Source organism: Solanum dulcamara, chromosome 8, assembly GCF_947179165.1.
Source record: "Solanum dulcamara chromosome 8, daSolDulc1.2, whole genome shotgun sequence".
NCBI lineage: Eukaryota > Viridiplantae > Streptophyta > Magnoliopsida > Solanales > Solanaceae > Solanum > Solanum dulcamara.
In genome coordinates this window covers 14,873,049-14,945,137 of record NC_077244.1, presented here as the reverse complement: position 1 = coordinate 14,945,137, position 72,089 = coordinate 14,873,049, and the positions used below count along the sequence as shown (strand labels likewise).

Genomic DNA, 72,089 nt, shown 5'->3' with positions numbered 1-72,089 from the left:
AAAAAAACTCATGCAAAATAGCCATTTGAATCGCCCAAATCGCCTCTAAATTGGCGGAGAAATCATGTCTTAAAGATAAAACATCAACTGAAATTCGGACAAGGAAATAGCCTCAGGTATCGCGATCACCCATTTATCTCTAAAGCGACCAACTCAAAGAGGCGGGCATCACTTTAGCGACACCAGGTCGCTAAAGGGAGCCGCTTTAGCGGCACTCGCATTAGCGACCAGGAATCACATTAGCGACGGCACCAGACCCAGCTGGTGCAAAAATGAACTTAACATGTCAAATTCTCCGATGGGGTGCTCAGAATTCGTTTTGAACCCCGTGCGAGCAAAAGAGATATTTTACCCCACCAAATTCGACATTTTGGACTCAATGGCGCATTCGAAATTCCCATACGAGGTCATTTTAATAAAAAGAGGATCCTATACCCAAGTGCCATTTTGAGTCTAATTCTACAACAAACCTCGGGATTAAACTGGAAGCCTCAAGAACCGAACGAAGAATCGTTATAGATCAAACTTGATATTTTAAAACGAATCGCGCTATCAAAATTTTCATTCGAGTGCGTTTTTCAAGAATATTGATCAAAGTCAACAATAGGCAAAGTTTCAAAGGCAAAAGTGCCAAATGGCCCCAAACTCATTTTGATTGCCTCGATATTCGTGCTGACCATGCTACTAGGCTAATTTGACCATTTTGAAAGGGATAGAACCATCAAAATTCCATTCTACTGTCTTTTTTCGTAAGTTATGATCAAAATCAACTTTTTAAGTTATAAAAACTCCAAAATAGAAAAACAGATCTAAAACCCAAACGAACGACCAGACAATCGAACAACCATTGCCAGCAAGTCATAAATTACTTGGAATTGTTGCAAGAACATTCTAAATGATGACATGAATGCTTTATTTCTAAAATGACCTGGAGGGTCATTATATTTCAACTTGTAATATATAATATGTAATGTAAACTTAAACTAAAATTTTCGTTTTTTAAAATGGGGAGGCCTCAAAAACCAACAGAGAGATTTTTCATTGGCAAATTTAACTTGTAATGTAAATAAACTTAAACTAAAATTTTTGTCTTTTAAAATGGGGAGGCCTAAAAAACCAACGAAGAGAGTTTTTCATTGGCCAAATCTACTATTTTGTTCAAATTAGTAAATAAGAACGACAATATCAAAATGTATAGATATCAACACCTAAAACTAGCAGCAAAATACTAAACAATGACATAATAAAGTAATAAAGTGAAAAGAAACATTCCACAACAATAAAACTTATCAGCAACAATGATAGAGCAACTTTGGAATTGTTATAAATTAACTAACTCGACAATTTTATAAAGAAAGAAAAGCAAGAGAATATAGAGAAAGTAGTAATATAGAAAGAGTAGTAGAAATTTTCTTCTATTTTTGTGTGTTTCTTACATTGCAAATGATGACTTATTTATAGCCAAAAAAATATGAAGTAAAATACCACTTAAATTAATAAATATTTCAAATGGACAATCCACAAATATTTCAAGTGGACAATCCACAAATATTTCAAGTGGACAATCCACAAATATTTCAAGTGGACAATCCATTAGTCCATTTGTTCTTCTTTAACAGGAATTATGATTTATTCCCCAACCATAATAAATCATAATAAAAATAACAAACATAATTATCAACCCACAATCAACAAATCAGGTATTAAATTAACAGTAGTCCAATACCGCAATAACAGTAGCAATAGCAACCAACTAATAATAGTAAATTTAACAAAATCAAACAATGCTCAACTTATATTGAGAATCCAAACAGTAGTAATGTAATAAATGAATAACAACTAGAAGCAAATAAACCCAAATTATAACAAAGTAGCCAACTAAGAGCCCGTTTGGATTGGCTTTAAGTTGGTCAAAACCAACTTAAAGCCCCTTTTTAGCTTTTGGACGTGTTTGCCTAATGCTGACTTTAAGCCATAAAGTTCTTAAAGTCAGTCAAAAATGAAAAGTTAGGATTTCTAACTTTTTTTTCCAAAGTGCTTAAAGTCATTTTCTTTGACCATGGAAATTACTTTTATATCCCTTGTATTTTAACTAAATTCTCAAACTGCTTTTTTTTATTCTTTTAACCCTAAAATTCACATCATAAGCACTTTTATCCAAACACTCAACTGCTTATTTATAAAAATAACTTTCAGCACTTCAAAGTTCTAAAAACACTTCATACATAAAAGTTACTTTTTTTAATCCAATCCAAACGGGCTCTAAATCAACATAAATGCAAATCTGGGCAAATGAACACAAACAATATATCTGACGAGTTAGATAATCTTCACCAACAAAGAAAATAGAGGGTACGGAGAAGATGAACTTCAGTGAAAAGAAAAAAAAAAATAATAATAGTGACTAGAGACATGAGAATAATGGAAATATAACTCCGGCCAGATCTGAAACGCAGAAACAATAATGAAGTAAAAAGAATATAAATGATTACCTATTTGTGGAGTTGGTGTCGGCGTCACTGTGGTCTAGCTCGCTGAGGTGTTGTTCGCCAGAGCTATGGTGGTTTCGTGATGTGTGATGGTTTTGGGGGGAAGAGAGGTTATTTTGGGTGCTTGAATGGAGGCGGCGAAGAGAATAATGGGGGTGGGTCTGGTTGTTTGTTTCGGAGAAGAAAGGTGAAAAAATAGATGTGGGTTTTTTGGGTGGCAGCTAGGTAGTAACAAAAATGAAAAGAGAAGTTGCCTAGGGTTTTTTCAATTGGGAAATATTTATATCATCCACCCCTTTATTTTGGGGCCACTTTATTTTGGGTCATAAAAAAAATTCAAGACTACATATTTTATAAAATTATGGGCTCAAAATAATGGGATTCAAAATCATGAGCTAATTAAATATCTGAGTAATTTAAAAAATCTATTTATGTTTCAATATATTCTTAAATTGTGCTAAAAATATAATTAATGTGAAAATAATATATGAATCGATATGTAACACAAAAAAATAAAAATAAAAATGTAATTGATATTTTGAAAGGTATACTATGTTGTAAAGAATAAATTATAGCGTAATGTTGTGTACGTTTGTTGATGACTGTAAAAATAGTGTGACTATTAAAATTTTATAATGGCAATAAATTGATAAGAATTCTATGATTTACGAAACTAATAATGCTTATCCATAAATTATTAAAAGGGAAAAGATGAGAATAAATTCATGCAAATCCTAAAATAAGGATAACTATTAATAATTTTTTTAAAATAGAAAAAATGTATAAAAAATTATATTTTGTGCTCTTAATGATCAAGAAGTCTGAAGACGTTAATTTTGAGCATAGAGAGGTAATATTGAGTGTCAACACACATTACCCTTCATTAAACCCGAAACTTGACCCTACGAATTGACTCCTATGGGTCGTAGATCCTTTTTAGAATCAGGGGTTAACTTTACGACTCATCCCCACGAATCATAGGAAGGGCTGCGAGTCGTAGAGTGAATCGTAGACTTGAGGACAATCAACATTTCTTGAGTTTTCCCTTCGATCCAACTGTCCGACTTCGGGGGTCTTAAAGATCTTGATGGAGGAGGATGAGAGGTGGAGAAAAAACCACTTCTAAGATTTGAAAAAATGGCCAAAAGTGAGAAAAATCGGATTAAAATAGACTTAAAAGGTTTTCTATCAGCCCACATACGTTTTGCAGACGCACAACTATCCAATGTAGATGAAACACATGAAAAATAGAATATCTCTTAATTTTTCCTCCATCTACATCACACTTGTTTTTCGTAGTTGCAAAACCGCTGAACACAGGCGAAAAGGAGGTCTAAAACAGAATATTTGACAAAACAAAAATGATCATAACTTTTGACTTGGACCTCAGATTGATGAGAGGTCAGCGTCATTGAAAAGAAGATTCAAAGACCTTTAAATTGGTGGATAATGAGATACATAAATCTTAATATTCTAAGAGATATTATTATTTGGAGTTGACACAAGTAAAAACCTATATCGGAACTCAATCTGTAAATAAGCTTTCAACTCAATTTTGTGTCAAAGGATTCTTATGACCGTAATTCATCTCCAAAACACTTTCTACCCTTAGGAATTATCTTAATACCTACACACAATTAAAAATCACCCAATACGGACTTATACACATACGAAAAATGATTCAGGTCCTAGCTTTTTGGGGTGTTACACTTGAGCACCTTTTCCTTGTCTACACAACTCCCCTTGCCTTCTGTACTCTCCTTAGTCCTTGTTTGTGCCTCTTTCTGGGAAGGATTTGTAGAAGTAGACACTTCCATTGATTCTTTAAATGTATTTCATGTATTGGAGAAATTTCCTCGTTATACTTTCTAGCAATTCGTTCCTCTGGTTCTAGACCATTGGCATCAAGTGCAAAAACAGCATGCTCTCTTGAATCCATTTTCTACGCAACGTTTGAATTCTACAACCAATTCAAACTAACTACATCAGAAAAATTATAACATTCAAATTACAAACACAAATAAATGACAATCCTATAATTCTCGAGATGGATTTTAGCTTATCAAGGAGAAACTACTCCAATGACTCATGAAATAAAAGGAAAGAAAGAATATAAAAGGGAGAAATTAGAAGATAAATATGTTTTCTAGTCTTACAGAGTGACACATCACTCTCCTAAGACCAAAATTATATAAATATGTAGATTACAAAAGGCCTTCATTTTATATCAACTTGATAGCGTATGCCAAAGCCATCATTTTTGCACTAACAGTATTGTTGAGATTCAGGCTGCTCCCGATGGAGTTAGAGAATGTATATATTGAACTGAATTTTAACAACATGAATCTTGAGATGGATACTCCAAAAACCATTCTCACATAATAACATAAGGAAGTTAAATTCATGAGAATGATTAAATTAATATGACGAAATGTATAAGAATAATATAGATTAAATAAGACAACCATAGCTACAATGCTATTATTGTGCTCTTGACATAAGCTACGAATAATAGCAAAAGCTAGAATCATGAGCAATGACCGAAAAATTTCAAAAAGAATATTGTCCAAGGATGACACTATATGACTTACGCAGGACTATGTGCTGGAGGAGAATTTTGTCCAAATTTCCAAGCCATTGCAACATTGATTATAAGGTGAACATATTAATGATTAATTAGAAAGTAAGGCATTCACTGCATAAATTTAAACAAATTAATTATGTTTAAGTTCTTTACCGTTAAAGAAGCTATGCATGAGAATCTTCATATGATAAAATTGCACCCTTTTTGCTATTTTCTTGTTCATAGTCTCGTTTTGCTTGATTGCTACCAACAGTTTAATGATAAAGGAGTAAGCACCTCATGATTCTATGGCATAGAATTTATGAGAAGATTCAAAAAAGAGTATTGAAGAATCTGTTAATTGTAGAGGTGCACACATATTTTTTTTACTTTGTTGTGAGGTTTAAGAATTAGAGAGTCAAAAATGTGGATTTGATAGTTGGTAAATCTCAACAATCAAATATCATCATTTTTTTCAAACTAAATCTCACCAATATACCTACCAAAGATTGAAATATTTGTTTCTTCATGATGTCACTGATGACATCATAGGGACAATTTTTTTTCTATAAATAGAGCACTGTTGCTCATTTGCAAGAAAACACCAAGATAGAGAGAAAAAAAAATATTAGAGAGCAAAGTGAGATATACCATAGACTATAAGAAAATAGTTTGTGAAAAAAATAAAGTGTGAGCGATATTTTAGAGTTGGGAAATCAAAAGAGTGTTTTTTTCTTTTTGAGTGTGTGTGGTTACTTTTAGTATTGTACTCGTGACTTCCAGTGTAAAATTCTTTACTATAATGATATCAGTTTCTCTTCTTCACCCGTGGTTTTTCTCATATTTAAAAGAATTTTCACGTAAAATTCTTAGTGTCATTATTTTCTTATTTAATTTCATTATTTTGACCATACATATTTTTGTGTTTGTCCGTATTTTCCAAATAAACTGGTATCAAAGCGAGATTTTATCTGAGTATGCTATGTGGTTGCAACACAATCTGAACTTCCACATCATAAAAGATTTACCTTGGCTTGCAATTGCTATGTATTTTTGTGGAAAATGATGGAAGCCAACACAAGTAGAATAATTACTTTGAATAATGTTAATTATGTCATTTGGAAGGAAAAAATGGAAGGTCTACTTTATGTCAAGAATTTTTATCAACCCGTCTGTTAGCATTATGAAAATATAAAGAAAAAAGAAAAATAATAATATTTAACGTGGTTCGGATCAGAATGATTCTACGTTCCACTAGATAACAACTGTCTTTATATTAACAAAAAAAGAGGAGAGATCCCAAATACACTTAAGAGAATTGTTCTATCAATTCTCTATTCTTCTAATGTATTTTACAAATACCTTAGAATATGAGAAGACAAGTGAGAGATGTGACGAGAGGTGTATTTCAAATGAATCAAGAGCTATCTATTTATAGGAATAAATTCTTGCTCTTGATGTCATCCATGATATCACATTCTTATTTTTGATGTCATTCATGACATCACTATGTGTCAAGATGTCAAAGTTTACCAAACTTTTACCTAGAATCTTGTTAATTTTAAAACATCTCCACCTTGGTAAGATTCTCCATTTTCAACTTTCTCTCAACAATTTTTGATTGTGTCTTCAACCTCAACTCTTTCAATCTCCACTATGGTTTGCATTCCGAGCATGCATTTGAACAACTCTTGCCAAAACTTCTAAACTTAATAGGCAATCACATTGTAAGAAACAAGAATAATCAAACCTTTGTTGAACACACTAGCTCCACCTAGCAGTTATTCTCTCAGAGTTGCATCAGTTGATGCATACTCCCGTCAAGTCCTTGCAGTGTGCAAACTTGGCCAGCGGAACTATCTTGGTCAACATGTCTGCAGCATTATCGTCTTTGATAACCTTCTCGACCTTGATAGCTCCCTCTTCAACGATATCTCGAATGAAATAAAATCTGACATTAATATATTCGGTGCGGTCATGAAATCTTTGATTTCTAATAAAATGAATAGCACTTTGACTATCACATCTTAGAGTTGATTTCAACTGAACCAAACTCTATTCTGCTACCAAACCTTTCAACCAGATAACTTCTTTCACTACCTCTATTATCATATATTCTGCCTTTGTTGTAGAAAAGCGACAATCGACTGTAAAGTCGATTTCCAACTAACGACACTGCCAATGAGAGTAAAAATATATCTGGTTGTGGACTTTCTTCTATCAAGACGCCCTACATAGTCAGAATCCACATAACCGAGAACTGAAATACCTTCACTTTTCCAAAAGGTTAGGCCAACATCAAAAGCTCCTTTGAGATATCTCAATATCTACTTGACAGCTTTTCAATGACTTTATATTGGATTGGCCATGTACTTTCTTACCACACTTACAAATTGAGCAATATATGGACGTATGCACACCATAGCATACATAATGCTACCAACTGCACTAACATAAGGAACTTTTGACATATGCTCCACCTCATCCACAAATTGAGACATTTGTAACTTTGAAAGCTTAAAATGAGAAGCTAATGGTGTACTTACAGACTTGCTCATCTGCATATTAAATCTCTCAAGAATATTTTTAACGTACCTCTTCTGAGAAAGATGTACAACACCATCTTCTCTTGAAATGTCCATTCCAAGAATTTTCTTTGCAGCTCCCAAATCCTTCATGTCAAATTCCTTGCTCAACAGTTTCTTTAAAATATTTATCTCTGCGATGTTGTTAGCAGCAATAAACATATCACTCTTGTGATGTACACAACTATTAAATGCACTCCTCGAAAATCCATGTATAGTCATGAATGCATCAAACCTCTTGTACCACTATCTAGGGGATTGATTCAAACCATACAAAGATTTCTTTAGTTGCATACATGATATTCTTTTTCCTCAGCTAGAAAACTTTCAGGCTGATCCATATAGATTGTCTCTTCTAGATCATGTAAGAAAGCAACTTTGACATCAAGTTGTTGAAGCTCCAAATTAAATTGTGCAACCAAAGCTAGTAGTATGCGACTTGAGCTATGTTTCATGACTAGAGAGAAGATTTCATTATAATCAATTACCATCTTCTGAATGAAGCCCTTTGCAACCAATATCTCCTTGAACCTCGCATCTTCCACTTCTAGAATACCTTCTTTCTTTCTGTAGACCCATTTGCATACAACTTTCCTTTTCCCCTTTGGACTTTCAACTAAGACCCATGTCTTATTTTTTTGAAGAGACTCCATCTCTTCCATCATGGCTAACCATCATTGTACAACATCTTTGCAAGAAGTTGCTTCAACATACGAGGAGGGCTCGAGGTTTTTAATATCTTCTTCTGCTGCTATAATGTTTATGCAGTCAGATTTGCTTGCTCTATAAGACTTTCTAGTTTTCGTATTTACCATTGTCCCTTCTCTTTGCAATTGTGTATGGTTCATTGACAGTAAATTCTTCAAGATCTGCATCTTTTGACTCATCAACTTGAGTCTCTTGGTCCTTTTCCTTGGTAAGCTCCACTGGTAGCTCCATTTGCTCATTGTTCTTATTTCTTAATAACTCCACAAAAACTTTATGAGGATCAAGTATAAAGGATTCATTAAAGGTAATATCTCCAGTAACTACAAATTTGAGAATAGACAAACACCAAAGTTTGTACTCTTTTACTCCATCTACATACCCTATAAATATGGCCATTTTAGCCGTTGATTCAATCTTTTCTTCATTAACATGATAATAAGATGGACACCCAAATATTCACAGGTATGAATAGTTTAGAGGGTTCATATGAACATACCTCTTTTGGAGTCTTAAAGTCAATCATTAATGCTGAAGATTGATTAACAATATGAGAAGAAGTGTGAACTGCTTCAGCCTAAAACACTTTGGACATTTTGGCTTGTAAGATCATACAACGAGCCTTCTCAAGAAGAGTTCTATTCATCCTCTTGACAACTCCATTCTGTTGTAGTGTGTGCCTAATCGTCTTATGTATTGCGATCCCATGAATCTTGCAAAAATTATTGAACTCTTCACTGCAAAACTCCAAGCCATTGTTTGTGCGAAGATACTTAATTTTTCTCTCCATTTGATTCTCAACCAAAATCTTTCATTCTTTAAATACTTCAAAAGCATCACCTTTTGCCTTCAATAAATGCACCCAAACCTTTCATGAAAAATCATCAATGAATGTGAGAAGATACCTATTTTTTCCCTTAGATGGAAACTAAGAGGGACTCCATAAATCTGAATGGATGTAGTCTAGCACTCCTCCCGTCTTGTGCTTGCTAATGCTGAAGCTAACCTTCTTCTGCTTTCCTAGGACGCAATGCTCACAAAATTCAAATGTGCTAATCTTCTCACTATTCAAAAGGTTGTATTTTCTCAATATCTCCCGTCCTCATGCGCTCATATGACCCAGTCTCATATGCCATAATCTTGCCTTGTCATCATCAAATAACTACACTGTAGATGTATTAACAGAGCCAATAATGGTGCTTCCTGCTATTGTGTAGAGGCCATTCTCCAGCTTGTCCTTCAACATGACTAAGGAACCTTTAGCCACCTTCATTATACCTCCTTCACTCATGTACTTTTAGCCTTCTTTATCCAGAATACCTTAGGAGATTAAATTTTTCATCAGATTAGAAATATGTCGAACTTCTGTAATAGTCCTCATAATTTCATCGTGGCAGCAAACCCGAATTAAACTAATGCCAACTATTTTACAAGTTGTATTATTGCCCATTACTATTGCATGATATTGTTAGTACATATTCATCATCAAAATCATATACTTTCTCAACAATGGATGTACTCACCTTTTCTTTGTACTTTGACATAAGACAATCTCACTCAAAGTGTCCATCCCTTCCTGTGATAGCCCCAACAATTCGCATTCTTCTTGTTCACACGAAATTTTGATATGTGCTTTGATTTACTCCTTCCATATTGGCTACTACAATCTATCATAAAGAGCCCACTAGCTTCATCATCCTTGTCTTCAAAATGCCTCTGAACATCATAAGAGTTAAGTGTTTGCCGCACTTGCTCAAAAGTGATACACGCCTTGCTATACATCATTGAATTTTTAATATCACAATATTTTGAAGTCAATGAAAATAACAAAGCACATGCAAGTGTCTCCTCATCTTTCTTAATGCATCTAAATGGTCTTGAAACAAAGTACCCAACTCCATCTTAAATGTGTGAAGACACTGTTGTAACAACATCCTTGTTGTAACCGATCGATCTTGGTAAAGCCCTTTCAGTCTATCTCATAATTATTTAGCCGTTTCCTCAGTACTTGTACTTTCTTCACAGAGCATGTTAGATGCAATAGACAGTTGGATTACACTCAATGCATCTTCTTCAATCTTTGCCTTGTCGAAAACTGATGTGGTATCGGGGTATTTTTCGTCAATAGCATGGATTGAACCTTTCCTTCACAGAAACGTCATCATCTTGATTTTTCAGATATTGAAGTTGTTACGCCCACCAAATCTATCAATTTCAAACTTTATGGAACTCATTCTTACTTGTTCTTCTTCTTCTACTACAAAGTATTTGGAAATACAGGAAATCAAAGTAATTCTTTTTTGATGTGCAAGTTCAGATTGTGCTACAACCACAGAGCATACTCAGATAAAACCTTGGTTCTGATACCAATTGTTAGCAGAATTGTGAAAATATAAAAAACAAGGAAGAACAACAATATTTAACGTGGCTCAGATGAGAATGATCCTACGTCCACTAGAGAGAAACTGTCTTTATATTAACAAAGAAGGAGAAGAGATCCCAAATACATCTAAGAGAATTGCTCTCTTAACTTTCTACTCTTCTAATGTATTTTACAAATACCTTAAAATATGAGAAGAAAAGTGAGAGATGTAATGCTCGTGCTTCAAATGAATCAAAAACTATCTATTTATAGAAATAAATTCTTTCTCTTGATGTCATCCATGACATTACATTCTTGTTCTTGATATCATCCATAACATCACTATGTGTCAAGATGTCAAAGTTTACCAAACTTTCACCTAGAATCTTATAAATTTTAATACAGTCTTTACCACTGTAAATCCTGATAATAAAATAGATGAAGAGTGAAATCTGTTGTACAGATAGATTTATAGATTTATTAGGTAATTAACTGACGATAATATATTGAACCATATTTCTGGGGAGATACATGTTCGTACCCAATAGGAATATCTTAAAAGTTTGTATGCTCAGACGACAGCGAACAACAAAACGTTCTAAATAAAGAAGATGTTAAGTTTAAATATCATGATGGTTCTTCAATGACATATCACTTGAATAGTTTTTAGGAAATCATGAACCAGTTATTTGCTATGGGTATTAAATTTGATGAAGAAATTAAAGGTTTGCTTCTATTTGGTTCCTTACTAGATTCTTGGGAAATATTTAGAATTTCATTGTCAAATTATGCTCCGGCTGGTGTGATCTCTATAGATTTCGCCAAGAGCAACATTTTGAACAAAGATATGAGAAACAAATCACAAGGTTCTTCTTCATTGGATGTCCTTGTGACTGGACCTAGAGGGAGAAACAAGAGTCATGGTTCTCATAATAGAGAATATAACAAAAGAAAATTCAGAGGCAGACTTAAAGATATTGATTGCTATCATTGTGGCATAAAAGGACACACAAAGAAGTTTTGTCAAAAGTTGAAGAGGGAAAACAAAGACAAAGAGGAAAATAAAGAAAATAGCGATGAAAATTGCCTAGATACCATCTCCATCGAAGATCTTATTATGGTCCTTGATGCGGATATGATAAATATTTCTTATGATGAGTTAAGCTGGATTCTGGACACTAGTGTCGCATCTCATGTGACATCAAAGGATTTATTCTCTTTCTATACTCTTGGTGACTTTGGAACCTTGAGTATGCATAATGACACTGTATCTAGGGTGGTAGGTATTGGTACAATTTATTTGGAAACTAGTATTGGAACTAAACTAATTTTGAACAATGTAAAACATTCACATGATGTTCGTGTGCATCTTATTTTTTTTGGTGTTCTAGATGATGAAGGACATGTTAGTGCAAATGATGGAGGAAAAATGGAAACTCATTAAGGGTTCCTTGGTTGTGGCTCGTGGTAAAAAATATCATGGTCTATACTGGACTACGACTTCTACTTATGCCAATATGGTGAATGCAGTTGAGAGCAATAACTCTTCAATGTTATGGCACAAGAGGCTTAGCCACATCAATGAGAAAGGACTTAATGCTCTAGCCAAAAAGAAATTATTGTCAGATTTTCAATGTGCTAAATTAGAAAAGTGTGAGCACTGTTTGACTGAAAAAAAAATAGAGTTGCTTGAGTTGGTTTAGTTCGATTTATGCGGTCTAATAAAGACAAGGACACTAGGTGGTGCACTCTACTTTGTCACTTTCATCGATGACTGCTCAAGAAAGCTTTGAGTCAATATTTTGAAGATTAAAACCAAGTGTTAGGTGTCTTTAAGCAGTTTAAGGCTTTAGTTGAAAGAGAAATTAAAAAGAAATTAGAATGTATGATAATGGTGGTGAATATGTGGACTATTTGATGAATACTGCAAGCATCAAGGTATTAGACACCAGAAAACTCCTCTTAAGACTCCTCAACTTAATGGGTTGGCCGTAAGGATGAACATGACCTTAATGGAAAGAGTTAGATGTTTGCTTTTTGAAGCAAAGTTGCCAAACTCCTTTTGGGGTGAGGTATTATTGACCGCTACACATGTTATTAACTTATCTCCTGTTATTGCTTTGCAAAGTAATGTTTCAAATAGAGTTTGGTATGAAAAAGATGTTTCATATGACCATTTGAGAGTATTTGTTTGCAAAGATTTTGTACATGTGCTTAAAGATAAGAGTTCAAACATAGATGCTAAGACAAGATAGTGCATCTTCATTGAATATGACCTTGATGAATTTGGTTACAGGCTATATGATTAAATTGAGAAGAAGCTTGTGAGAAGTCGAGATATTGTCTTTATGGAGAATCAAACCATTGAAGATACTGACAAAGCAGAGAAGCTAGAATATTCAAGTACATAAGGTGTAGCTCATTGTAATATCCCATGAGTTTGAAAGTTAGAATATGATATAATAAGGTTAAGCATTGCAAAAATGATCTCGATGGATTTTTAGGACTTGTATTTCAAAAGATAAAATTTTCCAAGAAATTGTAAAAACATTAGCATGCGCGGCAAGTCCGCGTCGCATACTTGCTCCCCCAGTGCAATTTCTCTCCAAGTCAAAATATGACCAAAATCTCATTCGCTCATAATTGGCCTATCTGGAAATAAGTCCGTGTCGCGGACTTGGGCTAGGTTTTCTGTCCGAATTCAATTTTTAAGTGAGGACACTTTGGAAATTTTCCTAACTATTAGTCAATGAACCTGAACATTTTTAAGACCTAATTCGGCTCTATAAACTAATCTAAACCTTTAATTTTATTCATTCTTGCACAATGCACCTATTCAAATAATTCTCTCTCTACAAAATCTCTCAAAGACTCCATTGAGGATCTCTAAGGAATTCTCTCAAGCTCTCCATTAAAATCCCAAGTTTTTTCAAATTTCTTTAGTCTTCTCATTCAAGGTATGTGGTTATTTGATCCTAGGATACTTTCATCCATGTAGCCCAATAAATTTCCTACTTTTTCAATCAATTAAAGTGTGTATTTTTATGGGTTTATGATCTCTATTTTAATTGCATGAACTATGGATTCTAATTATGATTATGAGATTATTTTAATATAAATTGATGATTATTTCATTGAATTGAAGAGTTTTCAATGAATTTTTCTACATTGGTCTTTAGGGTTCATGACATAGATTATGGGTATTTTTAATTATATATCTAATTGATGTTATTTTCATAAATTATGTATGAGTTGATATAAAGTATATTATCATGCATGTTTTCAATTCAATTTCATGATTTTCAAGTCATTTGATCATATATGCATGTTTTCGCCTTATTTTAAAGTATAAGTCATTATCATGAATTTCGAGGAATTTTCAATGAATGTTTATGAATGACTCATGTAAGGTCTTGAATGATGTTTTAATGATATTTTAGTGATGTTTCAAGCAAGTTTTATGAAAGAGGGTGACTTAAGACCCTAATGATGCTTTTATAATAAAGGATTTGTAATGATGGAAGACTTACACCCACATTACATGAATTATATGATAAATAGATACTCATATGAACAAGTTTTAGAATGATTATCAAGGCCTATGAGTGACTCATGAAGAGTAATGAATGATGACGAATGAGCTATTCTTATGATATATTTTTATTATGATGTGATATGTATTTTGTGGGATATTGTACTTAGAATCGAGTGGACCAGTGATGATTAACCATGTACCATAAACTACATGCCACCATAGGAAAAGAGATTAGAGGTGAGTGCCCAATCTCAAGAGATTAGAGGGAAGTACCCAAATTTTAAGGACTAGAGGCGAGTACCCGGTCTAATAATGATAATGTTGGATGGAGTCTATCATGGCAATTAGCCTCCCCATTCTCGATTTGGGGATCATCAAATTTTATGTTATGGATCGCATGATCTTAATTTCGATTAAGGTTATATCCCACATATGTATGGTCCGTAAAGTATTTTAAATGACTAATCCTCTTTTTATTTTTAAATGATACGATTTATTATTCATTGATTTTTCTTATGTCTACTTATGATTTCACTACTTCTTTTACCAAACTATTTGAAATGTTCATTTGCACAACATGGTTTCATTATGCACTGCATTTCCTACATACCTAGTATATTCAAACGTACTAACACATATTTCTTTTTCTACATTATATCACAATGTAGGGACGGGCTCTCCATCCTATTTTTGTGGCTAGTTGGTGATCCATTTGAAGAGTTTGTGTTGAGTTCTCATGCTTTGAGGGCAAACCACGTCATTCTTCCTTTTATTGTCATTTCTAGACTATATTGATGTTTTGAGACTATCTTATGTCATGTTGTCTCTTTATTAAGGGTGAGCTAGGAACATATCCTAGTCCCAGCCTATGTAGTCATGTAGAGGCATGTTGGATAAATTTGTCGGGAGTCTATGTTCTCTTGATTCTCTCTAGTTATGCTATGTCTTCTTGGACTTTTATGAGTTTTCAATTATTTCTTATCTTATGTATGCTTATGATATTCTAAGAGACTTAGTTGGGGTTTCTTCTGGAATCCTAATCGTTGTGTCATATCTAGGCCCTAATTTGGGTCGTGACATTCATCTTGATCAAGTTTCTCATATAAATGTGCATGATGTTAGTGGGCTTGATGATCATGGTGATGTCCAGAATCATGTTCGAGATCAACATGTTGATATTGATGATAACAATGATATTGTTATTGATGATACTCCTACTCATGAAGTTGTGGACGAATCAAATATTCCTTTTATGAGGTCCACAAGATAATGTATTCCTTCATCTTGTTATTCACCTAATGAGTATGTGCTACGCACTGACGGGCATGAACTTGACTGTTATGAGAAGGCTATGGAAGATGAGAATAAGGATCAATGGATTGAATTCATGCAAGATAAGATGAAATCTTTACATAAGAACCACACTTATGAGTTGGTGAAATTGCCTAAGGGCATGAGAGTTTTGGAGAACAAGTAGGTGTTCAAAGTAAAAGTTGAAGAACACAGCTTGAAGCCCATGTACAAAGCTAGATTGATTGCTAAGGGATTTGGTCAAAGAAAGGGTATTGACTATGATGATACTCCTGCTCATGAAGTTGTGGACGGATCAAATATTCCTCTTATGAGGTCCACAAGACAATGTATTCCTTCATCTTGTTATTCACCTAATGAGTATGTGCTACGCACTGATGGGCGTGAACTTGACTATTATGAGAAGGCTATGGAAGATGAGAATAAGGATCAATGGATTCAAGTCATGCAAGATAAGATGAAATCTTTACATAAGAACCACACTTATGAGTTGGTGAAATTGTCTAAGGGCATGAGAGTTTTGGAGAACAAGTAGGTGTTCAAAGTAAAAGTTGAAGAACACAGCTTGAAGTCCATGTACAAAGCTAGATTGATTGTTAAGGAATTTGGTCAAAGAAAGGGTATTGACTATGACGAAATATTTTTTCCAATCGTGAAAATATTCTCCATTCGTACAGTTCTTGGTTTGGCTGCTAGTCTTAATTTAGAGATTGAGCAGATGGATGTGAAGACGACTTTTCTTCACATTGAACTAGAAGAGAAGATTTATATGGAACAACCTGAGGGCTTCAAAGTAAATAATAAAGAAAATTTTATGTGCAAACTCAAAAAGAGTCTCTATAGACTAAAGCATGCTCCTAAACAGTGGTACAAGAAGTTTGAATCTGTAATGAGGGAGCAAGGCTATAACAAGTAACACCCCAAAAATTTCTACGCCAAGACCCATAGCATTTTTTTCATGTACGTATAAGATCGTACTCGATGACTTTAAAGTGCATTCATGAGTTAGGATCAATTCCTAAGTAATTCAAGGGTATTATATGTGATTTAGGGTCATAAGGGATCCCTAAAACCAAGTCGAGTCCAAAGAATTAGTCTCGGCTAAGTTTCCGAATGAGTTCGTATAAGGGTCAATTTCTAATGACCATATCTCTTTGAACATAACGAACTGGGTAGATCACGAACTACCAAATTAAAGGTATTCGAGTCTTTTTTCCAACGCCACCAAGATTGTAAATTTTGGAGTTCGGAGTCAAAAGTTATGACAATCCTAAGAAGGACTAGTACTGCGGGAATTTCAGGCCTAGGCTGTGACTGGAGGAAACCTGGGCTTGGCGCCGAGTGGCGCGACGCGCCACTATAGCGCCAGGAGCAAGTCTCAGTAGTTTGGTTTTTGGCGTGACGCGCCACTATAAGATGTGCAGGTTTTAAGCCTATTTTTTCTTGGCGCTGCAGTGGTGCGATGCGCCACTATAGCGCCAGCAGGAGTTTTGCCCAATTTCCAGAATTTTGATAAAGGGCAGTTTGGGCATTTTTCCTAAACATATATACACTAACAAGGATGTTTTAGGCTCATTATTTTCAGTCTTTCACCTCTCCAAAGAACCCTAAACTTCATCCTTTTCTCTCTCAACTCATCCTCTCCAATTTTTCTATCAAACTCAAGGATTCAACCTTTCCATTGAAGACCTAACACCAAGACTTCTCCAATTCTTCTTCAAGTTCCTCCCTAAGGTATGTGGGTTTTCATCCATGAGTTCTTCCACCCATGGAGCCCAAATGTTTTCTCAACTTTGTATATCAATTTTAAATGATGAAATCTTATGTTATTTACATAATGGTTCCCAATGCATAGATTATGGTATATTTAAGTTTATTTACTCCTATTGGTATATATATGTGTATTGACTCTTAATTTCAAGTGATGAGAAATTTTAGGAATTTTCATACTACGATTCCAAATGTATAGATTCTTGAATATTTGAAGTTTATTACCTATATTGACTTATGTTGATTCTTATTTACATAAAATGGATGGTTTATCAAGGTACTTATATGAAGGCTTGAAAGTAGTTTTAAAGTGCATATGGTGGGTTATTTTTAAGATGTTTGATTTGATGCATTCGTATTACTCTCACGCATACAAGTATTCTTTAAATGTATTTCAAAGTTATATGAAATGAACCCACCTAGTCTTCTTATGTTGAAATGAAGTTGAATTAAAATTTTGACTCCAAATCAAAGTGTATGAAGCAAATACCTATGTTTAAGGGAGTCTTGTGAAATGATCGAATGCTTGATTGATGAAAGGGTTTCTTAGCCAAAGTAAGGTTTCAATGTGAAATGACAATTCTCGCATTGAATCAAATGAAATGTTTAAGGTTATGATATGACATGTTAGACCTCCCTATAGGCCGTCAATGCTTTTGAACATTTTTCCAGAATGAAAGGTCCGATTAGCATGGTACCCAGAATGCCATCACTGATTGTAGACCTAATTTTCTTATAAATCAAGGTTCATTAGTAGAACGGTAAATAGGGCATAGTAGTCATGATGATATTATAAACCAAAGGTTTTAATGAGCTATTCCATCGATGATGATTTGATGTCTAAAGTTATACGATACTTATGTTATTATGATATTTAAACATTATTCCGTGGGATTTGACCTAGCACCTATTATAGCATGTAGATGGGGACTCGACCTAAGGGGTTCTTAAGTAAAGTCTCATGTGGTATTAACTATGTGCCACCATAGGAGCCCTTGTCGGCTAGGCCTTTGTAGCCACCAAATGTTAAATAATTAAATGTAAACTGAATGGAGTTCTACCTGGCAAGTAATCTCCCCGTGCCAATGTAGGGGCTTATGTTGGATTCCATGTAATAGCTCACATGGTCTTAAATGTCGGTTATGGTCACTTTCCCACAAAATGAATATTTTAAAGTTTCATATGATGATGTCTAATGCATGCATTCACTTATGCATATTGCTTACTCATGTCTCTCTTATGTTCTTCATTTCATAGCATACTTACATACTTAGTACATTTAAAGTACTAACGCATACTTTTGCCTACATGATATCATCATGTAGGAACCGACGTCGCTCCTCTATCTCCTCCACGTGGCTAACTAGAATTAGTTTGAAGATTGCTTGTGGTGAGTTCTCTTATTTCGGGAACAACATCCTTTTTAGTCTAAGCTTATGTTATGTAGAATATTAAGACTTTTATTAAGGTATTTCTTGACACTTATTATGAGGGTGAGCTAGGAATATGTCTTAGCCCCGCAAGTCTATTAGTAGAGGTATGTTTGTATACAAATGGAAAATGTTTTTATTTCCGCTTATTATTATTTACCTTTACCAATGGAATGCTTAATGAATGTTAAAAGGCTTGGATGAGGTACCACCGAGTGTCTCATTCACCGTGTCACGTCTAGGCCCTAGGCTCGGGTCATGAAAAACTTGGTATCAGAGCATGAGGTTTTGAAATGGTCCTCGGAGTCCAACATACCGCATCAAGTGGGGTCTTGTTCATGGTTGTGAAGCGCACCACAATTATGAATAGGAGACTATGAGGCGTTTAGGAAAGTTTCCCTTCCTTCATGATTTATGTCGTGCCTTAGAGTTGTCCTAAGACTTTCCTTATCTAACAAATTGTTTCATGTTCTCTAGATAATACCTCAAAAAATATTACCTTCACCGAGAATAATGGATGCTATCAAGGACCAAGTTACTCCAGCTTCGGAGGCTCCAGTTCAAGAAGGGACTGATGCTAATGAGGGACAAATCCCTAACGACCCGCTAGCCGAACAAGTGACTAATGCAGAATTTCATGATGCCATCCTATTATTGGCATGGGATGTGATGGCTCAGTTGAATCAATAAGAGGTAATTCAGGTGAATGCGGGTAGGAAGAAAAGGCAGTGGGTGAGTAAGATGAATGCTATAAGGGAGAAATCTAGGGGATTCAATGGTGCGCGGACCGATAGTTGTTCATCTCTTGCTAATGCCCCAGTGTCTAGGCCTAATAAGGAGAAACGACAATTTCCCCTTTGCGATAGTGTGGTAAGAACCACCAAGGAGAATGCATGGCCGGTAAGGAGGGTTGATACAAGTGTGGTGGTATGGCTCATATGATGAGGGACTGACAGGTAGCTTCTAGTAAAGGGAGGGAGTCTAAGAGGGCTAGATGCAAGGGTGGAGCTTCTCAATCCAATCTCGGTGGTAGTTTGAGTACATCTACTATTTTCAAGTATTCCAAGTGTGGGAAAAACCATAGGGGAGAGTGCTTAGTGGGGTTGGATGCTTGCTATAGGTGTGGAAAGTCAGGTCATTATGCAAGGGAGTGTAGGAGTGGTACTAGACCTCAGGTTCTGGCCCAGACTATAGGTCATCCAGATCAAAGTGCTACTCCATCGGATGGCGGTCAGCGCCAAGAAAGATCGTATGCCTTTCAGATTCATCAGGAGTTAGAGGATTCTCCCGATGTTGGGACTGGTAAGTTAAAGGTTTTTGATTTTGAAGTGCATGCATTGTTAGATCCGATACCAATTGTGGGTTGTTTCTTTATTTCTTGCAAAGTGGTTGATGTATATCTCAAAATATTATTGGAACCCTATTTGGTGTCTACCTCCATTGGTGAGTCGGTTGTTGTTAGAAATAAAATCTATTAGAGTTGTCCTATGTTTATCTTGCACAAAGTTGTTCCTTGTGATCTTATTGATCTTGACATGGCAGATTTTGATGTTATTCTTGAATAGAAAGGTCATGATTCGGTAGTAAAGGGCTAGTTCACTTCCTTTCTTAAGGCTCGAATATTGATTTCTAAGGGTTAGGGATGTCAATTTTGAAAGTCCTTCTCTTGAGTTGGCTCCCCTGGCTAATGAGTTTTATGACATGAGTGTGAATTATCATCCGCGTAAGGCCAATGTATGGCAGGTGCACTTAGTAGGGTTTTTATAAGGAGCATGCCTCATGTTGATGAATGAAAGAAGGAGTTATAAGGGATGTTCATCGGTTCGCTAGATTAGGGGTAAGGTTGGGTAGTTCTGATTATGGTAGTGCAAATTCGGTCCGAATCGTGTTTGGTTGTAGACGCTAAGTAAAACAAGACCTTGACCCATCATTGGTAAAGTTGAAGGAATTGGTAGGAGATTAGAAAGTAGAAGTCTTTTACCAAGGGGGAGATGGAGTATGTCATTACCAAGGTTGGTTATGTGTCCCAATATAGATGGACAAAGAGAAATGATATTGAGTAGAGTTCATAGCTCTCGATGGATGAGTTAGGGAAGATTGAGGAAAGAGTGGGTGTTCCATATTGTGATAATTATGGTATGCTTGGTCCATTTAAGGTTATAGACATGGAAGAAGAACTAGATGAGACCTCATTATGTGCAATAGATAGGTAAGAGTATATTGGTGTGACCTTTGGTAGGAGTGAATACCACTGAGGATATAGAGATGCTAAGGTAGACACAACAAGGGAGCCATAAAGTGGTTAGAACGGTAGGCTTAAATGTGTGGTTGCAAATATGTGAGTGAGTATAGTAGGCTATTGATGACTTTTGTTAAGGGTTTCAAGTGATTGTATTAGAGTGGTTATAGAACTAGGCTTGAATATAATATTGATGGCATAGGGGTGAATGTACGATGTATTGGATGTTTCGTTATTAGGTCTTGAGGTTTGTGAAATATGGTAGTAAGGGGTAGTACTCTTGGAATAGATTTTCCTATGGAGGTATAAGATTCTAAGGCTTTTTGGTAAGGTGGCCTATGAATGTGATTTGTCATTGGAGTTATCCCCGGTTCATTCGGTGTTTCATGTGGTTATGTTGAGGAAATACGTGGGGAATCCTAGTTCCGTCATCCATTGAAAGTAGTGAATGTTGAAGAAATCTTGACCTATGAAGAGGTTCTGGTCAAAATTTTAAACCGACAAGTTAAGAGGTTGAGAAAAAGGGAAGTTGTATCCGTCAAGGTACTTTGGAGAAATCAACAAGTTGAAAGTGTTACATGGGAAGTGGAAACGACTATGATGAAATGTTATCCTCATCTCTTTCATTTTACTCAAGCCTAAGTTAATAAGTCATTCATGTTCAAATGTTTAAGGCTCTTATGTTTCAATTTTTCCTAAGTCCTCACGTGCATGCATATTCATGAAGTTGAATTTTAAAAGTTATGATTTATGCTAAAGTTTAGAGATTTCATGTTTGATGCATTTCAAGTGTCATTGTATATATGTTGGGTTGCTAGTACTCGTACCATGTTCCCTTCTATGCTAATGATTCTCATTCGAGGATGAATGTTCCCAAGGGGGAGATAATGTAACACCCCAAAAAGTTCTACACCAAGACCCGTAGCATTTTTTTCATGTACGTATAGGATCGTACTCGACAACTTTAAAGTGTATTTATGAGTTAGGATCAATTTCTAAGTAATTCAAGGGTATTATATGTGATTTAGGGTCATAAGGGATCCCTAAAACCAAGTCGAGTCCAAAGAATTAGTCTCGGCTAAGTTTCCGAATGAGTTCGTATAAGGGTCAACTTCCAATGACCATATCTCTTTGAACATACCAAACTGGGTGGTCCACAACCTACCAAATTAAAGGTATTCGAGTCTTCTTTCCAACGCCGCCAAGATTGTAAATTTTGGAGTTTGGAGTCAAAAGTTATGATAATCCTAAGAAGGACTAGTACTGCAGGAATTTCAGGCCTGGGCTGTGACTGGAGGAAACCTGGGCTTGGCGCCGAGTGGCGCGACGCGCCACTATAGCGCCAGGAGCAAGCCTCAGTAGTTTGGTTCTTGGGGCGTCGCGCCACTATCAGATGTGCAGGTTTTAAGCCTATTTTGGATTGGCGCTGCAGTGGTGCGACGCGCCACTATAGCGCCAGCAGAATTTTTGCCAATTTCCAGAATTTTGATGAAGGGCAGTTTGGGTATTTTTCCTAAACATATATACACTAACAAGGATGTTTTAGGCTCATTATTTTCAGTCTTTCACCTCTCCAAAGAACCCTAAACTTCATCCTCTTCTCTCTCAACTCATCCTCTCCAATTTTTCTATCAAACTCAAGGATTCAACCTTTCCATTGAAGACCTAACACCAAGACTTCTCCAATTCTTCTTCAAGTTCCTCCCTAAGGTATCTAGGTTTTCATCCATGGGTTCTTCCACCCATGGAGCCCAAATGTTTTCTCAACTTTGTATATCAATTTTAAATGATGAAATCTTATGTTATTTTACATAATGGTTTCCAATGCATAGATTATGGTATATTTAAGTTTATTTACTCCTATTGGTATATATATGTGTATTGACTCTTAATTTCAAGTGATGAGAAATTTTAGGAATTTTCATACTACGATTCCAAATATATAGATTCTTGAATATTTGAAGTTTATTACCTATATTGACTTATGTTGATTCTTATTTACATGAAATGGATGGTTTATCAAGGTACTTATATGAAGGCTTGAAAGTAATTTTAAAGTGCATATGGTGGGTTATTTTTAAGATATTTGATTTGATGCATTCGTATCACTCTCACGCATACAAGTATTCTTTAAATGTATTTGAAAGTTATATGAAATGAACCCACCTAGTCTTCTTATGTTGATATGAAGTTGAATTAAAATTTTGACTCCAAATCAAAGTGTATGAAGCAAATGCCTATGTTTAAGGGAGTCTTGTGAAATGATCGAATGCTTGATTGATGAAAGGGTTTCTTAGCCAAAGTAAGGTTTCAATGTGAAAGGACAATTCTCGCATTGAATCAAATGAAATGTTTAAGGTTATGATATGACATGTTAGACCTCCCTATAGGCCGTCAATGCTTTTGAACATTTTTCCAGAATGGAAGGTCCGATTAGCATGGTACCCAGAATGCCATCACTGATTGTAGACCTAATTTTTTTATAAATCTAGGTTCATTAGTAGAACGGTAAATAGGGCATAGTAGTCATGATGATATTATAAACCAAAGGTTTTAATGAGCTATTCCATCGATGATGATTTGATGTCTAAAGTTATACGATGCTTATGTTATTATGATATTTAAACGTTATTCCATGGGATTTGATCTAGCACCGAATGTAGCATGTAGATGGGAACTCAACCTAAGGGGTCCTTAAGTAAAGTCTCATGTTGCATTAACTATGTGCCACCATAGGAGCCCTTGTCGGCTAGGCCTTTGTAGCCACCAAATGTTAAATAATTAAATGTAAACTAAATGGAGTTCTACCTGGCAAGTAATATCCCCGTGCCAACGTAGGGGCTTATGTTGGATTTCATGTAATAGCTCGCATGGTCTTAAATGTCGGTTATGGTCACTTTCCCATAAAATGAATATTTTAAAGTTTCATATGACGATGTCTAATGCATGCATTCACTTATGCATATTGCTTACTCATGTCTCTCTTATGTTCTTCATTTCATAGCATACTTACATACTTAGTACATTCAAAGTACTAACGCATACTTTTGCCTACATGATATCACCACGTAGGAATCGACGTCGCTTCTCGATCTCCTCCACGTGGCTAACTAGAATTAGTTTGAAGATTGCTTGTGGTGAGTTCCCATGTTTTGGGAACAACATCCTCTTTAGTCTAAGCTTATGTTATATAGAATAGTATGACTTTTATTAAGGTATTTCTTGACACTTATTATGAGGGTGAGCTAGGGATATGTCTTAGCCCCCGCCAAGTCTATTAGTAGAGGTATGTTTGTACACAAATGGAAAATGTTTTTATTTCCGCTTATTATTGTTTACCATTACCAATGAAATGCTTAATGAATGCTAAGAGGCTTGGGTGAGGTACCTCCGGGTGTCTCATTCGCCGTGTCACGTCTAGGTTCTAGGCTCGGGTCGTGACATAACAAGACTTTCTCAAATCATTGTATGTTTGAACAAAAAATTTCTAGCGATGATTTTATCATCCTTTTAGTATATGTGGATGATATATTGATTGTGGGCAGGAATACTTCCAAGATTAACGAGATGAAGAAAAAGTTATGTAAGTCTTTTTCTATGAAAGACTTGGTTCATGCCAAGTAAATTTTGGCCATGAGAATTACTCGTCTCAGAAGATGTATTCTACAGCTAGGGAGGAAAAATAGAGCATGGCCAAAGTTCCATATTCCTCCGTCATTGGAAGTTTAATGTATGCAATGGTATGCACTATACCTGATATTGCTCACACAGTTAGTGTTGTCAGCAGATTTTTCGACAATCCAGGAAAATAACATTGGGAAGCTGTAAAGTGGATACTCAGATATCTGAGAAGAAGCTTAGATAAATGCTTGTGTTTTGAAGGATCAAATCCAATCTTGAAGGGTTATACAGATGCTGATATGACAGATGACCTTGATAACACAAAATTCACTATTGGATATTTGTTTACTTTTTAAGGGGAAACTATATCATGGTAGTCAAAGTTGCAAAAGTGTGTTGCATTGTCTACAACTGAAGCTGAATATATTGCGGCTACTGAAGTTGGCAAGGAGATGATATGGCTCAAATAATTTCTTCAAGAGCTTGGCTTGCATCATAAGGAGTATGTCGACTATTGTAACAGTCAAAGTGAAATAGACTTGAACAAAAACTCTATGTACACAAAATACATAGACTTGAGATATCACTGGATTCGAGAAAAGATAGAAGATGAATTTATGCAGGTTGAAAAAATCTCTACAAATGAGAATCCTGCAGATATACAAACCAAAGTGGTAACAAAGGACAAGTTTGATTTGTGCAAAGAACTTATTGGCATGAGCTCTCTTTGAGAAGATGAAGATACCTCCTTCTGGTGCATGGGACTGGAAGGGGAGATTTGTGCGGTCCATCCCATGTAATTTTATTCAACAATAGTTGCCACATCTTCAATAACTGTAAGAAATTGTCAAAAGCAATATTGCAGCAAATGTTGAATTTGAATCATTGGCAGAATTTTTTTGAATGGACGGTGCAATTTGCAGTTGAAAATTGCAACTAACTAATCCTTTTGATTGACTCAACTTGTTGGAAATCTCTCTATAAATAGAGAACTTCTTCTTCATCATAAACACAATAATTCACAGATCTAGAAAAATATTTAGAGAGTTGTGAGGTTTTGATAGACTATGTATTAGAAAATAGTCACTGAAAAAAAATTGAGTATGAGCGATATTTTAGTAAGGTGATAAATTAAAAAAGTGTTATTCCTTTTGAGTGTGCAGTAGTCATTTTGAGTATTGTACTCGTGACTATACGGTGTAAAATTCTTTACTATAGTGATATCAGTTGCTCCTCTAGGCCCCTTGTTTTTCCCTTATTTAAAATGGTTTCCACGTAAAATTCTTGATGTCATTATTTTTCCATTTTATTTTCATTATTTTGACCAAATATATTTTTGTGTTTGTCCACCTTTTTCCAACATATATGATTCGTGAAATTTGATTCCAAAATAGTTTGCTCAGTTCCTTATTAGACAATTGGAACATCTATCGACATATATTAATCAGGTTTGATCTATATGAAGATTACAACAAATTTTCGAGCCGAGAAAAATAAATAATCAAGACCAGAAAATTGGAGTAACAAAGTGTAGTATTTGATTTCAAAATGTAATGCGGTTACAATCTCTATAATAATCATCTGATTCTTCAAATAATATGAAACACGTTGAACTTGAATTTGAATTTGATTTAGAGTCAAGGGCTTGAATAGCTTGATCTTGAATCTACGTCTTCGAATTTGGATTTGAATTATTCGTCACGAACACTTGTATGGTTATGACGAACGATAAATATGAACAAGTAACTTGATCTCAAAGTTTTTGATATTTGTCTTCGTTCTTGATCTTGAACTTGAGCTTGAATTTGATTGCTTGAACTTTGTAGCTTTGTAGAGAATTTGCGGCCTTTGATCCACGAGCTCTCTTCTTGCTTCTTGTTCTTCCAAAAAAAAAAACTTTCAGAATAATGAGGACCCCTATTTATAGTTGTAGGGAGTGGTATGAGGGTGTGATTTGATTGGTTGGTTTGAACTGACCAATCAGATTTCTTTGTTGAAGAGTTTTAATTTGATTGGTCAGAACATGTCACATAGACACGTGGCATTATTCTAGTGGCTCATTTAGTTTGACTTAGATTGCCACATAACTTTGACATGTGACATGATTTTAGTGGTTTATTTAATTTGACCTGGATTGCCACCTAACTTTGACACGTGGCATGATTTTTGTGGCTTATTTAATTTGACTTGGATTGCCACCTAACTTTGGCACATGGCATAATTCTAGTGGCTTATTTAATTTGACTTGGATTGCCACCTAATTTTGGCACATGGCATAATTCTAGTGGCTTATTTAATTTGACTTGGATTGTCACATAACTTTGATATGTGGCATAAAAATGGGCCTCTAGGATGAGATGATATTGGACTTAACAAAGTGGAGTCATCTTTATAGCCCAAATCAATGGATTTAGTTTTTTTAATTAAATCCACATTTATTGGGCTTAAATAATTGATCCAATTTTATTAATCCAAAATATTTATTTGGACTAATATATCTTGAATTTAATATAAATTGAACCATTCTACAAATTTATATTTAATAAATTGTAAATGATTACAAATGCCCCCTGCTTCAAGTCTTGTCGAGATATTTTATCTTTTGAAGACTAGGCTTGAAGTATTACTTGTAGGATAATGACATGTCATTTTTTTGAGATGTACCGTGAATTCATACTATATTGGTGCACCCCTTCATCATTGTTGGAGTAGGAATGTAGCAAATTAGTTACATCCAATGAGGATTAGGAAAGAGAAGAAAAAAAATGATTTTTTTTTCACGTTTTTTTTTTTTTTTGCCTTTTTGGGTGTTTACTTGCCATGCAAGATTCCACCACTAATTGGAATCCGATTAGGAGTCAATTTTGTAGAAGCCTAATTCAAGTTTGGATCTAATTATAATAGGTGCTAATAAACCTCTATAAATAGATGTCCGACCTTCATTGTTTTGCAGCAATGTGGCTTGACGATCAGCGCCGTGGTACTTTCTTCTTTCTTTTCTTTGATTTTCAACAGCCTTTTCCTCATCTCGACATGTTTGTCGTAGAAAATTCATATCTTATTGTAGATACGTAGGAATTATGAACGGTGTGATTTTCTAGAAACTAGACTTCTCGATTTACAACATATCCAAAATTGAGAATTTAATACTTTCATGACCGTTCTAGATAAAAAAAAATTTAAAGTTAGCTCTAGATTTTGCCATGCTGGCGGTTTCAGATTTGAGTGATTTTATTAAAACTTTTGTATCTTCATGTAGGAACTTCAAAATCACAAGCCGCTTGATTATTTTGAATTTAGACACAAAGTTATACAATATATCCAAAATTTAAATTTAAACTCCTTCAATATCGTTCTAGATAATTTTTTATTTTTTTTCACGTTTTTTTTTCACGTTTTTTTTTTTTTTTTTTTTTTGCAAATGTCTACCCTTTATTCTGTCTTCCAAATCCAATTAGAATTCTGAAAGGACACACTCCTTTTAAAATATGGATAGCCCAAATTTTCACAATTTCACATCCAATTAGGATTTGAAGAGAAGAAATTTGTATCATTTTACTAGAGTTCTGCCAAAAAGTAATTACAATTACTTTGGAAGAAGGACTCTCTCACCATCACTATTTGTCTATAAATAGACTCTCTCCTTCTATTTATTTTCATCATTGGTATTGACAGTTTTGATACTCCTTTTTGCATATCCTCTTGAGTTCATCAACATATGAGGTACATTTATTTTTTTTTATTTTTTTTAATATATATATATATATATTTATTATTATTATTATTATTATTTTTTAAATGAAAATATTACTTCATATGCAATAAACTTTTATTCTATTGGTCCAAGTCAAAGACTTTACACCGTCTGAGACAAAGACTTTACACCGTCTGAGACAAAGACTTTACATAATTTGTGGCAAGGAAAAGGCAATCCATAGTCCGAGCTAAAGACTTTACATCGTCTAAGGCAAAGACTTTACATGATTTATGGTAAAGACTTTACACCGTCTGAGTCAGAGGCATTCCATAGTCCAAGCTAAAGACTTTACACCGTCTGAGGCAAAGACTTTACATGATTTGTGGCAAAGAAAAGGCATTCCATAGTCTGAGCTAAAGACTTTACACCGTCTAAGGCAAAGACTTTACATGATTTGTGGCAAAGACTTTACACTGTCTGAGTCAGAGGAATTCCATAGTCCGAGCTAAAGACTTTACACCATCTGAGGCAAAGACTTTACATGATTTGTGGCAAAGACTTTACACTGTCTGAATCAGAGGCATTCCATAGTCCGAGCTAAAGACTTTACACCGTCTGAGGCAAAGACTTTACATGATTTATGGCAAAGAAAAGGCATTTCATAGTCCGAGCTAAAGACTTTACACCATCTGAGGCAAAGACTTTACATGATTTGTGGCAAAGACTTTACACAGTCTGAATTAGGCATAGGCCTTGCTCAAAGAATATAGTCGTTCGTTATCAAGATGCATGACCATGATTATTGAATTACTAATTTATGAGCTAACAAAACATATATATATAATTATTTTTTTTTTTTTTTTTGCAGATTGAATCATGGTTTACTTTAGAGATTTAACTTCTCCTTCTTCAGAGTTGCGATACCTTGTGATATCAGATCATAAAGACAGTGAGGTGGAGACCAAACTGCTTGTAAGTACGCCCTTAGCTGGCCAATATGCTGCTCCATGGCCATCTTTGGGGGAACTTCCTGGTTTAGAGGATTGGACTCTTGAATATAACAGCCGTCCTCCTAAGACGTGGATACTTTGTACTCCTAATCATCGTACCAAAAATATTGCAACTTCTTTACCATGTTTGGGGCGACGAATCATTAATAGAGAGACTCGATGGAATGACACTTTTACACTTGATGGAGAATTTCACTACATTCCAGGCTATTGGGAGTGGACTGAAGATATCCTTAGCAGGAATCGCCAGACTTTGAAGGATGCTAAAATATATGATGTTGTGTATGGTTCACTTTTTACTTATGATCGTAACACTAACATCTTGCAGGCCTTCTGCGAAGCTTGGTGTCCTGTTACAAATACACTGCTTACTTCAGTCGGAGAATTATCTATATCACTTTGGGACTTACACGTGATTGGTGGTCTACCCATAGCAGGAAGTCTTTACGAGGAAGTCGTGCCAAATGTTGCAGAACTTTTAGGCACATTTGATAAGGTAAAAGGTTTCTTCCTCACTTTTGTGAGCATTTATTTGATGCTTTTCATCGAATCTGAGTAAAAAATAATCATGACCCAAATGTTTCTGTGGAAAGATGGATAGAGTTTTGGTGTAAGAAAGATATGAAATATGGACAACCCCCACCGAGAAGAGAAAAGAAGTCTGCCCGTCTTAAGTCATCCCATAACCCAAATGGCGTAATTGGTGAATCTGTTAACTGGTCTCCTGCTGAAGAAGCTTTATTTCACCAGATGGAAGTTAAGAGTCACAAAAAAAAAAAATATACTTGGCAGCTTTTTTATCTTGCTGGTTGTGTGTATTTGTGCTTCCTACGAAGGAGGATGGCTTTATTCGTCCGGGCGTCTTCAGAATCGCCTGTCATTTAGCATGTGGACGAAGAGTTAGCCTTGCAGTTCCCGTCTTAGCCAACATTTACAAAGGTCTAAATACGATTTCAAAATGCTCACTACTTGATCTCGTTCAAACTTGTTTTCCAATTCATTATGTGTATGGTTGGTTGGCCTACTACTTCAAATCTCATTACCCACTAGCAGGTGGACCGGCTGATCCTCTTATGGCTTCTTTTTCTGGTGAAGGTGCTGTCAGGTATTTTGATAAAGAGGATGCGAGGAAGCGTATACATGGAGGGGGAACCATTGTGTGGGATGCTACATTGATCCAAAGGCCTAATGTTCACCACTACCGCGACGACGGCACTGAAAAGGAATTTCAATCAAATTTCTTTATGAGCCTTCGCTCAAACTATCTCACTTTAAGGACGAAAATATCTTTATTGTGGAGCCTTATAGTCCCCACAGATTCAGTCGTCAATTTGGCTTTTTTCAAGATGCTCCTGGTCGATTAGATCAAGATTTTCGTGAAGCTTCATTAGCCGAGGGCTTAAGACTTGCACGAATTTGTGTACTGACAAAATCTAGGGCAAGAGCAACATTTCCTCCTAGTGGGTCCAACTTGAAGAAATTCTTTTCGCTCAATTACAAGTCTTGGTGGGAGAAGGTGCATGGAAATTTTCTTGAAAATTATATACAGTTCTTGGTGAGTGCTGTTGGTCTGGATAGTAATGTTCTTCAAAAGAAAGACGAGGAGGTCTTAATGATGAGTCAAACTACTATTTTAAAGTCTAAAGTTGTTGTTCCAGACAAGATCAAGGGATTTTCCCTTGAGAAAGTTGAAAAAGAAAAGTATTCAGCTCAAATTCAACGGACATCTCACAAGCGGCCATCTCAAGATGAAAGTAGTAGCACCCGTAGTGATCGTTGTTGGAAGCAGTTGAAACTACCTTGTGACACGCTAAACGATGGTAGTTCACATCCGATAGAGATTTCCGACAACAATGCTAGTTCTTCAAAGACTTTGACAGCTATTAAAGAGGTAATGATTTTTTATTATTATTATTATTATTAATTTTTATTCCATGATACCACACGATTCCACTAACTATGATATTTTTTATTATTATTTTTTTTTTTTTTAATTTATATATTTTTTCAGGCGAACGACGTTAGCATGTTGGAGACTTCTTGTCAAAGCAAGCCACAAGATAGTAATGAATCTGTAGAGGGGCCGACTTCAAGAAAATCAATTTCGTCACCCAAATTAGGGCGAGAGGCTACTTTTGTCCCACATGAAAGGACTACGTCCGTGTCCATTTTTGATGGAAAGCAAGTCATCTCAGAGCTTCGAATGAATTTTGTCGAAGGAGCTTGGAATAAGATTCGTTCTAAGCTCGCTGATCTCACTGCAGAACGTGTTTCTTCTCTTGAGGACGAGGTCCAAGTAATTCTTAAGGATATAGATGAAATGGGTGTGGATATTTCTCCTTTGAAGAACTTATTGGGATCTCTCTTTGTACTTGCCACCTCCTACGACCAAGCACGATCATCCCTATCTAATAAAGCCTTGAAAATTGAAGAATCCGAGCCATATATAAATGCCAAAAGACACCTTGATCTTGTCTTGATTGAAAAGAATGAGAAATCCAAAGAATTGTCTGACATCTGCCAATCTCTTAAGGAGGCGAGGAAGAAGGTGAAGGAGTTAAAAGCCCTTCGAGATGCTGCCATGAAAGAAGTTGAAGATGTCGAATCTAAAGTCTCAGCAGCTGAACAAGAGTATAACAAATGTGCTGATGTTTCTCTAGCTACTGCGAATGCCTCAAATGATGTGGAAGAGAAAAAGAGAGTTTTAGAGGTTTCTCTTCAAGACTTAACTAATTATAAGCTGCGTTTAGGCTAGCTTATTGTGAACTATATATTATCATTTTTTTTTAGCTGTCACTCTTTCATAAATCCTTTTGATTGCATTATGTTGCCTATTTCTTTAAGTATTTCTTTTTACGTTTCAGCTTCAACAGTTATATGCTCATATTGATGCATTGATGTAATTCACATTAAGTGTGGACTTTCCCCTAAACATCATTGTTTATTACCTTGTGTGTTTCGATAGTACGAGAGATATATCATTGTATGAGAGCACCAAATCCAGAAGAGGTTCAATTTATCAGAAACCAAACTTCTTAACATATCCAAAATTTATAGTTTAAGTCTGGCAGGATAGTTCTAAGCAAACTTCAAAAATGAATTTCACATACAGAAAAGCTGATAGATTCACATTCGCATGAAGAAAATATTTGTATCTTAGCATAGAGAATCCAAAAAACTACAACATGTACAATAATCACAACTAATAGCTTTATGGATTTGTACGAATATTTCTGTGAAGTCAATTCAAATTTTGTCTTGATTGGCCCTCTTTAATTCATATGTCATATATGACAATATATAAGAACATTGTGGTGCTCAAATAACAGTGTGCCCCATTTCTTTTGAACTTATGAGACTAAAATTTAGGATGTAACTCATGGATTATGGTGGAGAGGGTCAAGAGAGACTATGAGTTCTTTGGATACTCATGCGACTGAACTCAGAATGTAATTCTAAGCGCCTACGTACCTCAGTGAAGAGGATCAAGTCATAACGTAGTTCTGAGAGATTTTTTTTTTTTTTGGTCCTAACTTTTGCCTAGGCCGCCTCTTTCGAGATTTTCAACCTAGCGGACATTTTTTTATGGGGTGCCGTGCATATTTTATACTCTTGTGGGCCAGGAGTAACATGCAGTTTATACTCGTACCTTAAGGAGTGTGTTTCTTTTCTTCAAGGATAGTATCTCTTTATGAACTTTCCGTTAATGGAGCCAATGCGCAATCCTTCTGAGTCGATCCGTTTGTAAGCGCCACTTGAGTATACTTCTTGTACCACATATGGTCCATCCCATTTGGTGGAGAACTTGCTTCCAGACCGACGAGAAGTAATAATGGGCCTTCTTACAACAAGAACTTGATCACCCACTTGGAAGCATCTAAGACGAACCTTCTTATTAAAAGATCGAGCTAGACGAGCTTGATAACATTGCAGACTTTGTTGGGCCTCTAGTCTTTTTTCATCAAGAGCCTCCAATTCTTCAAGGCGCAACCGAGTATTTTCTTCATCAGTGAGCCCTTCTTGAATGGCAAGGCGCAATGACGGGATTTGACGTTCAAGTGGAAGAACTGCTTCAACTCCATAAACAAGAGAGTAGGGAGTTGCTTGTGTCGGCGTGCGATACGTAGTCCTATATGCCCAAAGAGCCTCTTCCATTCTTTCATGCCAATCTCTCTTAGACTTGGAAACAACTTTTTTCAACAAGTTGCAGAGTGTCTTGTTAAATGCTTCAGCGAGACCATTAGCAGCCGCATAATACATAGAGGAATTGCGTTGCTTGAAGCCAAAAAGATCACATATCTTCGTCATTAACTTGTTATCAAATGGCTTGCCATTATCTATCAATATGTATCGAGGAATACCAAAACGGTAGATAATATTAACTCGAATGAAGTTGGCGACATTCTCTTTCTTTACTTCTCTAAGAGAAACAGCTTCTGCCCATTTTGAAAAGTAGTCAGTTGCAGCCAGGATGTACAGATGTCCACCAGAGGACTTAGGCAATGGTCCAACAACATCCAAACCCCAAGCTTCAAATGGCCATGAGGCAATAGTTGGGTGCAATACTTCTGGGGGTTGATGTATAAAATTCGCATGGAATTGGCAAGCTTTACATCTTCGGATGTAATCCAAGCAATCTTTCACCATGGTTTGCCAATAATATCCCATCCTTTTTATGTGAAAATGAAGTTTTGGTCCAGACTGATGCGCTCCACATACTCCAGAATGCGCTTCTTGCATAGTTTGAGTAGATTCATCTGCCCCAAAACATCGTAAGAAAACTCCATCAAACAATCGCCTGTAAAGTGTATTTTTATAATAAAGAAAACGAGGGGCTCGTCGTCGGATTTCTGTTCTTCTTCGAAGGTTTTCTGGCAATATTCCATAACACAAGTAATCTATTATTGGTTGTCGCCAATCGTCAATTTCAGCTTTCGAAGTGGCGATAACTTGTTGAAATTCTTCTTCATGCTTATTTGGAGGTGGAGTTATCCATCTTTGGCAAACCACAACTTGTATTTCATCAGGAGATACTAATGCAGAAGCTAAAGCTGCCAATGCATCGGCCTTTTTATTTTCCTTTCTTGGGACATGTTGAATAGTCACCTCTCCAAGCCACCCTATCATCTTTTGAGCGTAATTGCAGTATGGGATTAACTCAGGATTCTTTACTTCATAATTACCCAAGACTTGATTGATCACCAACTTGGAATCCCCAAAAACTTGTAGTTGCAATTGTTTCATATCAATGGCCATCTCAAGCCCAAGTAAGAGTGCTTGATATTCAGCAACATTATTGGAGCAGTTTTGTGTTAGAGTGAAGAAGTATGGCAAAACTTCTCCATGGGAAGTGACAAATACCACTCCAGCACCGGCTCCTTCACGATGTGCAGCACCATCAAAATACATCTTCCAAGGTGGCTGAATTTCTACTAGCATTGCGTCTTCATCTGGTAATTCATCAGATAACTCCCAATCATTCGGAATTGGATGATTGGCCAAGAAATCTGCTAGCACTTGTCCTTTCACTGCCTTATGAGATATATACACAATCTCAAATTGTTGAAACTGGAGGTACCACCTTGCTAGCCTATCACTTAAGACAGGCTTGGACATGACAAACTTGATAGGATTTGCTTTAGAGACAAGTTGTATAATATGAGCCTGGAAGTAATGCTTCATCTTCTGAATTGAGAACACGAGTTCCAGACATAACTTCTCAATAGGTGAATACTTGATCTCGTTTTGTGTCATCATCCTACTCAAGTAATATAGGGCATTTTCTTTCCCTTCATCATTTTCTTGTGCGAGAAGTGCTCCTACTGACCTTTCTTGTACTGCAATGTATAAAATCAATGGTTTTCCAGGTATAGGAGCTACAAGTACTGGAGGTTTCATCAGATAAGACTTTATGCTCTCAAAAGCATTGGTACAAGCTTGGTCCCATTCAAAAGGAACATCTTTCTTCATAAGGCGACTGAATGGTTGACATCTCCCAGCCAGATTTGAGATAAACCTCCTAAGATATGCTAATTTTCCTTGTAAGCTTTTCAATTCATGAATATTTTTTGGCTCAGGCATCTTCAAAATAGCATCTATCTTATCTTAATCAATCTCGATTCCTCGATGTCGAACAATAAAACCGAGAAACTTTCCCGAAGTAACTCCAAAGGCACATTTTAAAGGATTCATTTTGAGTTGGTATCTTCGAAGCCGTTCAAACACCATTCTCAGATCTTTCAAGTGGTCATCACTCTTCTTTGATTTTACTACTAAGTCATCGACATAACACTCAACATTTTTATGAAGCATGTCATCAAAAATATTCTGCATGGCTCGTTGATAAGTGGCTCCAGCATTTTTAAAACCAAAAGGCATCACTTTGTAGCAATATATACCTTTAGGAGAGTGAAATGCAGTAAGTTCTTCATCCTTTGGTGCCATGCGAATTTGATTGTATCCAGATGAACCATCCATGAAGGACATTACCTCGTATCCAGTTGTAGCATCAATCATAAGCTCAGGGATTGGAAGAGGAAATTCATCCTTAGGGCATGCATTATTAAGATCTCTAAAGTCAACACAAACTCGTATTTAGCCATTCTTCTTTCTTACAGGTACAATGCTTGAAATCCATGTAGGATATTTGACTTCACGAATAAAACTTGCTTCAATGAGCTTGTTAACCTCAGTTTCGATCAAAGGAACCAATTCAGGTCTAAAGTGACGTTGCGCTTGTTTAACAGGACGAGTACCTCGTTTTACAGCAAGATGATGAACTGCAACTTTAGGGTCTAACCCTGGCATCTCTTTGTAACTCCAAGCAAATACATCCCTAAATTCCATAAGCAGCTCAATATATTTCTTCTCTTCATCGTCATCCAGTGAAGCACTCACATATGTAGGCCTTATATCATCATCAACTCCAAGATTTACTTCCTTCAATGCATCAACAGTATTCTTTATCCCTTCCTCGAGTTCAGGTGGCGCATCTTCAGCATCCTCATCTTCTTGAGGATCACCATCATTAAAAGATATGTGATGGCATGCATGAATATTAACAAATCCATCATCAATTTTTGCATATAGTGGAGTACTTTCTTCGTCACAAATTGTGATGTGATTTGATGATCCCACACTTTCTTCATCTTCATCTCGCTCCCTAGTGTGAACTATGGTATGAGTTTTTGCTCTCAGAACATCTCCACATGAAACTACAAGTTTTGTTTCTCGCCTCATTCTATAAGGGATCAAACTGGGCCAATTCTTGGGTGAATTATGCTCCCGGGCATATACCCGTTCTTCCACTGTTCTATAATCTCCTTGGCGCTTGTATTTCTTCTTCATTGGTCCCAATCGATCAAATACTGAATTTTTTGGAGTTGATTCTATTAGTCGATCAGATGCAGAAACCTTAGGAGTCATGCCACTAAGTCGATCAAACACAGAAGGCTTTTTGTTGAACATCATCGATTCTTCCACAGGGGTAATATAGTTGATGCTCATCCTTTTTATAGAGATTCAGATTGGTGACGGTTGTTTGTAACCCAGGCCTTCGCGCGATTGCTTGACATCATACCCTTTCTCTATCATCATCCTTTGAGTTGGATTTAGGCCATGATTTGCCCTTTCAATAACTTCATTTGGAAGCTTCCCTACTTTATAAGCTTCATTGGGATTGTATCCTGCTTTCACCAACAACTTATATGCATTCGGGTCAAAACCCTCATTTGTACGATTTTTAGGGAGTGATTCATGTGAATCATGATTCGATGGTCTGACAAATCCCTGTATCATTTTTGAAGGTGATTTGATCGCATCAATTTGCTTGATAGGGAATGTCAACTTACTACTCTGCAACTCAGAGGGTGGGATCTTGACTTTGTTTGTCTTTGGGACATAGTGAGAAACAGGAATCATTCTCTTACTTGAAGATGCCTCACTTATCTTAGGTACTTTACTCATATCTGAAAGCGTTTTATCCTTTTCAATCATGACCCTCGCATTAGCAGGTGCTACATCAACCCTTTTTATGATATCAGCAGGTATCACGTTAACAACTTTAACTTCTTTTGAAACATGATTCTTTAAGTAGAATTTTGCATCAGCAAAGTGCGCTTCCGTCTCGGTGAAAGGTTCATCATCAGCAACTATCTTCTTTTGAACCCCATCTTCAAAGTATTTGAAACATTGATGGTAGGTGGACGGTACTACTTTGTTCTCATGTATCCATGGTCTTCCTAACAAGATGTTATACGAGGTCTTTGAGTCAATAACATGCATCCATGCACTCGAACGCATATCCCCCATCGTTATATCTAATTTGACAGCACCAATGGCTCTCTGCCCCCCTTGGTTAAAACCTTGAATCATCAGACGACTTTCAGACAGTTCATTTATCGGTATTCCAAGTTCTTTCACAGTACGAATAGGGAGAATATTGACCCCAGATCCATCATCCACCATGATCCTATTTACTTTATGTCCACGCACAAAACCTACCATATATAAAGGACGATTATGCAACACTTCACCCAATAAAAGATCATCATTAGTGAATGTAAACTTCGCATCACAAGTGTCCACTTCTTCAGAGTGAGGCTTTATAGGGACTTCATGTGATGGAGGTAATGATAGTGATGAGCTTTCTACCATCGTCTCTTCTTTATCAATGTTACAACACGAGGCCTTGGTGTCACGATGAGAAATCTTTTCACGAAACCAACTTGGCAAGAATTCCTCTAATGTCACCGGAGGACGTTGCTTTTGATAGTAATTTCCCTCGACTCTTGACTTCTTCACATTCTTCTTTACCCTTTGAGTTTTAGGGGTAGGTGGATGGCACCACTTTGTTCTTATCTTCGCTCTAGTCACTTGCTTATTTGGTTCTCTTTGCAAGCTCATTTTACGACGTCTTCATCGTGTCACTAAAATCCATTCTTCATCATCAGTATAAGCACCGCAAGATTGGTTTTCCTCTAGAGATTTATCTTCCCATATTACTTCATTCATCAAAGGAACAAGCGATGATACATTAACATTTATTGGTTTGAAGTCACCAAATTTAATCATCTTTGATGGTGATGTGGCTAGGTCATCACCACTATCATGTATTTCGACAAAGTTGCAAAGAACTATGGGGTCAAGTGAACCAAAAGTGACAGAGACTTGATTTGAACTCATCTTCAAGCAATATCTTTCCTTCACGGGCCAAGTCCATAATCATTTCCTTAAAGATAAAATACTTTTCAATAGGATGGCCCATCAAACGGTGATATTTGCAGTAATTTGGATCATTAGTCCTCCCAGCCTCATCTGGACGCTTCATTTCAGGTAGCTCAAAGAGTTTTAACGCCAGAAGCTCTTCGAAAATTGCTGGAACATCTGAGTCCAAGAAAGGATACTCTTTTGCCTGCATTTCCTTCAAAGTCAGCTTTCTACCAGCGTTATTCTGAAAAGTTGTGGTCTTCACCCTTTGATTCTTGCTTAGATTTGTAGCCACTTTCAAAGGTACGGCATTAACACTCATCGACTCCTTGTTTCCAAACTTAGGTGCCGATTTTCCCCCTTTCTTTACCTCCATTTTGTCTTTTCCCTTGCCAGGCCCATAAATAATTGGTCCTTCAATCCCGCTTGCAGACATGATCAACTCCATATCATGAGCACGTGTGGCTAGTTCCTCAAATGATTTGGGTTTAATACCTTGTAGGATATAACGAAGTCCCCAACGTATTCCTTGAATACACATTTCTATTCCGGAAGTTTCACTAAGCCTATCCTTACAATTGAGGCTTGCATTTCTCCATCGGTTGATGAACTCAATGACGGGTTCATCTTCCCATTGACGTGTATTTGTGAGTTCAACCATGCTCACAGTACGCCTTGTGCTATAGAAGCGATTAAGAAATTCATGCTCAAGTTGTTCCCAACTATTAATAGAGCCTGCCTCGAGATCCGTATACCAGTCAAAAGCATTTCCTTGTAAGGAGCGCACAAATTGCTTGACCAGATAATCTCCATATGTTCCAGCGTTATTGCAGGTTTCAACAAAATGGGCAATGTGTTGTTTTGGATTTCCCTTTCCATCAAATTGTTGAAATTTTGGAGGTTGATAACTTGCAGGCATCTTCAAAACATCGATTCTTGAAGTGTATGGCTTTGCATATGTGAATGATGACTTTGAAGACACGTCATACTTATCTTTGATAGTTCCCATAATGAAGTCCTTCAGTTGATGAATGGGAATTCCTCCTTCAGCAGATACTTGCAGCTCATCACCCACATTTATTTGCTTTGTAACTGAATCTCCCTTTTCTTGTATCATCGGGCGTTTTCCAGGTGCATGACTTGAGTCTCCCTCCATAACATTCTCAACTCTGTCCGTCAACTTGACAATTCGATTATCCTGATCTTGCACATATTTTGTTAGACCTTCAATTGCCTTTGTCAAACTCGCCAGTTGTTCTTCAACAGTTGAGGTGTTAGTCATCATCTCTTGGATGGCCGTTATGGATGATGGAGCAAAGCATGGATTTTCGCTCAAACTAAAATCTGTCTGAAACAAGTTACGTGGAGTGACTGAGGCAGATCTAGTGATCAAGACATCATCTTCATCTTGAATAGTGCAATTCCTCGTGTTAAAAGGACTAAGTCGAGCCAACGTCTTTTCAACAATATCAGCTATATTCTCTCCTTCTTCCAATTCATTCGGAAAGAATCTTGCCCCCTTTGAAGATGGAAGATCAAAAATAGGAACTGATGCGGACGGCACTTGAAGTGTTTGTTGTCCTAGCAAGTTTGCTCTGTTCCTAGTGATGGGTCCCAAACTTCCCATAGTAGCATCCAGTATGTTCTCCACCTCAGAGGAAAACTTGGAATCAGTAGCCTTAGCAATAATAGTCCTGGAGTCAAACTTCTTAGATGCCATTTAAGTGTTCTTGAAGTTTGATGATCGATGTGAAGAGATGAGAGGTAGAGATTGTCCCACTAGGCGTGCCAAAATTTGTAAACAACAAATTTTCGAGCCGAGAAAAATAAATAATCAAGACCAGAAAATTGGAGTAACAAAGTGTAGTATTTGATTTCAAAATGTAATGCGGTTACAATCTCTACAATAATCCTCTGATTCTTCAAATAATATGAAACACGTTGAACTTGAATTTGAATTTGATTTAGAGTCAAGGGCTTGAATAGCTTGATCTTGAATCTACGTCTTCGAATTTGGATTTGAATTATTCGTCACGAATACTTGTATGGTTATGACGAACGATAAATATGAACAAGTAACTTGATCTCAAAGTTTTTGATATTTGTCTTCGTTCTTGATCTTGAACTTGAGCTTGAATTTGATTGCTTGAACTTTGTAGCTTTGTAGAGAATTTGCGGTCTTTGATCCACGAGCTCTCTTCTTGCTTCTTGTTCTTCCAAAAAAAAACCCTTTCAGAATAATGAGGACCCCTATTTATAGTTGTAGGGAGTGGTATGAGGGTGTGATTTGATTGGTTGGTTTGAACTGACCAATCAGATTTCTTTGTTGAAGAGTTTTAATTTGATTGGTCAGAACATGTCACATAGACACGTGGCATTATTCTAGTGGCTCATTTAATTTGACTTAGATTGCCACATAACTTTGACATGTGACATGATTTTAGTGGTTTATTTAATTTGACCTGGATTGTCACCTAACTTTGACACGTGGCATGATTTTTGTGGCTTATTTAATTTGACTTGGATTGTCACCTAACTTTGGCACATGGCATAATTCTAGTGGCTTATTTAATTTGACTTGGATTGCCACCTAACTTTGGCACATGGCATAATTCTAGTGGCTTATTTAATTTGACTTGGATTGCCACATAACTTTGATATGTGGCATAAAAATGGGCCTCTAGGATGAGATGATATTGGGCTTAACAAAGTGGAGTCATCTTTATAGCCCAAATCAATGGATTTAGTTTTTTTAATTAAATCCACATTTATTGGACTTAAATAATTGACTCAATTTTATTAATCCAAAATATTTATTTGGACTAATATATCTTGAATTTAATATAAATTGAACCATTCTACAAATTTATATTTAATAAATTGTAAATGATTACAAACACCATCCAACTGATTATCACCAAACCATAGTACTCTTAGATTTGTACAGTTTGTCAATGATGCAAGGAAGCTGAATGTTGAATCACTGAAAAGATTATTCTCGCTCAAGTTTAGATCCTCGAGGTATTCTAAGTTATCGAGTGATTCAGGAATTTGACCAGTGAAACTGTTGACTGAAAGATCAATCACTCTGAGTCTTGAAGAATTTGAGATTGAAGAAGAGATTAAGCCACCCAGATTATTTCCTCCACAAAGAAGTTTTTCTAGGATGGTCGTTCCACGGCCTAAATATATAAAGGTAGAGTACCTGAAAGTTTGTTTTGTGTAAGATATAGGTACTGCAGTGATAATATGTTGAAAATGCTTCAGGGACAGAACCAGTCAACTCATTCTGTGAAAAAATTAGCTGCTGTAGTTTCTTAAGATTACCCAGCTCCACTGGTATCTATCCTGTAAATTTTGGGAAATACATGAGATACCAGTTTAATTTGGTGGAAGAGAGAAAAGAATGACAATTTTCAATGTTATTGTAAGGAAATATCATACTACCTTCCAAGTGTTGTCCTCTAAGATCTATTTTTTCAAGAGTTGTTATGTTGGCTAGCTCTCTTGGTTCCAGAAAACTCATTTTCAACTAATAACAAGACTTGTAGCTTTCTGCATTTCTCCAGGTTTGGTGGAATAACTCCATCTAGGGAGTTCATTGAGAGGTAAAGCCTTTCCAAGTTTGGAAGATGATCACATATAGTTATTGGAAGCTTTCCAGTAAGATTGTTATCGGTAAGAGCAATGATTTGCATCGTCGTAATATTGAAGATTGATGGTGGTATAGAGCCAGTAAGTTGATTAAATTGCATATCTAGGACAGTCAAGTAACAAAGATCACTAATTTCTCGAGGGATCTCTCCCTCAAGAAAAATTTTCTGCAAGCCCAACACTTCAAGCTTTGTTATATTGGAAAGGGAAAATGGAATTTTCCCTGAAAATTGGTTGCTCCAGAGGTACATAAAACGTAGGTTTGGTAACAAACTTAAAAATGATGGAATGGCTCCGGTGAAGTTATTGCTTATGACATGAATCACTTTCAACCTCTGCAGATGAGCCAACTCTTCCAGAAAATCTCCATGGAAAGTGTTGTTACTGATGTTGAGGGGAGATGAGAAATGAGAGGTTTCAAAGGTGTGGAGGAATGGTACCATGACTTTGCATGTTAGAAATGTTTAAAGCAGTGACTCGATGGTGGCGGGAGCTGCAAGTGACTCCAATCCAGCTGCAAACCGGGCTCGAGGAAGACCAGTTGCTTTTTAAGATGTTGTTAGGATGAGAAGAAACTTGTGATTTCATTGCAAGAAGAGCAGCTTCATCAGTGCTAACATTAGGAACAATAGCATGTGAAGTATGGGGATGGAGCAAAATGAAAATCGCAAAAGCAAAGAGGAAATTGCAAATTCTGGCCATAACTATATATGACATGCAAGTTCTTTTTTTTTTTTTTGATAATGCAAGGCAATGATCAAAGAAGATCTATGTAATGATGTATTAACGAAAGTGAGTCAACTAGTGTAGGTCTTTTTGGAAATAATCTACTGGGGAAAGTTGTTAAATTCTGATCAAAAGTGTTGTTGGGTCCCAATGTTTTAAGGATAAAGTAATTAACATGATAGAAATAGGAAGCTGCATTCATATTTTCAATCTTATAGCACTGTGGCAGCACATTTTTGCATTCCTAGGCAATAGATTTGTGGCTCAACAAGTTGTCGTCAATATCATATCATCATCATCATTCTATATCTATCTATATCTATACTATATTAAAAAGAATATCTTAATAATATTATTTGAATTTTTTACCTTTTACTAAAAAACTTTTCTTAGACAAATCGACTTTTCACCATTTTTCTTCAATTATTATATCATTATTTCAATAATATTAAATATGGACTATAATATAAATTATATTCTCAAATTATTATTAATTTATTTTAGTTGGATAAATTTATAATTGTAAACACTAATAATTTCTTCCCCTTTTAATTAAGTACATTTTTTCTTTGTTTAATTTTAGGTTTAAAATTCATATTAGGTTTAGGACTCTTTTAAATATAAAGAATAAAACTAATGTAACATTGTGTAACGTACTAGATTTAGAACTAAATAATTAATAAGGATTCAATGATTCAAAAAACTAGACAACTAATTCAATTATTAATATGATAATGCCGCACTAAGTAAATTAAAGGAAACATATAGTAGGTTTAGGATTCAAAAATTAGAACTAAAATTATTTGGACAGTTATATAACAGAAGACTTATTCTATGATATAAAAATTCCTAAAATATTTAGTATTTTAAAATTGATTAAAAATTTATCTTTTAAATTTTTTTTTATTTGAACTATATTAAAAATTCTAACATTTAATACTTTGAAATAAATTAATTTAAATTTTACCTAAATTCTATAGTGATTCTTCCCAATTACACTCTATCCCTATTCTTTTAAAAATTATCCGAAATCTCTTCTTTTTGGTGGAATTCGGGTACTTCACGTACGTCCTAATACATCACTTTAAGTGATGTATCTGAGCGATTCATCGCGTAAAGTGATGTATCCGATGTCCTGATACACCACGTAAATAATGTATTCGACAGATACATCACGTAAAATGATGTATTAGAGAATAGGAAAGAGTAGGAAAATTTGTAGTTTTTTTAAATGATAGAGAATAAAATAAAATAAAATAAGTTGTGTATTTAGATAATTTTTTCTTTTTTTTATTAACTTATTGCATATATATATTTATTAAACTAAGTCTTCATCAAAATAATTTAACTCACTGCAAATGTGTACAAGAAAAAAATTGAGGGATTTAAATTCATTTTTGCACTACTAACGTTGATCCTTTCTTATTTTTAGTTACAAAATCCTAAAAAGAACAAACAATAGACACGCACAAATACTTTAAGTTTTTCTTCAATTAATTGAGTGTTCTTAATTTATTCACTTTGTTCAATTTTTCTTATTCATCTTCATTGGAACTACACTGTATTAATAAAACTATGAAATCCTAATATGAATCTTGATTGACTTTATCATTTAAAAATAATTTTATATTAGATTATTATACAATAACATATCCAATATAATCTCAAATGTGATATTTGCAAAGGATAGATTGTACATACCTTACCCTACTTTGGAATGTAGACAAAATGTTTCTGATAGACCCTTAGCTTAAGAAAATATAATTAATAGGAGTAAAAAAGTTATGCCAAAATACTATAAAGAATATGTTGGAACATGTTGAACAAGAAACATAACTATAACAAAATAACACGATAATTGAAGTGTAAAAAACAAGTAATATCAGACACTAAATATTAAAGATTTTAAAATTAATTAAAAACTATGTGTCCTGAAGAATCCTGTTTTTGATTTCCCCACTGTACAAGGCCTATCAAATGAGTAAACGCACACAGTACAAGGCTACAAGCCTTAGCCTTAACACTAAGCAGCAGTTCTGAAGCCTGGACACATGACATAGAGGTGAAATTCATCCACGCCATCCAGTAATTAAGTGACGATTTAAGAAACAACCCCCTTTTCTCTGTATTTTAGATGCCCTTTGAATCTTGGAATTTCTGCCAAGAAAAGTGTTACTAACTTGGAAGTCTTACATACTTAAGCTATTGGAGTACGTACCAAGCTTGGGTAGCATGGGTTACATAGGCTCTTAAAATAAGACGAGATTACGAATCTACGAGAGGGAGCAAAAACTAGTTTTCGAACTTACGAAAGTGAAGCAAGCAGGTGACAAGCAGGCAGGTGACAAGCAAGCAGGTGACTCACCTACTTGGGATGGACCCACGCTGCCACGTGGCAGTTTTGTGTTGGAAGCTTGGACGAGGTGGCACCCTAGCAGGCTGCCACGTGTCACCCTAGCAGGCTGCCACGTGTCACCTCCTAAGGAGGTGTATATATACATGTTGGCTGACTCTTAACTCATTTTTCATCCAAAAACATCAGCCAAATAAGAGGAAAAACATGAAGAACCAAAAGGAACAAGGCAGCCACGTTTTTGAAGAATTAAAGGTGAGTTCTTCGATTTTTCCTCCGTGAATTAATTAGCTACGGTGTTCTTCAAGCATGTGGTGATGTATATATGTATATATATGTATATGATGATGACTAAGGCGTCATTTCTTTAACCTTACGCTTAGAAACTTGAAAGAAAGTTGAAGGAAAAACTTGAAGAACAAATAAGGAGGGCTACGGGTTTAGGGGCTGCCAAGGTAAGCCTCCGAGTTTCGTTCCGTGAATTAATTATTTGAGGTGTTCCACGGTTATATAATAGTATTTTATAACCAAAAATTTCAATTTGGGGCAGCGGAGAGGTGGCACAAACAGTCCGCCCCATTTCAGCACATCAAGGAGTTTCCGAGATGTAGTTTTGGCGAGTTGTGGCCAATTTCGGGTAAGGTAAGGTTTCTTCTTTAAATTTGAGATTTATGGTGTTGTTATGGAGCATTTTACACGTCCTATAGGTGTATGGAAGTGTGTAAATATCATTGGAACACTTGACGTTCGGCATAAACTAAATTGGAGTCGCTAGAAGTGAATTGTCGTCGAAATAAAGTGTCGTTCTTGTGAGTTGTTGCTGCAGGGGTGTAATGTGTTGTTGCAGGGCCTAAATGCGTTATAAAGGGGTGTGGATTCTTCTGGTTTCAGCCACATGACCCCTCGTGTCGTATAATGAAAGGCGTTATAGAATAAAGACTAGACACCCTATTTTGATATCGTCTTTTTGAATGAGTCATTTGGAGTTATGTTGTATATTGTTGGTGTGAATTGCTGCAGGTTGTTGTTGTTGGTTGGCTGTAGGTCTTAGGGACCTAATTGGAAATTTGGATAGGGCACATTATAGGGAAGGTGCTGCCCAATTTTTGTTAACGCCTTAACAAACTAAAGAATTAGTAGAGGAAACGACTACGGAAATAGATTCCATTAATATTAAGGCGTAACCTAAGATGCTGGAAAGTTAAGAGTAGTTGATATTCGTATTATTTTCATATTGAATAGGTTCAGAAGACGACGAAACGAGCAAGATAAAGGGTAACTCCCAAGAGGTATGTAAAGCTTTCTCTTGGCATGTTTTGGTATAAGTTCGTACAACTATCTTTCTTTCCTTTTGGCAATGTTTAGCCTTAAGTGAATTGTATATGAAGTGAGAGGATAATTCCATTCCCAGAATTCCGAGTACGCCTCATAACCCCTATCCACTGTTCAGTAGTAGAGTTCCTGTGAAGATTAAGTATTGCCTAGTAGGGCTTCAATGTGTCAAAATATAATGTATGGGAAGCTATCTCTCATTCCCAGTGAGATGTATTTGATACAAAAATGAGATTACGATTCCATAGTGGTTCACCGAGCCCCACGAAGGGCCAGGTACGAAATATGTATATGAAGATCACCTGAAGGAAAGTACAAACTATATAGAGCTTATTCTCTTTCTTCTTTTGGGTATGTCCTTGTTTTAGTTGTAAGTTAAATTTGATCTGAACTCCGAGGTAACTCCATTCTTAAACATCTCTTAATTACTTCTGAATATTGAACTTCTATAGTAGTTAAACTACTTTCCCTGGAAACTTTTATATGTTAAAGAGGTAACAAATGTATAGGCTCCTAGTCATAAAATTATTCGAAGACGAGTACTTTGGAATTCTTAAGTGAATAGTCTTACTTTGGTATAGGTCTAGGGACCTCGAGATGTAATTAATGTAGCCCCTAATGGTATTTAGAGGGCAGCTAGAATGACTATACTGCTACTCGAATTCTTAGACAATAGCTTAGTCCTCTTATATAGTTGAGTCTCAGATAATGATTTAAACTGTGTTTTGTTTCTCACTACTCTACTCGTGTATACTGTAACACTTTTTCTCCGAGTCCCGGGCCGGTTGTCAGATTCGTGCAATTCACTGCATTGTTCACCGAGTCCCTAGCTATAGGGCCGGCATTTGTATGTATATATATGATGGCCTGGGGCCTGATACTGATATTATGATGATGAGTTGTAATAAGGTAACGATGGCCTGGGGCCTGATACTGATACTATGATGATGTGTTGTAATAAGGTGACGATGGCACGGGGCCTGATACTGATACTATATATATGATTCACTAGACCCCTGACGGGGCCGGCTATATTGAAAATTTGAGCATGCATGTTTTTATGATTCACAGAGTACAGGTACATGTTCATGATTTGATAAATTGTTCTCCTGCTTCTCTGTTTTGGATATACCTCCAGTTGTATTATGTTACATTTTACATACTCAGTACATATGTCGTACTGACCCCCTTTCTTCTGGGGGCTGCGTTTCATGCCCGCAGGTACAGGTATAGGTTTTGGGAGTCCGTCAGCTTAGGATTCCGCTCAGTTCAGCTGGAGGAGGCTCCATTGTATCGGAGCCTAGTTTTTGATACTGACCGTTGATATATAAGAATTATTTTGTCTATTCAGGGGTACGGCGGGGGCCCTGTCCCACCATGTGTTGTCGTTAATATTTTTAGAGGTCTGCAGACATGTATATGTGGGTTGTGTATGTCAGTGTGATTTAGATGGATCTACATGGTGCATGATATATGATGTTATGTTATGGCAGCCTTGTCGGCTTGTGTGCCCTATCATGTTCTGATACAAACGAAAAGGGCTACAGGTTTACAAAAATGTTATCGCCCAGTGGGGCTTTGTTACATAATATTGCTTTATTTACAGTTCAATTTTACCATAGTTGATAGCTAGGTATACGGGGGGTCCAGGTCGGACCCCAGTCACGGCCTACGGGGTTGAGTCTTGACAGAAGAACAAATATTTCAAGAGATATAGACCTCAAGTTATTGTCCTAAACAATATTGGTTGTCCTAATATTTAAGAATTTTAAATCGATTAACATTTAATTTTATTAATTATTTTCTTTTTTGGATATGATAAAACAATCAAAGCAACGAAAAAGAACATAAATCAACAAATTATTTATCAAAATATCAGGTGAGACCCAATAGACAATAAAATATTTATTTATATCATTTAAATATATAAGATTTATTTTAACTCCAATTGATATGTTTTAATAATTTTATTCTTTTTATATTTAGTTTTATTAATTGACGTGATACACATGTGCAAAACACGTACACTAGACTAGTTATTATAACAATACGAATATAAATGTTGATTGACCAAAATATCCACCAAAAGATGATTTACTTATTTGCCCTTTTAAGTTAATATTTTCTCTATCTAAAAAATTACTAATGGGTATAAATGTAATTTTATATTAGGACTAAACAAAATATATTTCTATTAGGACTAAGTTTATTGTAGGATACATTATCCTATTAATACTAGGAGCTTAACATTAAATCTATTTCAAGTAAACTATGAGTAAAGAATTTCCATACGTTTAATAATATTGGTCGACCAAAATATCCATTAATTATTGAATGACTTTTATATCCTTAATGAGTAAATATTTAATAGCTATAACTTTAATTATTTTCAAAGTCCTACATATTTGCATAATAATTAAATAACAGTTACTTAAAGAAAATAGTAAATGATAATTTGGTCTATTATAGAAAAATAGTAAATGATAATTCTTTCTATTATAGAGTCTTTCAATAAAGACAATGTTCAACCAACAATTTAATGATATACAACCTTACGTCATTAACCTTTTTTCCTAAATTCAAGATGACTCGAGACCCCAATTCTCCTAAATTCAAGATGACTCGAGACCCCAATTCTTTGATCCTGGATCGGACTGGGTTTGGATCTCAATTCGAGTGTCGGATCCTGAGTGAAAAATTGAGGTAAAATTTTGGGGTGTCAAAGTTGGATCCCGAGTTAGGTGACAGGTGGGCTTTTGTATAGGCTGTCAAAGTCGGGTTTCGAATCTCGTGGTCAGTTCATGATTCAAAAGTCCGGTCTCGAATCAAAAGTTGAAGTCAGATCCTATGTCGGAAGTCGGAATTGTGTCCTAGGTCAGATTTAGGGTCAGATCCTGATTCGCAAGTCAGATATGGGGTCTGATATCGGGGTAGGATCTCGAGTCGAAAGTCGGGCCAAAACAGGAGTTTGAAGTCGAGGTCGGTCTCGTGTCGAATGTTAGGGATGGGTGGGGTGAGATCCTAGTTTAAAAGTTGGGTACAGGGTCGAATCTAAGGTCGAAAGTCGGGTCGTCCCGATTTGAATTTCCGATCGGGTCCTAGGTCGGGAGTTGTTGTCAAAAGTGCGGTTCCAAGTCAGTGTCAGGTGTCAAGTGTCGAGGTCGGATGTTGGGGTCGAGTTTTGAATCGGGTCTAGAGTTAAATATAGAGATCGGATCTCGAGTCATAAGTCGAGTCTCGGATCGATCTTGAAACAAGTGTTGGATCGAAAAATGGGTCGAAAGTCAGGGTTAAGCCTTGGTTCGGAAAAAAGTCTGATTCAGGTGTTAAGTATCGAGATCGGATGTCGAGGTCGAATACCGAGTCGGGTGTCGGGATGGGACTCCAAATTAGTCATCAGAGTTCTTTTTTGTGTAATAATTGTTAGGTAGTAACGTGCAAAGCACGTTTAGAGACACTAGTATTATTAAAAGTGGGAACATCCAAAATGAAAAGTTGAATTACCATTTTACCCCTATACTAAATCAAATATTTATTTAACCCATTTCTGCAGGCTGTGAATTTGCACTTTCATTCGAAAGCGATGAGACCGCAAAAATCAAAGCTGCGGGGAGCTCGAGAAAAGAGCCAAAGGAATCAAGAATAAAGAGCTGAAAAAGGCAACAAAAGAGAGAAAGGAAGAAATCAAAAAGGAGAAAAAGAAGAATGGATGAGGATCGAGACGGGGATGTCGGCCCCTCCTCAGTACGAAGAAGGGTGGGTTCCAGAGAGGATTGCGCCAACCAAAACTTTGACTCTGAGAGACTGATGAAGATAAGGATGAAGATAAGTAAGTAAGCGAGGGGCTTCGGGACTGCTTCAATCGTCACTCGAAAAGCCCTCCCTTAGTCTATACGGGCGAACGATGACGTAAATGAAGGGAAGGCCCATCCCGTGCTTTCGAGCGATTCTTCCCGCTACCCGAGTTCCACAGCATTGATGTCGTTGTTTATTAATTAAATATTAAATAAAAATATTTAAATGAACTCAACACTAAATAATAATCATATCCTTTTATATTAAATTATATTTAAAACATACCAACTATATATTGTATTAGTATTGCAAAAAAATGTAAAATACTCATAATTAGGATAAGTTTAATGATTTTTCCTTTCTCCCATGAATCTTCATCAATTAACACTTTTTCATTCCTTATTTAAGATCGTGAAGTAATCGATGAACATTAAAGGTCAAAGGATATTTATTTTTGTGAAGTAACTGATGAAGATTAAGATTTAAGGGCCACAATAATTAAGTAGGAAATTTATGATTATTTTTTTATTTATTGGCTCAAAAATTGCTAATAATTTTATTCTTTTCACCTTCCCTTACCTAAGTTTTTCTATTTAAAGTCACCTAGAAGGAGTGAAGGACAATTGAATTTGCAAATTTCATTTGATCTATTTACTGAGTATGGCATTTCTCTCTTTGGTTAAGAATTATTTTCTCATTTTTGTTTATTCATTTCATTTATTTATTTATTTTCTTTTTGGTGCCCCTTTTTGGTCAGTTATAGACTGGATATGACGGAATAAAAATTATGTTAATCTTTTTAGAATTGTTAGAGGCACTACTAAAAACTGCCAAAAAGGGACGGACTGCGTCGCTTTTCTTGTCAAACTCAACGGGAAAGTGACGCAGTCACTGCCGTCGCTTTTTGCTCGACGCTTTTGAAGGAGCGAAGGACAGGGTCGTAAAAAGCGACGGACTGCGTCGCTCCTAATTTTTTTAATTAAAAAATATATATAAAAAAACGACGGATTCCGTCTTTTTATTTTTTTTTAAAAAAAGAAATTATTTAATCCAAAGCGACGTACATTTAGTCTCCGTCCGTCGCTTTGTTTATCTGAAATTTTTTTAGAAGAGCGACAGACAGGGTCCTTTTGTCAGTCGTTTTTCTCGAAAAATAGAAAAATAAAAAACCAGAAAAGCGACGGACTAAAGGACCTTGTCTGTCGCTTTTCTGGAAAAATATTTTAAAAAAACTAGAAAAGCGACGGACTAAAGGACCCTGTCCGTCGCTTTTTCTGCAACACTTTTGACAACAGAAACCTGCAGTTTCTGCTGCCCACCTGCAATCAAAATTCAATTCAATTGTATTCAATTCAGTCCATTCAAACACAAATAACAACAAACAAAATTCGCAAAATGCATAATAACAAACATAATTAAACACTTAAAATGAATAAAATCATAATTTAGAATGATTTAAAGTGTTTCAAAGTTAACAAAAAATATTCAAAATATTCATAAACAAACATAGGGAACCCTAAGGACTATTTGCTATATATTCATCACTATCGTCGGAATCATCCGGAGTGGACGCTCTTGAATAACGGGGCGGAGGCTGAGGGCGAGGTTGAACACTTGTTCTTTAATTTGCTCAACTTGTTCATTCATACTTTTTTTATCCTCGATACTTCTGTTCTCTGATTCTGCCAATGCGCGTGTAAGTTCTGCAATTTGATGAGACATTGCAGCTATCTGAACCCCGTCAATTGTCTCGGCTTGACGCGATGATCCAATACCTTCTAACTTGAATATCTTCCAAACATAAAAAATCATAAATTCTAATTTCTAATTAGTTCATGTTCTAACCGTAATTTTATCTTCAAAAACACTTCAAGTCCAACTAACACAATACTCAATTCACAATCTAATTTTAAAAAAATCACAATTCAAACTAAGGCCCTAAAATTTTCATTCACATTCTCACTTCAAGAACTAACCAACTTAACATAACATTTGAATATCAACAACACTTTAATTCCAACTCCAAAAAATATATGTAATTCACAATTTAATTCAAAAAAAAAAAATCAACTCAAACAAAAGACCTAAAATCTAATTTCTAACATTCACCAATTCAAAATCACATATACAAATTAACTATGTTAATAACATACATTAAACAAATTAAATAAAATAAATTAACTAACAAATCAACAAATTAATATTTTTTTTCAAAATTAAAACCCTAAAACTAACTAACCTTATTAACAATACGGAGAGAGAGAGAGGTTGACAATGGGGAGGGGCGGCGGCAATAACGGCAACGGGGAGGGCGTGGCGGTGGCAGCAGCGACCGACGGCGAGGGGGTGGGGGTGAAATTTTTAGAGAGAAGGAGGAGGGTTTAGAGAGAGAGAGAGAGAGAGAGAGAGAAAGAGAGAGAGCAAAAATGAGAAAAAAGTCGAGTCTCTGTTTTGAAATATTTCAGATGGAGCGACGGACAGTGTCGCTTTGTCCGTCGCTTTTTAAAAATATTTGACCGCCTTTGACCAAATAAGCGACGGACTTAGAGACGCTGTCCGTCGCTTATTTCAAAAAAAATGATAAATAAAATATAATAAAATATGACGGACGGCGACGTAATATTTAAATTATATTTAATTATTTTCAATTAAAAGCGACGGACTCCGTTGTTATATTTATTTTATAATTAATTTTTAAATATATTTAAAAAATCCGCCAAAAATAGCGACGGACATATAGTCTCTGTCCGTCGCTATTTATAAAAAAAATTAAATTATTTTTTACAAAAAAAAAAAACGACGGACTGCGTCTCAAATGCCGTCGCTATTAGTTTCGTCGTTTTTTACCAGTTTTTTAGTAGTGAGGCAGTAGTATTAAAGTTACATTTGAATCGAAGATGTCATGATATGTGAGAATACAAATAGAAAGAGAATGAATGTTTCGAAGTGAAATATGTTTTTATCATGATATATGAATTACAATGAAATAGAGATATATCTATGTTTGTTTTGCACAATGCTGATAGTTTTTACACTATAATTTATATTGTAAGCTATGTAAAAAAAAAAAAGGAGATATATCTCTAGAAGATGGTTGGAAATATTACTATTTTCCAAAGAATATAATTTTAGGCATCAAAAGGAGATATATCTCTAGAAGATGGTTGGAAATATTACTATTTTCCAAAGAATATAATTTTAGGCATCAAATTTTGGTACTATTCTATGTAAGTGTTGATAGAGGTGATACTTATAAGTGGTTTTCAGATTCACTATTAAATTTTCTTTTAGAATATATTCTTTTCTTTTTGTTAAATATATAGTCCTTCTACTTATACAAAAAAAAGTTACGTAGATTACAATTAAATAGATACCGTTTAAATCAAAGGTGCGGAGCACACTAATAGTATGCAAATGAAAACAACATATTATCTTAATGAAATATTAGAAACTTTGTTGAATTTTTTACTGTATAAATTCTTTAATTGAGTTTAAGAAATATAATGTACCATTATTTTATAAGTAAAAGGCAATATTTTTGAGTGACGATAAATATTAATCAGTGGAGTCATGACACATCAGTTTCAACTTACATCTTTATCCTTTATATTTTGTGTAATGCGTCACTTATTTTAAATTTATTTATATCATTTCTTAACGTTTTGTATTGAATAACATGAGATATATGTGCAACGCACGTGTTCGAAAATTAGTACTATATTATAAATGGGAAGTTCCCACCTTTTCGCGCTCTTAGTGACTAGAACTCATCACCTTCGAAAGATGCTTACCATCCGAACAACTCACTCTTGTCCCAAATTGAAAGGCCAAGCATTAAAAGTTAAATGACTATTTTTCCCTTCAAGTCAAGCATTATTTCAAGAACATGTGTGTGCAAAAATGTAAATATACTTTCTACAAAAAAATAATTAAAAAGGCTTAATAAACATAACGTAAAATCATAATAAAGAGAATTGTGAGAGCCATTCATATGGAGGTAAATGTGAAACCTCTTCAGATGATTAGCTTTTAATAATATACCTTTGGTCTTCTGAGAAAAATTAGTATGAACTGAAGTCCAATCTGAACTTTTCCTTGCTTTATCAAATGGGAAAAGGGCCTCATATATTCCTCAATTTTGTGATTTAGAGCTGATATTCTGCCTCATTACAAAAAGGGCTCACATATGCCCCTATTAATACATAAATAGCCCAAATATACTCTTTTGATCTAACGAGAGTGAAAAAAATAATTTTTATTTTTTTTCATTTTGCGGGATTCTACAACAATTACATCTAGAGGCAAACTGTTGTCCAAAGTTAACAATAAAGGAAGTTTCCTTTTAACCACTCTCAACATTGAAAGGAAGAAATTTAAGCCTAAGACCTTGAAGAATGGACACCTGATTTCTAGTATGTCTAACAATATGCCAAGCAGAAAAGGTACTAACCGTACCATAAAAGAAATATTCAGTGACAATAATTTTTTTTAGTAATAACTAAATAAATACCAATAATCCATTTTAAAATAATGAAAAGTTAATTTCTTGTGAAAAGTTTTTCCTTCCTAAATTTACCAACAGGTTTTATGTTTTAATTTATAAGGGATCTTAATTTTATATTCACTTATTTTGTTGTGCGGAGATACTTGAACCATTTTGTATTATAACACCTCCTCTTTTTATTTCCTCATTCTCTTTCTTTTAAAAATGTTTTACTTCTTACCTCCTACTCTTTTTTTTAAAAAAAAAATCTAAGTAATAAAAGTTGGTAACTAAGTAAAGGCATTTAAACACTAATAAAGATAGGAGAGCAAAGAGATCAAAGCATATGATGCCAATATAGTTCGGCATTAGAGATTGGTTAGTTTTATATTTTTTCGTAATAAAATAATGATATTATTACTGGCAATACCAAGACTTAAAGATGATAGGAAATATACTATGAGCAACATTTATAGACATTGACTCTTAAGAGTCCAAAGAATTTAGAAACTACATCATATGATCTAATGTGTTTTCCGCATTAGAAGTACAATTTTAATAATTATTTAAACTTAATAAAATAAATGTGCACATTTTTTTCATCAAAATATTACTTGCCTCCAACACTTGATAATTGTGTCTAGTCATATGCTGGAGAAACCTTTCCACAGTAAATATTCCAACACTTGATAATCAGGAACATAATATCTCAGAAAATTTTATTATTCAATCTCAACATTGACAACATATAATCTACTCGTGGACAAGTTAGTTTTATGCTCTATTCATTTTTCATTGTGACTTGTTTATACAAAAAATAATTTATATGATCTAAAGAGATGTGTTCAGTTGCAAACCCATCATTCTCCTTGCCTCAAGTATATTATGTATTTTAGTCACAATAAACAAAGGCATTCACTACTAAAAAATGGTGAAAAAACGACGGAAAGAAAAGCGATGGACTGCGTCGATGGTAAAAAGTGACGAACAAAGAGACACCGTCCGTCGCTTATATTTTTTATTTTTTATTTTAAAAAGTGACGGACAGTGACTCTATGTCCGTCGCTTTTTTTGGCGGATTTTTGTACCAAAAATATTTTTAATTAATAATTATTTTTTTAATATAAACGGCGACGCCATCCGTCGCTTCCAATAAAAATAATTATTTTTAATTTAAAATAAGCGACGGAGTCCTTCACTTATTTTTAATTTTAATTTATAGTATTTTTTTTATAAAGTTTTATTTTATTATTTATAATTTGTTTTAAAAAAAAAAGCGAAGGACGGCGTCGCTTAGTCCGTCACTTTTTTGGTCAATTTTTTTAAAATGGAGCGACGGACTTTGCAACGCTGTCCGTCGCCCCTACTAAATATCAGTCACAGCTTCTCCCATTTTTTATTTTCTATACTCTCTTAACTCTCTCTCTCTCTCTCTCTCTCTCTCTTCGATCCCCTCCCCTAAAACCCGACTCGACGCTCACCCCCCACCCCGCCGCAGCTCGCTGGCGTCATCCCTCCCTCTCTCTCAGGTACTCCGTCCGCCCCTCTCTCTCTTCTCTTTTTCTCTCCTTGTTAAACTTAGGGTTTTATTTTTTTATAAATTGAGAAAACTTTGAATTGTTAGTTAGTTTATTTCATTTATGTCGTTGAATATATGTTGTTAACATAGTCAATTTATAACATTGATTGTGAATTAGTGAATAAAAAGTTATAGTTTTGATTTTAGGATTTTACTTTGAATTGAGGTATTTTGAATTAGTTTGTGATTTGGGTTTTATTGAGTTAGAATTGAAATGTTTTTGAAGTTATAAAGTTATTAACATTGTTAGTTTGTATATTTAATTGTGAATTAGTGAATGAAAATTTTTGGGTTTTAGTTGAATTGGGTTTTTTGAATTAGATTATAAATTTGGGTATTTTTTAGTTTGAATTGAAGTGTTGTTGAAGTAACAAATTAGATTTAAGAAGTAATTATAGAAGTTAATTAGAAGTTAGAAACTTAGAACTTATTTAGAGCTTTTGATTACAACTTAGAACTTAATCATAACTTGTATTGAATTTAGAACTTTGAACTTGAATTTAGAACTTAAACTTTATGTCGGATTTTTTAAGTTGAACTTAGAATTTTTTTTTTTGGTGTAGCATTTACTTATTTGAATTTAGGTTGTAAACTTTAGAAATTGTAAATTATTTATATTTTTCATGAAGTTATTAACTTTGGTTTCTTGAATTGTGGTTTTTAAGACTTAATTAAGCTTAAACTTTAGAAATGTTGAATTATTGTAGGATATATAAACTTTAAGTTGTGAACTTTCAACTTAAATTTTGAACATAGAATTTAAGATTTTTTAAGTTGAATATTAGGATTTTTTTTAACTTGAACTTAGATTTTAGAACTTGAATTTTAGGATTTTTGAAGTACTTAGGAATTTTTTTGGTTTGTATAAATTCTCAACTTTAGATACTTGAACTTTAATTATACTTGAAATTTGAAAGTTTGTAATTTAAGTTAGAAAAAAACCAACTTGAACTTTAGAAATGTTGAACTTGAGAATTCTTGAATTTTTGAAGGATATGCATGTAAACTTTAAGTTGTGAACTTTAAACTTGAATTTAAAACTTGAACTTTAGGATTTTTTAATTAAGTAGTTAGAAATTATTTTGGTTTGTATAAATTCTCAACTTTAGATACTTGAACTTAGGATACTTGAAATAATTAATTAAGGTTGAATATTTTTGTATAAAATTTTTAGTGCAGGGGTACAATCTAATTAAATATTCCAATATTCGACGCCGCCAAGCTACTGCCACCAACCCCTCCATCTCAGCCCTAATTGAAAAATTCAAGGTACTTTTTCCTCTTAAATTTTAACTATTGTATATATTAGATTTTTTTATTCAATGTACAACACTTGCATTTTGTTTAGGATTTTATTCGATTTCTTAGGATATGTTTGAATTTTTAGAGTGTGATTTAGTAATAAAGTGTTAGTTTAGCATAAGTGACAACATTAGTTGATTCTATTGATGACAAAATTGATTTTTTTGCAAGATCAATTTGTGTCCATCTAGTGTTGACATTTAGATTTGATTTGGTTTACTTGTTGGAATTAGTTTGTACTTTAATTGTGTCACGACACAAAATGGGCCGTGAGTGACCCCCGCACTTAACCTCCTAGGTGGGAGAACCAACGATACAAACCCCAACTAATAAATATGACAATAATGCGGAAGCTCAAATAAATACGTTTATCCCCAAAACTTGAAAGTCATCACATGAAAAACATCTAAATTCTAAAACTAAGTCTCAAAAATATCAGCACCAGAATAAACAATTAACATAGTGTGTCCGAAAACTAAGGACACCATGCCATGACAAGAGATTCCATCGCCAGCTAGAAGGATAACTCACCCTGAAATCTTATGAACTGGAGACTAACTAGAGCTGAGGTCGAGTCGAAGTCGGTGGAATACTCGCTGCACTCCACAAAATAAAATAAGAAAAGATACAAGTAGGGGTCAGTACAAGACAATATGTACTGAGTAGGTATCATCGGCTGACTCAAAATAGAAATTAATATACATAAAGTAATAGCGGAAAATCAACAATAACACTTAACATGTGGCAACCAATGAACAATTACATAACCAGTCAACAATATCAAGATCACACATGAGGACTCAAGCCTCCACATCACACTCTTTTGAAAAATGAGTTATTGAGGATTGGGTAGTATTAAGTCATTTGAATTTGTTTTCCTTTAATATTACCGTATCGGAACGTGACACCCGATCTAAATATACTGTATCGGAACGTGACACCCGATCCAAATATACCATGTCAGAACGTGACACCCGATCTAAATATACCGTGTCGGAATGTGACACCCGATCCAAATATACCATGTTGAAATATGACACCCGATACAAATATACCGTGTCGGAACGTGACACCCGATCTAAATATATCATGTCGAAATGTGACACCCGATCCAAATATACCGTATCGGAATATGACACCCGATCCAAATATACCGTGTCGAAATGTAACACCCGATCCAAATATACCGTGTCGAAACGTGACACCCGATCCAAATATACCGTGTTGGAATATGACACCCGATCTAAATATACCATGTCGGAACGTGACACCTAATCCAAATATACCGTATCGGCTCTGACACCCGATCCAAATATAATTACTTTATCATTTTTTATTATTATATTCCACTTCATTAATAATATTTCATCAAGCCTTCTACATTCAAGACACCATTTTTGATAGGGCAAGTTCAAGATTATGGATTTAATGGCCTCGGGATTTCAGATCAATCACAACAACATATTGTCACGCCCCGGGAGGGTACCCTAGACGTGACCGGCACCCGAAGGCCATTTCTGACCTCCGAGCGAACCACCTGGTCCAGTCACTCCTTCATTCAAGCACATTCTCTTAGCAGGAACTCAATTTAAAGAAATACTTTTCATAATATAAGGGCCGAAGGCCAAACATTTACAATCAAAAGAAGACAATAAAAATAGGACTCCTCAAGATGACCGCTCGACCTCCCACACTCCAGTCTATGAAGCCTCTACTCATGTCAAAAAGGTGTCAATGACAAGCCCATGGCTACCAACAATCTAAATAAAAGGAAGAACAACAAAACTGTACAAGAAGGCCCAATATCATCCGGGAACTAGGAGGACTCACCGACTGGCTGGAAGTGTATGTGGATCTTCAACGGAGCGCCGGTTGATGATCTCTAGTACCTGTCTCTGCATCATGAAACGATGCAGGCCAAACGGCGTCAGTACATGGAATGTACGAGTATGTAAAATGGCCGAATACAACGAACATCAAGGAAGAATAAATCAACTCGGGAGCTCAACTCAAAAGGGATGACAACTCAATCAAATGTCCTAAGTCTAAACAAGGATATGATTTAGACTGGACCAATCATATACAATTCAACTCAATCTGACTCAGAGTACTATCAACACCTATTTGGGAGTTTCTCTTAACCGACAACCAACACTTACGAGCCAGTGAAGGTACAACGAAACGACGTCGTTGCCACGCCCGTTCATACCTTGCCAGGGCATGAACGACGAACACTCATGGATCCAATCCAACCAGGTCCTATAATGTCAGGACAAAAGCTCTCGGGGAAGCATCCGACTTTAACGGTTCAATCCCCCCTACGTTTGGCAACACAGGTATTGGGTTCGAGTATGGACTATACTCTTGCCCAATTCGGTGCTCGATACTCCTCCCAAGACTCAATGCTCATAAAACTCCATCCAATCAACTCAATCAACTCATATCAACAAGTCTCATTACAACCTTGTCAACTCATCAACTCTATCACAATCAAATCTCTTCCAAGCATACTAATTGCTCAATCTCAATCATATCTTCAAAGAAAATTTAAATGCACATGTATAACATCATCTAGATATAATCAATCATTACCTCCATCCATTTGAGAAAATCCTCATGACTCACCACATCTTCAAGACTTCAAATCGACATTTTTATAATAGGCAACATTTTTAAGAAAATAATATACTTTATCAAATCTACATAATTAAGAAGATCAATAAAACATATTTAGCAACTCATTCCTTCATCATCTCATACTCACATAAGGGCTCATTTTAGGAACCTCTTAGCTCAACAACATTGGCACATAAATAATTAAATAAAATGGAGACAAAGCTCATTCAAATATGTACCATACCAAGAAACTCCATTTTCATGAATATCTAACCTCAAAACAAGAATAGGGCACATGGATGGACCCAACCCATGTTTTGGATAGCCTTACATACCTTAGTGAAGACTTGAAGAAAACCTTGTAGTTGGGTCTTCAATGGAGGACTCAAATCTTGAAGTTCTTGGACTCCTTTTTGGTTGGAAATGGAGAAGAAGAGAAGAGAGAAGGGAGAGGAGCTAGGGCTTTTCTTTAGAGAGAGAGTGGGGGCTGAATAAATGCCCCCAAAATACACAAGGCTTGTGTATATATAATTTGGGAAATTTCCCAAATTGCCCTTCCTCCAATTTCTGAAAATCAGGCAAAAACGCCCTTGGCGCGATAGTGGCGCGTCGCGCCCTTACAGCGCCAAGGCCAATTACGCCCAAAACCTGCACAACTTTTAGTGGCGCGTCGCGCCAGGGACCAAACTACTGAGGCATGTTTCTGGCGCGATAGTGGCGCGTCGCGCCCTTACAGCGCCAAGCCTATTATTCTAAATTCTGGGAATTTGGCCTGAAAAACCCTGCACAACTTTTAGTGGCGCGTCGCGCCAAGGACCAAACTACTGAGGCATGTTTCTGGCGCGATAGTGGCGCGTCGCGCCCTTACAGCGCCAAAGCCATATCCCCAGCAGTTGCAACCCAGGCCAAAAATGAAATTCCTGTCGTGCTAGTTCGTCTTCGGATCGTCATATCTTTTGACTCCGAACTCCAAAATTTACGTTCTTGGTGGCGTTGGAAAGAAGACTCGACGACCTTTAATTTGATAGGTCGTGGGCCACCCAGATTGACGTCCTTCAAAAGATAGGGTCGTTAAAAGTCGACCCTTACATGAACTCGTCCTAAACTTAGCCACGACGGATCTTTTGGACTTAGCTCGGTCCTAGGGGTCCTCAATGACCCCACATCACCTCCAACGCTCTTAAATTCCTCAGGGACTCATCTTAACTCGAGCACATACTTCGAAATAAATACGATGGGCCCCACACGTGTACAAAGAAAGCCCGAATCTTAGGAAGAAATTTTGAGGGGTGTTACACATATCAACCATCCAAACCACAATAATTAAATGCATAGTAAACTTCACGCATTATTCAATATACCCTAAAACTATGTTCATAATCACATAAAAATTTAATGAAAAGGATGAGAATAATTACCTTGACGCTTTGGAATGAAAATTCCTATTTTTCTCTTCTCCTTTATTTTTCTTTTCCCTTTCTTTTCTTTCTTCCTCCGTATTTTTTTTCCAGCTTCTGCGTTCTGCGTCGCTGTTCTCTTTTTTTTTCCCTCAAACTAATTATGTATAAAAAATTTATAAACCCTATCCTTTTCCTTTAATAATTGGTATATAGTATTAATTAAATTAACACTTTCACCCAATAATTTAATTAGTTATTTAAATTCACCCCTCACCTAAATAATTATAGTTATTGAATAGTCTAAAATACCCATTAAAAATTTACGGGATGAGTCTTTTATGAAATAAAAAGCTCTAATTCTCAAAACGACCTAATGGGTCGTTACAAATTGTCTAATAAAATCCAACTTGCACTTTAGAAATGTTGAATTATTGTAGGATAATATATGATCTTTAAGTTGTTAAATTTGAAAGACTTTAAAATATTATGACTTCATTCGTTTTGAGTGTTTAATTATGTTCGTTATGATGCATATTGTGTATTTTGTTGGTTGGTTAGTTGTATTGTATTGATTATTATTGAATTACATTTTAATTGCAGGTGGGCGGCAGAAACTTTAGGTTTCTGCTGTCAAAAATATTATAGGAAAAGCGACGGACAGGGTCCTTTAGTCCGTCACTTTTCTGTATTTTTTAATTTTTTTTTTTTAGAAAAGCGACGGACAGGGACCCTATGCCCGTCTCTTTTTTGGAAATTTTCAAGAACACTAAGAACAAAAGTAATATTTTTATATATTTTTTACCATTGAAAATTATTTTTATATATTTTTTTAAAATGACGCAGTCCATCCTTTTTTATTTATATATTTTTTTAAAAAATAATTTTAGGGGCGACGTAGTCTGTCGCTTTTTGCGATGCAGTCCGTCGCTTTATTAAAAGCGTCAAACAAAGAAGCGACGGAAGTGACTGCGTTGCTTTTCCGTCGAGTTTGACCAAAAAAGCGACGCAGTGTCGTTTTTTGATAGTTTTTAGTAGTGATTAGAAATAGGGAAACATAAATAAATCTCAGATAGATTAGGAGTTACTTACTTAGATACACTCTAATTTAATTGCGAATCTTATCAAATTTTGGTCCGTTCGGATAAGTCTGAACTGTTCCATATGATTTTACAGACTTCAGATAATTATCAGACTTAGATTAGCACTGCAATTGAATCTATTTACATAAAGACTTAGATTAGCACTGCAATTAAATCTATTCAATTGAAAATTCTTTTATGTGAGAGTTTTTTACCATTAACAAATGTCTATGCTGGAGAAACCTTCCCACAGTAATCATGTTGAGACATGTGTTTAAATTCAAAACTGATCATTAACTAATTAAAGGACATAAGAAATTAATGGCATACCATCATGACTAAGCTTTCCTGCTCCTTAAGGTTGGACAGAGATGGCCAAAGGGGAATGAGATTTCAAGTAACCCATTTGTGTATAGCAAATGAAATTAATTTTTCTCTAAACTTGAGTACTCAAATAATTTAGAAACGCTAAACTCACTTGTTCCGCACTATAATTTTACAGTAAGAAGCTTTCAATAAAGAATATGAATTCTACAAATATACTGTACAAAGTAACATATGTAAAAATATATTAGTTGTATCTTATTTAAAGCATATCTTTAATAGTAGGCGGTGATTGATGCAACTCAAGTATATGCTACATGTTATGTGTTTTATTATACTTCAAAAAGATACGAAAGAGAAAGAAGAAGAAGAGAAACTGATGCATTACCAACATAGTTTTTTTGGGTTTGTAATCTTTAGCCTCTCTTATGCCTTTCATTGAAGATCTACGATGAAAGAAAACTTTCAAATAAAATTGTATAACAGTCTACAGAGAAAATTTTCGAATAAAATTGTATAACAGTCTACAGGTAGAGATTATATTTTCCTCACTATTATTTAAGAAGAGAATCGGGACTTGATCATATTCGTAGGAAATGACTGTATAAATCTGAAAAGAAGAATTCAATGTAAAATAGCAAGTAAAAGATCTCATTAAACAAATCAATTAGTAAAGTTTTAACAATAAAATCGCCATGAGAAAGCTAAAATACTAACAATACAATTACTAAAACATGTAACCCTAGAAAATAATGAAATGTGAAATAAAAACAACTCAAAATCAAAGCTTTACAGAGAAAGTCAATGGTATGGCCAAAATTCCATCAGACACGCAAAAATAATTATACACAGTGAAAAGCAAATGGATGGAACTCTAAAATGAAAATAATTAAGCAAGGGAAAAGGAGGAGGAGAAGAAACCTTCTATTGTGTGAGAGATTATTGATGAGATTTAGAAGGAATCTTTTGTTGCTTTCGATGGAGGATAGATTCTGCAATAAACCTAAATCAAGTGAGAAATCGACATTATAAAATATAGAGAAGATTTACCTCTATTGTGCGATGTAAACTTGGGAGGAATCCCTGACTATCAGAAGGATATGATTTGGATTAAAGAGTCCAGAAGTACGAATACACAGGACATGGCTACTCTGGGCACAATCCCTAGCAGAAATTGCTAAGATGATACCTCTTTTGTGGTTTTCCATTATTGTTGTTTGTGGAGTTTTGGACTAAGAAATGTCGCTCTGTGTTCGTTCAATTGAGGAAGAGAATGAAGAGGGGCATGAATATCACTTTTGAAGTGAATCCAAATGCGTGGGACTGTTTCACGCACCATTTAAGAAATTAAGACCGTGGCTTTTAAGTTTTTCCTTTTTAACTAATTTTTTTTATTAATCTCAGAGAGCGTCACATAGGCGGGTTAAGGATCTTCATATATATATATATATATATATATATATATATATATATATATATATATATATATATATTGACATTTATTGCTGTAAAAATATTTAGCGCCAATTGAGTTAATTTTATTACATTCAGAGTTGCTAGTTGCTCTCTTATATCCAATAAACTCTTCCAAACTTTGAAATCTTTCTAGTTTCTTTTTCTTTTAATCGGATGGATTTTACTGCAATATTTTCTTCTCATAAAATCAGCCCATAAGGATTTAGTTGTTCTGAATCTCCATCATATCTTCAAAGCGAAGGAGATGTGTGTATCTCATAAGCTTCTGAACCCCATATCAAATGCGTTAGGTAGCAATCAAACAATGCTTATCCATGTCTTCAGTAAGATAATATTCAATGCTGGTTCAATATTTGGGAAGAAATGAGAAAGGATAAACTTACCGCTAGCGCTTAGAGTTCAACTCTGGAAGGAGTAAATAAGGTCCGTCTCAGAAGACAATATGCCTGCTATTTGGTGGAGTAATATTAAGGAAAAAGAGGCTATTGAGATTATTATCTCTATCGCGAAATGAATGTGAAGGATAATTGGCTTGCAGCGTCTCCTGATGGTGACCAATTTGTTTATCCTTTTTCGCCATCTAAACGGAATTTGGAAATGTTGGATTTTTTTTTTTTAACTTGTGTAAATCATTTGCTGCTTGCTTTATAATTTGGTCAGTTAAGTTGGAAATTGTCTTCTTTTTTTTTTGTGTCCGTGCGTGTTTCACACTTGGTATCAGGCACTAGGTTTGGGGATCGATTAATTTAGATTCGCTTTGGAAAGTTTTATTTTAGGAGTAAAACGCTCCTTAGAAAAGAGGATTTTATTATTAACTGTGAGATGTCTGGTTAAAAATAGAGAGATATTTAGTTCACCACCATAACCTTTAGTGATAAATTGAAATATATTGTTGCCAACACAATGGCGGCAGCATTCAAATAGCAGTGGGAAACACATTCATATTCAGCCAAAACAAAACGTAATACTCAAATGGCCCCTCAAGTACCTTTCTAATTATATTATATGTTCAGTGTATACACTATTGGAAGTCTCTTCTAAGTAATGATAAGAGAGACTAATTTTTTTGATACAACTCAGGAACTATTAAATCAAGCCACAAGACACTTATATCTGGATAAGGATCTTAATTTCAGAATAACACTCTCCAGAAAGTTTTTTTCTATATGATCCATATGCATTTTTTTACTCTAATATTACTATCAATTTTTGTTTGTCTGATTACAACAATTGAGAAAGGGTAGCAGATTCCTTTCCAATCTTCAGAATCTTCCTTGTATTTCAGTCATCAGAAGTCAGAGTTTGGCGGTTTTAAGTATTCAAGTCTGATCCCCCATTTTAAATCTCACTTTCAACTCCCATATATCAAGATATGAGTTGTTTTCCAAAACCAAGATAATAAAACACACTTAAGTACTTAAAGGGCAGTCCGGTGCACTAAAGCTCCCGCTATGCGCGGGGTTCGGGGAAGGGCCTGACCATAAGAGTCTATTGTACGCAGCCTTACCTTGCATTTCTGTCAGAGGCTGTTTCCAAGGCTTGAACCCGTGACCTCCTGGTCACATGACAGCAACTTTACCAGTTATTTCAAAACACACTTAAGTACTTGTGCAAAATTAAATAACATACAAGAGTAGACTGGTAATTAAATAACATAAAAGATCAGGCTGGTCCAATTCCACCTAGTGCTGACTACTAACAAATTGTAGCCTAATCTTTTTAAGTGTTGAAAGAGCATCTTTCATGCTGATTCTTGCATCAGGTGTCACTAAAGTGCAGCTCAAAGCTAATTCTACGATAGATAATAAACATTGCACCTTTGTGTCAATTTGTTCATCCCTTGGCTGTACAAAATTAGAATCTACCACCTTATGAATTTCACCCGGAAAGGAATCACTAACCCAACGTTATATGCTCAAGTCTCCAGTAAGAATTTCATCACTTGGTCTCATTCTTGTAAATGTCTCCATCTTCAGGATGTCAATAGTATAAAAATCACAACTCGTGGATACTATTTCATCTAGTCCATACTCTGTAATCATGGTCGAAAATGATCATAAAAGCTTCCTAGTAAAAATGGAATGCGTCAAAATCTTTAAAAGGTTCTAATATACCTGGAGCAATATATCCAATGGTTGCTATTGTCCTTGTTTGAACGAAAGCCTCCCCTGCACCTAACAATTTTGCAATGCCAAAATCACTGGCATGACCAACCATTTCTTGATCTAGCAAGACATTGCTTGGCTTCAAATCACAATGCACTACAAGTTTTGAATAGCCCTTATGGAGATAGTCCATTGCAGATGCAACATCTATCATTATATCTAATCTTTGCAATAAATTCAAGAACAAGTTATGAGAGTATAACCATTTATCAAGTGTCCATTGGGCATGTATTCCAACACTAGGGCCTTGAAATCAAGGTTGGAGCAGCTTGTTATGACTTTGGTTAGATTTCTGTGGCGAAGGTTCTGGAGTATCCCACATTCTGTGTCAAAACTTTTGAATGCACCCTCCAATTGCACGTTGAATACCTTTGCTGCCAAAAAAAGAGTACCATCCTTAAGCATCCCTTTGTAGACCATGCTAAAACTCCAATTACCAAGCAAATTTCTTTCGTTGAATCCTTCGGTTGCCATTTTAAGATCATAATGGGAAATTCTTTCATGCCCTTTTACCATACACCCAGCTACTTGACATGTATTATTCTTTGTCTTTCACGATCTTACAAATACATACGCGAGGGCTAATACAAGTAATAACATATCGACTCCCAAAATGATGTACAAAATCAAAATTGTCTTTTTCCTCTTGTGAGATTGGATGACACATTAAATTTAGAATCACCACAGAGTGCATCATTGGAAAGAAACATTGACCTGTGGCATTTGAGAAAGGACCATCGGTGGGAATCTCTCCACTAAGTTTATTGAATGAGAAGTTCAAGTATTTGAGATACACAAAAGCTTTTAATGACTTTGGAATTTCACCACTAAGATTGTTATAACATAAATCCAGAATTTCAATGCCAACATTTTTCCAAATGAATCTGGAATATGCCCGTCTATTCTATTATGTACCAGAGAAAGATTAATCAATTGATCTAGACCCCCTAGAGTGCTAGGAACCTTACCAGAAAAAATACTTTTTGACAGATCAATGATTGTTGCAGCCTTAAAATTTCCAATCTCGAGGGGAATTTCCCCACTCAATAAATTGTATGAAATATTGAACTCTATGAGATCGGGAAGGCCCCCCAAGCTTGCAGATAATCTAGAATTCAGCCTGTTAAAAGCTAGATGAAGTGTCCTCAAACTAGTAACATTCCCTAAGCATAGTGGCACTGAATCAGAAAATTTTTGGTGTCATTGTTTTTTTATTTTATTTTCATTATTTTGATCATATATATTTTTGTGTTTGTCCGCGTTTTTTCAACATTAATTACATTCATTTATTCAAAAACAAAATTCTGTTATTTATATAAGTAGTTTTTCGAATGGCTAAGACGCAAACGTCGCAAAATCATTAAAACAACACCAACTGGTGGATCCCATAGAGAGCACGCCAAAAATTACTTCAACGAACCGAGAGGAAATTAGCCTGTAATCTGTTACAAGTGTAAAAGAAGTGATGACTTCTATGAATAAGGAGTGGTGGCCGGTGGGAAAATTCCAAGATTAACTTACCCAAGTCATCGAAGAGAATTACTACTAAAGTTACTTAAATATCTTTTGGTATAGGCAGCTAGGATCTCTTTTTGGTAGTTGGACATCCAATTAAGAACACTTTGAATTATTGATAGAAGAATTCAACCGCAGATTACATTAAATAAGCAATCAAAAAAGAGTATCTGAAGCTCGCGATGGGGAATTGAGAGGAAAAAGCCGAGCCATCTTCTCTTTTTCCAACACTATACACACAATTTGTGAACTCCCCGTGAAGAGATACAGATGTCCGGGGAAGCTACATATAAGAGAGATAAATGTGAAACGGCAGAACCCAAATCATCAGCAACAAAACCTCTCTTGAAACAATTTCGATAAAAGTTGGCAGATTCTTTCTACTTCACGAATAATTTCTAGAGCTTTGGGATTTGGTAATTCCGAAGGCCAAACATATGTGAAGAATCTACTCAAACTTACAGTTTATAAGATCTTGAATTTGTTTCACCAGTCTAATAGTGAAATTACATATTTATGAAATATGAACTACACCGAAATAGTCACAGACTATTAAATCATTCGTTATAGAAGTTTGATCCTTTTTGAAGAAGAAATCTGCACAAAAATCTTCAATGAAACTTGTCAGGAATTGAAGAAAATAAAAGGAGAAAAGAATGTTTTATTTTTTATTTTTTATGTTAAGATAAATAATGCTTGTTTCTCCGAAAGAAAAATCTTTTATAATCAATCCTAAAGGATTGAATAGTTATGTCTCATCTCTATTATCTATTAAATATAAATTAAATGTATATATAAAAAATATATATATTTATTTATTACTAAATAACTTAAGTCATCTACGGCCACTTAAAGCTGTTCACATATTTCACTTAGACACTTCAAGTAATACTATTACCTATTGAACACTTTTAACTATTCAAAACTTATTCCTATTAGACATTTTTCGATAATCAACAAAAAATATAAAGTGTGTGATGTCCTTGCAATGACATGGCAAAATAACTAATTTTTTTTTTTTTTTTATGGGAACAGACCCTACACGAGGCTCCCACCTCTCGTGCACAGTCAGGGGTTAAGCAACACCCCCAAGCCTTAACATAAATAATCAAAATAAAAACAATTAGAAGCTGACATGTGGCACTTGGCCCCAAAAATTATAGAAAGTGAATTTATATTAAAAAATAAAAATTATTTCAAATACATTTTCAATCTTTCTTCTTCATTTTCTTCCCCGCAACATTTCCTTTCCTAAACCACAAAACTCAACTTCTTCTTAAATTACTTGCAAATTCAATTTATTTTTTTAAAAAAAATATTTCATGCCTAATTGTTTGGTTTCTAATAAAATGGCCTTTAGCCTTTGAATTTTTTTAAAAAAAAAGAAGAGAAAGATATAGAGAGGGACTGGTATAAGAGTGATGAAGAAAAGGAGTTTGTTGACGGATAATCATTTCAAAATCGACTGCAAAGAGAAATCAAAAGGACCCAAATTTATTTTATCAAATTCTCTAACATCATTTTTGATAAGTTTAATGGGTTTACATTTTAATTTGAATGGTGATGTTTGTTTGGAGTGGCCAAAAATGGTGATGGACGAACGTTTGCTAATTGTTTTACTCCGATGTTCAAAAATCTTCTTTCTTTTTTGTTTTTTGCACATCCAATTAGTTGATAAAAAAATGGACACAAGATGCAGTTGCCTTTGAAAACCTAAATGAGGTGAACAAGATGATTGAAAGCTAGGGGTGGGTTGGGGGCCTTTTTCTTTTTTGGATTAAGAAATTATTACTTTTAAAATTATTTTAAGTTATTTACAATGCCAAATGTCAATAGAAGAAGAAAAAGTGTAAGATTTTTCAATAAAAATATAAATAAATATTATTCCAAATATCTTCACACGCTAAATTAAAGTAACACTTTTTTTGCCACATCAACATTTTGTGTTTAATAGGTACACACTTTCACCAATTTAGGTGTTCAATAAGTAATACTCCTAATTGAGGAGTTTAAGTAAAATATACGGACAACTTTAAAGGGTCGTCGATGACTTAAGCCTTACTAAATGGATTCGGATCGGCCTGTGCGGGTGATCCGATCCAATGTCCTTCAATATGTATACAGTGCTTCTTAAACTGTTGAACTTCTGCAATAAAGTAAACAATGTGTTCTCAGAAACAATGGATTCTTTTTATTTCGGGAAGAATGCTTGTTTATTTTAAAGGGAAAAGGTCCTGATATACCCCCAACTTTGTCATTTATAGCTGATATTCCCCTCGATATGAAAGTGGCTCATCTATACCCTTACCGTTACACAAATGACTCACATATACCCCCACTGTTATAACAGTTGCTCACATATAACCCCCACCGTTACAAAAATAGCTTACATATATCATTTTCATCTTAAGGAAGTGGACAAATTAATTTTTTTGATTTTTAATTTTTTTAAAAATTCATGTATGGGGTATTTTTTTTTGAGAAAGTAAAAAATAATAAATAATATATATACCCATACGTGTGAATTTTTGTTTAGCAAAGTTTAGGGTCTATATAATCTTTTTCACGCATGAATTATATTTTACTTCTTTGATTATCATTATTTGAGTTTCTAATTCTTATTTTAGTTTATTTTTTCGTTCTTTGGTGTAAATATATGAGGAATTAAAAAAAGTGTAAATGGAAAAAAGAGAAAAAAATAAGAAAAATAACCATTTTTTTTGCAGCTATATTATAATTTGGAACTAATTTTTTTGCTGCTATATTGTAATTTAGTTTTCGTATCTATAAAATAATTGGGCATGTATAATAAATTTTACAATAAAAGTAGTGAGAAAAATAAATTTGATCATGAAAATAATAAATTCAAATTAGGCGTTGAATCAGAAAAATAAATTATGTATGAGAAGGATCAAACATACCCCTATACATATTATTTTTTTAATAAGAAACTTTAAAAAATAATTTTATTTTTTTTTACTTTCTTAGAAGAAAAGGATATATATGAGTCATTTATGTAATAATCGAGGTATATATGAGACACTTTCATAACGAAAGCTATATTAACTCTAAATAACAAAGTTAAGGAATATATCAAACCATTTTTCCTATTTTAAATGAACTTCTTGGTACGTAAGGGCATCATATCAATTTAAAATGGATAACCTTGAAAAGCCAACATGATGTAGTTTTCCTTAGGAAATTGCAAAGACTGTGGATGTGGGTCAGGTAAATTAAATTTGTCTGGTTTTATAATTTGGTTGAATTAATTAGTGACGTGGTGCATTCATCGTTAGTCATGTGTAAAAAGTAGTATGTCAAAACTGACTATATTTATAATGGCACAAATGGAGACATTGTGTCACGACAGTGGCATAGGTGAGTCCAACTATTAACAGATGAAATAAAATAAACTTTTTCTCAAATTTCAATGGCATTTTTAAGCTTTGTGCCAAGCACGCATCTTATCAATTACAGGCTGACATTGTGCTATGGATAATCTCCTAGAGCAGAAAACAACACCCATTCAGTTAAGAATCAAACGGAAAAATTTATAAGTATCTCTTTTGTTGCAAAAAAAATACTATATATATAACCATCTTTTTCTTATGGTGATACATTGAAACTTGAGTTGCACAGTAGCATCCTCAGCAATCCTCATGAACAATGCGTATTCATCCTATTGTTGGTTCAAGAATTGAGAAAGGATAAACTCACAGCAAGCACTTTCAGTCAAACTGTTGGTTTTTGGCCTAAGCCTAGAAGA

The 72,089-nt window shown here is 35.1% G+C and overlaps 1 protein-coding gene and 1 pseudogene across 1 annotated transcript; both read right to left on the bottom strand.

The window, feature by feature from the left end:
* Nucleotides 1–42,003: 42,003 nt before the first annotated feature.
* Nucleotides 42,004–42,880, bottom strand: LOC129899822 (MDIS1-interacting receptor like kinase 1-like). The gene is made up of 2 exons (XM_055974831.1): nt 42,701–42,880; nt 42,004–42,513 (listed from the first exon to the last, which is right to left on the bottom strand). Exons 1-2 carry the CDS (start codon nt 42,878–42,880, stop codon nt 42,004–42,006), a joined length of 690 nt encoding a protein of 229 aa, XP_055830806.1.
* Nucleotides 42,881–66,550: 23,670 nt separating this feature from the next.
* On the bottom strand, nt 66,551–67,228 carry LOC129901758 (probable LRR receptor-like serine/threonine-protein kinase At3g47570; annotated as a pseudogene).
* Nucleotides 67,229–72,089: the final 4,861 nt, after the last annotated feature.

What these genes read in the sequence shown, in the direction of transcription:
- LOC129899822 (XM_055974831.1), bottom strand. Translation starts at nt 42,880, where the DNA reads ATGGCCAGAATTTGCAATTTCCTCTTTGCTTTTGCGATTTTCATTTTG. An exon ending in ACTGGTCTTCCTCGAGCCCG is followed by an intron (nt 42,514 to 42,700) that starts GTTTGCAGCTGG and finishes GCTCATCTGCAG; the next exon opens with AGGTTGAAAGTGATTCATGT.